Here is a 72,089-nt window from a genome sequence, read left to right as displayed (position 1 = left end):
AATATAGCAACCTGCAATATGGCATTGAAAAAAAATATGACTATTGAAATAATTCAATATAATGAGGCGGGAAAAAAATCAATACTCAATCACACGTCACCTGTTCGGAGAAATAATACTCCGATTGGATCTCATGCTGTGGTGCAAAGGTGTAATTCTCCGCAAAGTCCACCACTGAGACAACCACCCCTATAGGAAATGTCCTCAAACATGCACGAAACTTACAATCCTCCCATTTCGCAGTGTGCGAGTGGCGTATGTAGCGGTACAGCTTCCCTCGAAAACTGTCAATGAATACAACACGTGGTGTCTCCTTCCCCACAAGCTGCAACCTCCTCGACTGTGCACCACCAGCTAATGTCAAGGTACAGTACTCATACTACTGCCAACGAACCATCTGCACATCACAAGTATCTAGTGCAACTGGTGGCACTCTAGCAAAGTCACCACACAAAGTACACGTGCCTTCCACACAATCAAGGGAGTGGAATAAAGCATCACCATCTCGTGTACACAATATGGAATGAATGAAGTCACGAGGGCTAGTAGGAACCACTCCCCTATGACCATCAAGGGAACGAAATACGTCATACATCAATCCAAAATCCACATGGTAGCGACAACAGCATGTGTCACGCTCCTGAGAGCATCGCACAAATCATGGCCTGCATCGCTCAAATGACCTCTGCCCAATCTTGAACTCCGGGTGCGTCTCTACAAACTGAGTGTACAACTCAGTCTAGGTACACTCCAAAAAACATGCACCATGCTCAATGTACACACCGCGTGACACCCTCTTCCACAATGCCTTCTTGAACACCGGGGATGCTCTGCAATGCTCCTCCCAAAACTGTTGTATGAAGGACCTAGTGGAATCATCCAACAATCGATCGCTGCGAGGTGCACGACCACTCAAAGCCCAAAGAGCATCAGTCTCACTATCCTCTAGACTCTGCCTTCTAATGATGCCTGCTCGCAATGTGCACGGTGCAATCTGAAGAAGACGTGAAGCGGTACGCACATGGCCTATCATATGAGGTCTACTAATGGCAGCCACAATAGCATGACGTGCTGCCAAGGCATCACTGGAGTTCCTATGCTTAATAGAAGCATAGGAACGTCGAACACTGCTAAGGACCTCGCTAGATACAACCCTATCTCTACGTGCACCAAGACCAGCAAGCCTCCTACACTCTACCAAGTCAGGGTGATCAATCAGGGACGTGAGAAGAGAAGACTGCGAAGCTGGCGTGAGGTCACAAAAAAAAGACTGCACAATCTTGCTAGTACGAGCACGGATAGTGGACTTCGGTAAGTCACGTCGTGAAGCAACACTGCTGCTACAAGGTGGGGCAAGGGGATCAATGGGAGATGGTAGGGTGGACAGGGGAAGGGAGGCACCAAGCGGAGCGGGGGGAGGGGGAGGGGGGAGGGTGGAGGGGGAAGAGGTAGAGGTGGAGGCCAAAATGTAGGTGGCTAGGGGAAGGGCGGAGGCTAGAGGTAGGGGAGCGGATGAGGATGGGGGGACAATGGAGGTGGGGGTGGGGGTGGAGGTGGGGGTGGAGGTGGGATGTAGAGGTAGAGATGGAGGTGGATCAGTGGTGGCAGCGCAAGCTCGAGCTCTAGAGGCTCTCTTGCACTCACGAGCCTTCCACTTGCGCTCCTCGTCAATGAGATTTGGGGGGGGGTTCCTACATCTTTCACGTCTACTAGCTCTACGGCTTTGAGAACCCATTCTCAATGAAAGTAGGATGGAAGGTGTGACAAAGTGATGAGGAGGCAAGAATGGCTAAGAATGGGTGAAATGAACCAAAACGTGGTGTCTTATAGAGAGCCTCAACTCATCCACTAGATTGCTCTTAGATTGCTCTTAGATTGCTCTTCATTATTATTGGTGGAGAGGTGCTAAGATTGAAACTAATTGGCTAAGTTTTGGTGCTAAGATTGATACTAATTGGCTAAGTTTTGGTGGAGAGGTCTGGTATGCCCAGAGCTGGTGGAGAGGTCTGCTATGCCCAGAGCCCCGATCATATACCTCAATCAGACCTTATACCTCGATCGAGGTATTCAGTGCATTACGCATGTATGAACCTCGATCGAGGTATCCCTAGGTGTCCTCGGTCACATACCTCGATGGAGGTATTGTATGCCTCACCCAGGTCATATACCTCGATTGAGGTATTGTATGCCTCACACATCGTCATGTGTATACATCTGGCTGATGTGGCACCATGCATGGTCATGATGTGGTAATATAGTCTCATCCTGCATGGTCATGATGTGGTAATATAGTCTCTTCCATGACATTGAAAGGTGATGTGGCATGATGAGTTGGCATTCATGAGGTGGTAGATTGACATGGCAAATTGAGGTGGAGGGATTGGTGACGTGGCAAGGTTGAGGAGGTATGCCAAGGTGGCATTATGTGATCACATGGCTCATGATGTGGAATGATGAGGTGGCACATGTGGCAGCATGTGTGGCAATGTCAGGTGACATGGCAAGGAGTGATGTCACATCTCCTTGATGAGATGGCACCACGTGGTCTAACAACGTGGCATGGTTTTGATGACTCAGCCTTCCACATGGGCAGCATGCAGACTCCAAAGGCTTGCCACTAGGGTCGGTGATGCTCCTAGCCTACCTCACCAAGCCTAATACCAAGCCTACCTTGTCTTGGTATTAGGCTTGGGTGGCCCTTTTTCCCCCACAAAAGGGAGATTTAATTGTTGGAGGCCATATCGTACGTTTCCCTTACTCAAATTTAACCAAAATTTTTTCCTCTTATTCATCATGCAGAGGACTAAAAATATTGACATTTTTCAAATGTTTGGTTATGTTTGAGAATTACTAGATTTATTTTTAATATTCTTTGTTGATCCTCTAAGGAGTAAAAGTAAAAATTAAACTTCAATCTTCCTAAATCTAACCGTTGGATTTGGGATTTGATGATTCAACCACACACCCTTATGTGCCTACTAAGAATTGGATTTGCTTAATTATTCAAAATACTAAAAAAATGTGGTGTGCTACTAAAATGCATGTATTTTATGACTTTATTTATTATAAATAATTATTTATAATTAGATAAATCATTCAAAAAATTACCAATAAATCAAGTTAAGCTCTACATAATGCAAAGAGACCACTTACAAAGTTTCAATAACATTTAATCTAAAATGAGTGAGAAATTTAGAATTTAATATGACACTCTCTGTTCGTGACAAATGTGTGACCACCCTGGAACCATGCCATGTGACACAAAGAAATTTTTTGTGTGTGCATCGAATTTTCGATCAGACTATATGATTGTGTGCACAATAGCAAGTGTGATGTTGTGTCATAAGACTTCAAAGACTAGATCCATAGGGAAGTAGGTGAGATTTGCATTTTTGTGTGCTAAAAAGCTTGTTTTTCCACCTTCTAAGGATTGGGGAGTGAACAAAAAGTGGACACCCTTAGCTTGCTACTTCCCATATGGAGATGCCACTACCAATGCCGGATCCAATTGATGAATCTAGCAAAGAAGATGTAGATCACCATATGAGCCAAGAGGAAGATGCGCATAATGACATCGCACGAGAGGAGGATGGAGATCACGATATTAACGAAGAAGACAACAATCATCAAGATCAATCACCACACTTAAGCTTTATTGAAGAAGATGATCAAATACCTTTAGGTGAACGTATGATGCTAGAGTACGATGATGATATAGGAGATCAACTCGGTATAGAGTTGGAGATAGACTTGCTTGGTGCCTTAGACTTGGCTCAAGATGAAACAGTTGATGTAAATGCTCTTATTTGATTTTTCTCATCTCAAATTTGGACATGAATGTATGAGCTTCAAAGGCTTGATGTACATGCTCTCATTTTTTTATTCTCTATGAGTTCAAACATGTATGAAAATTTAAAAAAAAATTTCATTGGAAAAAACTAGCTTTTAAGGCCTATTAAAAAAAAAAACCTCTCTATAAAAACGTCGCTATAGTATTTTATCTCAGAGTCGCTATATAGCGACTTTTACAGAAAAAGTCGCTATATAGCGACTTTTTAAAATAGTCGCTATATAGCGGCGATTTATGATACCTGCTTTTTATACCGACGATTAGCGCTAAGCGGGCGTTAAACGTCGGTACGTAAACATCGCAATAGGATCCGTGTGTAGTAGTGCATAAGCATAAGCATAAGCATATGCTTTCTCTTTTTTTCTCTCTTTTCTTCTTTTCCCCTCTCTTTTCTCCTTCTATTTTCCCCTCTTCCTTTCTCTACTTTTCCCCTCTCTTATTTCCTCTCTTTCATCCTCTTTTCTCTTCTTTTCATAAGCATATTCATTTGTCCATGTATCTCTCTCATAAGCTTATGCTTATGCATGAGCATATGCTCATATGCTCATGCATAAGCTTATATAAGCATATGCTTTCTCTATTTTTCTCTTTTTTCCCCTCTTTTCTTCTTTTCTCCTCTCTTTTCTTATTTTCCCCTCTTCTTTTCCCCTCTCTTTTTTCATTCTTTTTCTCTTCTTCCTTCCTCTTCCTTCTCTTCTTTTCCCTTCTCATATTTCCTCTCTTTCATCCTCTTTTCTCTTCTTTTCATAAGCATATGCATTTGCCTATGCTTATGCTCTCTCTCTTGTTTCCTCTCTTTCATCCTCTCTTCTATTCTTTTCATAAGCATATGCATTTGCCTATGCTCCTGCTCATATGCTTATGCTTATTCATGAGCATATGCTCATATGCTCATATGCTTTTCCCCTCTCTTTTTTCCTTCTCTTTTCCCCTATTCCTTTCTCTTCTTTCTCTTCTTTTTCCCTCTCTTATTTCCTCTCTTTCATTTTGTTACCTCTTCTTTTCATAAGCATATGCTTTCTCTCTTTTTCTCTTTTTTTCCTCTCTTTTCTTCTTTTTTCCTCTCTTTCAAAAGGGTAATTTTGTAACAAACAATGTTTTATATCTTTGACATGTATATGCTTCTATCACTCGGCTCATGTGAGCAATTTTGTATCACCCTTTTCACAAAGGAAATTTTATAACAAACAACATTCTTTTGTAATTACTTTTAAAAAAACATTAGTGGGGCAAAACAAGGCTTGCTATGGCCCTGTTTAGCCTCACTAATGTTTCTTTTAGCTTCTATTAATCGTCACTATATAGCGACGTTTATCAATGTCGCTATATAGCGACTTTTTTTAGTGTCGCTATATAATGACGATTATTAGTGTTGCTATATAGCGACCGTTCTTTTTCGACGCTTATAGCAACATCAATACCAACTTTTATGCCTTTAAAAAAAAAACTTTTTAGTGTAAAAAAGGTATGTATTTCCATCAGAAAAGGGTGTGTGCCTTGTAATGACCAAGTGGCATCTTGTATAGAGTTGGATTGATAATGTAAATGTAGATTTGCATCACAAATCAAAGGGACAAGAGCAAATCAAAGATATAATTTTTAAAATCTCCATCGTGTATTACCTTGGAGCTAGTTATCTATGAAAAGATCAAGACATTTATCAATGATTCTTAGTGTGGATGGAAGGAAAAAGAAAGTATGACAAGAAACTGAAAATGGCCACTCATCCAAGCACACCGTCTTCACAAGAAATGATGAGATCTTAGGACTTTTAAATGCATACCTTATTGGTTTTTGATTTGCGTCTTAATATGCAGATGCATTGTTGAGGCGTTGTTTTAGTTTTCTTAATGATTTCAACCACTTTGAAATTTGTTATAATAGCTTGGGTTGACTTGTTATGATTTGAACCACTTGGAAATTCATTATAATAACTTTGGCATGGCTTGATTTGTAGGAAATTGATACACTTACACATATAGTCTACATAGAGAGATGTCAATGGGTCAATTTTGAACCAAGTACTTGGTAACTTATAGTTGTCACTAATTACGTGATTTTCAAAAAAAAATCATTTAAAAGATTTTCTTATTCTCTCATGGAGAAGATATTACCTTTCAATGTTACACTAGAAATACAAATCATTACTACTAGTCTGAGAAGATAGAGTTGATAGTCATTAAAGATTAGCTTATTAACCTAAATAGATGTTAAATTTTGCATGAAAATGATCCTTGAGTTTTAAAGAATGTATCATGTTTACTTAATTTTATTTATCATGATATTTGTATTTATCTATTTGAAGGAGATGCTTAATGAATCTATGCACATGTAGGATCATGACAACATAAGAGTTGAGTCTTGTCACATGAAGAAGGTACTGTCTATTAACTTACCACAAGATAATCAATTAAGATCTTTGGAGAGTATCACTTCCAATGCTTCTTCTATAAGAGTTTTGAAATGTGAATATAGTTTGAGTTCCTCAGAAGTTTTCTCAAAATAGTAATTTAGTTTGAGTTCCTCAGAGTAAATGTAGATTGAGTTCCTCAGAGGGTTTCTCAAACATTGATTTAGGCGAAATCAATTTACATGCCACTGATAATCACAAGGATGAGAACTTCACAATGGAGATTTGGAAGAATTTAAACAGAGCTTGATTGAGATTGGAGAGGCCAACATTTCACATGACAAGTGGAAAATTCCTCTAGTAGAGCCACCAACACTAATTCATGCAAAAATGACAAAAAATCATACATCGAGTGTATGTGGAACTTGTATCAGATGCTCCGATGACCTTATATAGTTGGCAGGCATAACAAATGTACATAAATTTCCATATGATGGCCATATTGTGGATATACCTTAGAGAAAAGTGCACAACCACCTATGGCAAACTTATGGCACACCTAGTGTGTAGTATTAGAAATCAGCAAACAGAGGGTATGCATAGCAAAAGACTGATATAATAGCCTAGGAACTGTCACCAAGATGTAAATACTCCAAAGAAAAATATTTAAATGACCAACTATCTAATAATGGTTAAATGTTCTCAATATATTTAATTGTGTTCAAAGATAAATATTTACTCATCAAAGAATTGACTTCGTTCAAAGAACCTAGGAAGACATGGTTTAATTAACCAAGATGTGCCAACTTCGTTTGGAGAGACTTAGCATTAATTAAAGTGCTTTGATGAATAATCAAGCCTTTAATTATTTATCGAGAGGGGTTTAATGCCATAATCTATTTATGTATATTTGTTATGTGCACACATGTGTTCAGTGGGGATGCCCACATTGACTAGAATTAGTCTAAAGATTATTTGCATGCAAAAGCGCTAACCATTCATGGGTACCAAAATGTTTTTTTTTTAATTCATTATTGCAAGGTGTAGGGTGGAACCTTAAACTTGTCCAAAATTGTCAATGATAAACTTTGGCAATTTTGACTCTTTTGTTGATGCTGTGTTTTATTCCAAAGCATCCTCAAAGGAAATTTCGATGCTACTATCGATGCTTCCTAGAGTTTTATCAGGCAATAAATTAGAGATGGTAATATTGATGCTAATATCAATAAAGGTAACTCTTGCACTAACATTGATGGTGTAGCCTTGAAATGAAAAACTAAGAAAAAAGAGTTGTTGATAAGCATTGATATTGTTGTGAATGGTTGTGAATGGTTGTAGTGAAATTGTGGCAAAAATCAGATACTTTATAATACTTGAATGGTCAGCTTTGTGTATTATTACTATACACACATTTTGTACAAACATTTCTTTGTAAAAAATGGAAGTCAAGAAACGATTGCCATTTTGTACTACCAATTTTTTTGTTAGAAATGGCGGTTAAGAAATGGCTGCCATACTGTGTTGCCATGTCTTCGTAGGAAATGACAATTACGAAATGGCTGTCATTTCTTCATAGGAAACACAATGAAGAAACTATTGCCATTTTGTGTTGCTAGTTACTCATAAGAAATGGCGATTGAGAAATGGATGTGTCGCCATTTCTTCATATGAAGAAATATATGCCATTTTGTGCTACCATTTATTCCTTAGAAATGGCAAGCAAGAAAATGTTGTCCTTTATTTTCTTATTGCCATTTCTTCATAAGAAATGGCAGTTCAAGAGCTAGTTGCCATTTTCAAATGCTGTTTATACCAAATATAGGACATTTTGAGAAATGGTTGCCATATCATACCTAAGAAATGGCAAAAATGAAAATTGGGTGCCATTTCTATCGGGTTTTCTTGTAGTGCGTGCTACATTTAGACGCACCCCGCCTCCATTAGAGGGTAAACGTGGACTTAAAACACACTTGTGTGGAGTATTATTACACAGATTTTGACGTTTTTGTGATCTATGGATTGAACATGATAGTAACCAAGTAGTAACATCCATCATGAAAGCAATACAAAAAGGTCAATGATGGACGTGGACGTTTAACTTGCATCTTGCATATACAAGCTGATAGTTGCTAAAGAGAAAATAAGAATAGATACATTTTTGCTTTGTGCTCTATGCTAGTTGGTTTGAAAATATTTGAACAAGTGGAAGTCGGTTTTCTTCTTGTCGGCCATACATACGAAGACATAGATCAATATTTAGTGTTATCTCTAGAGAGTTAAAGTCCAGGGATATTTTGACAATGGATGACTTGAAACGTCGAATTGGGAAAAAAATCTAAGGAGCCACATTTGAACTGAGAATTTCCCTTAATCTCCATCAATTTCCTTTGAAAGGTCGCAATCGTAACTAAATCGTTCCCCACCAACCCAACACAACAATTACTCCTTTTAAGAATGAACTTTACTCAAGAAGATGTTCAAATATTTTCACACCAACTAGCATAGAGCACAAAGCAAAAATGTATCTATTCTTATTTTCTCTCTAGTAATTATCAACCTCTATACGCAAGATGTGAATTAAACGTCCATGTCCATCATTCACCTTTTGTATTGCTTTCATAATGGATGTTACTACTTGGTTACCAATCCATAGATCACAAAAGAATCGGAATCCTTGTACTAAAGAAACATCAATTTTCCTTTGAAAGGTTGCCATGGAATCCGTCTACTAAAGAAACACCACCAACCCAACACAAGCATGACTCCTTTTAAGAGTGAACTTTATTCAAGAAGATGTTCTAAGATTTTAAACCGCTCGAACTTTTCAAAGGGCACCTTTCACGGAAGGTTGTTAGCCTCCTCTTTCACCACTCTCGCCATGCTCCCTTCCGACACCCTGATCGTGGGCGCTGGCTTCTCCGGCCTCTGCCTCGCCATCAAGCTCCGCCAGGCCGGCGTCTCTTCCTTCTTTCGGTGGCACTTGGACCTTCAACCGCTACCCCGGTTGCTGCTGCGATATCCCCTCCCACCTCTATTCCTAGTCCTTCCACCGCAACCCTCGCTGGAGCAAGATGTACGCCGATCGCCACGAGATCCACCACTATCTCACCTCTTGCGTTCGACACCATGGCCTCGCCCCCCACCTCCTCAACACAGAGATGCGCGACGCTGTTTGGGACGAGGCCGCTGCTCTTTGGCGTGTAGATGTGCGGTCTCACGAGAGTACCTGCAGGATCGACTTGCGGTTTCTCGTGAGCGCGATCGGGGGTCTCCATGTGCCCAAGTATCCCGATCTTAAGGGCATGCAGGATTTCGTTGGCCCGTCCTTCCATTCGAGCCATTGGGACCCCTCGGTCGACCTGGAAGGGAAGGCAGTGGCGGTTATTGGCACCGGCGCCAGTGCGATCCAAATCGTGCCTGAGATCGCTCCGATCGTCGACAAGCTCTATGTCTTCCAGCGTACGCCCGCTTGGATTGTGCCAAAGCTCGACTTTGCCATCGGTGGGCGCTGGAGGATGCTGTTCAAGCGGGTTCCACTGCTAATGCGGCTCTTCTTCCACCTACTCTTCTGGGTGCATGAGTTTCTGGCGTTGGTCTTCTTGGGTGTGAAATTTATGCGCAAGGTGGGAGAGGGGGTGGCGCGGAGGCACATGGAGGCGGCGATCAGGGATAAGGGACTACGCGCTGCGCTGACGCCGAAGTATGAGCTGGGATGCAAGAGGGTGCTATTGGCGAGCAAGTTCTATCCGCCGTTGGCGAGGCAGAACGTGGAGCTGGTGACTGAGAGCATCTTACGCGAGAGGACGATGTTCATGAGAGGAAAGTGGACGTGATCTTCTATGCGACTCGTTCGACATCCTAGGCCCAACCCAGAAACCTAGTGCACGTCTCACAAACCAAGGTGTGGGTAGGGGCACTGTAGACTTCTTATACTTTCCCAAAATAGCAGACTTGAAAATTTTGAAAACAGATGTGTAAGCTTCATGACTTACACTGGAAGTATCACAAGCTGCAAGCATCTCCTTTGCATCCACAATATCCTTGAAGTCTTTCATCACCTCCTCAGTAACTTGCATACGAGGCGCTTGTGTCTTGGGTCCCCTAGTATCCCAATGACATCGCTTGACTTCAATAAACTAGCTAGAGCATATGAACAGTCAATATCATCCCCATTCGTTCTTTCCATCACATCTTACATGAAGTTCCTAAAGAAGAACACAATAAAAACTTAGTCACAAACAGTGTAGCACAAAAGAGTGTAATTTCATTAGAACATTTGATAACTAACCTTGTAGCCCGGACTCTCCTCTTTCTAGCACCACCAGTGGGTGCCAATGCATCCATGTTATGTAAGTATCTTCTTTTCCTCTCCTTCAATCCCAAAGGTGTTTGTTTCATCTTTTACACTTGTTCTTCTGCCTTCTCTCGTTCCTTCTCTATGGCTCATCGAACTTGATTATATATAGATCTTTCCAAGCCTTTTTTGGACTTAGCTAGCTTACAGAGTGACTATTCTAATTTATGTCGCTCCAAGTCCAATGCATTTCGCTCCAAGTCTAATGCTTTGGCTTTATCATGAAGATCCTGGTTCTCCCCTTGAAGATCGTGCCTAGAGTTATGCATTGCAACAATGGTGCTATTTCCTAAATGTGCTAGGATCTCTGCTTGGGCTCTGTGCATCTCACTTGCTTGCATAGCCATTGACTGAGCATTGTTTTACCGATTGCAACAACCAAGCAACTCCGCATGTCCATTTCCAACAAACCGAACTAGCTCATGCATTGTATGGAAAGGAGGGCTCTTTTGGTTGGTAGGATCTAAAGGATACAAGGATCCTTCTACCCAAAGGTCGATATACTTCTTTCCTTGCAAACGAAGATTGTGGATTTTGGAAGTTCCCTCAATCCTAGACTACGTGTGTTTGCATATTCAGCCTCTAATTCTAAGTGAACTGGTACTTGTTGGAGACGTCCTCGAATGGTACCATGACTAAAAGTGTGTAGAGAAGGAGAAGGTGTGGAGATGCAGGCTTGAAGGAGCAGCACGCAAGAAGAGGGAGGGCGAGGAGGAGGAGGGATGGGGGAGGGAGGACCAGTAGTTGAAGAGGAGGAAAGGGGGGCAGACCAGCAGGTGTGGAGGGTGAGGAGTAGGCGTGGAGAAGGGAGGGAGGAGGGAGGAGTAGGAGGGAGGGGGAAGGAGGAGCAGCGGTGGAGGAGAAGGGAGGGGAAGGGGAGGAGGAGGAGGCATGGAGGAGGGAGGGAGGGGGAGGACGTGGAAGGGGGAGGAGGGAGTGAAGAGGGGGAGGGGAGGAGAGGGGAGGGGGAGGAGGGAGGGAGGGAGAGGGAGGAGGAGGGAGGGAGGAGGGGGAGTGAGGGAGGAGGAGTGAGGGAGGGGGAGGGGGGAGGCGGAGGGAGGGAAGGAGGAGAGAGAAGGAGGGAGGGAATTCAAAATTCGAATTTTAAATTTTGAATTTTTTGTTTCCCACCTAGGAGTAAGAGTTGTATAAGCGGCGTAAGAGGTGGGGTCACTTTTGGGCTTAACCCACCTAGGTGAGGGGGGGTTAGGACTTTTTGGGACCTACCTTGGCTCTTTCATTAGGACTAATTCTTAATCCATTCCTTATGAGTCCCTTTTGAGACCCCAATTCTCCCCTAATGTCTTCTTCATTAGATAAACCATCCAAGAAAAGAAGGAAATACAAGAGGTCTACGAAGAGCAAGCCTTCCAGGACCAAGGAGTTCAAAGATGGAGGTAAATCTATCAAGTTTATTACCTTTAATGGTCAATATGGTCATACATAGAAAGCAATGCAACTCATTAGGTAGATTGATGCTGCATTTGGTCCAGAAAACTTTTGAGAATCCTCCAAGTTGAGAATGGTTAGCTTGCACTTGACAAGGACAGCTAGTGCACAGACCACAGATGGGTCAACCCCAAAGAGGTGGTGGAGACCACAGATGGTGGAGTGCACATACCACAGATGGGTCAGCCCCAAAGAGGTGGAAGAGCTTCAAGAAAGCCTTCTACCAGCAGTTCATGTCTAAACAATTCAGAGATCATTTCCTTCATGGTTGGGACAATTTACATATGGATGCAGGGGATACAGTGGAGGTGTACAATCAAAAGTTTTGGGATGCTTATTTGCAGGTTGCACCTTTCAAAAAGATCTCCAAAAGAATCCAATTGAGAAAGTACAAGGCAGGTCTCAATTCCAAAATTCAGGCAGTGGTGAATACTCAGAGGTTGAAGAGCATTCAAGACATTATGCATTCAGCTTTAGTAGCAAGTCTCATGCATATGCAAGATCCAACCACAGTGCCATCCTTGCAAGCAGGAGATACTGAAAGAAAGAAACCTAATTTTTCAAAATTAGAAAAGAAAGAGTATCCCAAGGTTGAGAAGAAAGGGTTTCAACCTCAGAAGCCAAGGGGTACTCAGTTTTTAAAGACATACAAAGGAAAATCCCAATTCACTCCTAAACAGATAGCTGAATTTCGCAGAGATGGGAAATGCTTTAGATGTGGGAAAGAGGGGCATATGGTTGCCCAATGCCTTGAGAAGCCTTTGGATTCTAAGGAGCAGAAAAAGCCACAACTACCACCAAGACCAATGGTGGGATCAGTCCTAGATGTTTTGGGTAGTACCTCAGACCCAAAGGAAAAAGAGTTTTTGTTATCATGGGGAAAGGTAAGAGATCAGCAAGTGTTAATCCTATTTGATCCAGGGTCTACAGACAATTTCATATCTAAGGACTTAGCCCTAAGATTAGGGATTAAAACTAAAGAGCTAGGCAGAGCTCTTGATGCTGATCAAATGTTCCACAGGGATCCAATGCAAGTCACTCCTTTGATTGGAAAGCTTTGTGTCCATGTACATAGTTATATAGATCAAGAGGACTTCTTAATTTCTCCTCTCAAGCAGCATGATGTTGTACTTGGTACACCGTGGTTCCATCGAGAGGAAGTAAAGATAGAATACCCTTAGAGGGTGCTCAGTTTTATCTATAGAGGGAAAAACCAACGTTTAGTTGCCAAGAATAAAGTAGAAATTGTTCCCATTGTATCTGATGTTACGTGTGGTAAAGCAATAAAGTATGCAATTTTCAAGTACATGGTTTTTGTAAAAGAAAAAGAAAATGATATGCATGTTGAAATAAATGATGCAGACAAAGATGAATTTCAGTTTCTTGTGAACTTTTAAGATTGTTTTTCAGATGCTTTGCTAGGAAAGTTACCCCAGAGAGATCATCAGATAGAGTTAATGCCTAATAGTGAGCCACCAAATAGACCACCTCATAGAGTTAGCGCGACTCAGAGAGAGGAGATTATGGCTCAAGTGCAGGACTTGTTGTCCAAAGGGTTGATTCAGCCTAGCTCATCTCCTTTTTGCTCACCGGTACTTTTAGTATTTTCGAATGTGGGTGCAACCATTTTCAGTAGGATAGACCTGAAGCGTGGTCATCATCAAGTCAGAATACAACCACAAGATGTGCATAAGACAGCTTGTCACACTACATTTGGGTTGTGTGAATACTTAGTGATGCCTTTTGGGTTAACAAATGCTATAGCCACATTCAATAGAATGATGGATCACATCTTCCAAAAGTACAGGCACTTCATAGGTACTTTCTTTGATGATATCTTACTCTTCTCAAAGACAGAAGAAGAGCACGGAGAACATCTTGCGTTGGTGTTTCGAGAACTTCGAAATCATCAGCTTTTTGCTGATAGCAAGAAAAGTGAATCCTTTTTAGAAGAGATCCATTATCTAGGGCACATAATATCCAAGAATGGGATATAGATGTATCCTGCAAAGCATATGAAATGCATATGAAATGGGCAAACATGCTGTCAATGTATCATTTTCAGATTGTCCATACTCCGAGAGCAAGAAACAGAGTGGCTGATGCTTTATCCCGAAGACCTTAGGTATATAATGTGACAATTGCACACCATAGGGATCTTGAGGAAATGAGGGGGCAATATGAAATATACAAGAGGGACAGTCATCCAGTCAATATTCAATGAAAGATGGGTACTTGATGAAAGATGACTATTATGCATCACCCAAGAGATGGGGCAAAAGATTTTGGATGAATGCCATGCACCTCCATATGCAAGATACCGAGGGACTGCAACCACAACCCAAGCTATTGAGAGGTATTTTTATTGGCCAAGTATGTGCAAGGACATACATCAATTTGTCACAGAATGCTTTACTTGTCAAAAAGTCAAGTATGACAGACATAAGGCACCTGGTTTCAATGATGCCTCTTCCCGTGCCTCAAACACCATGGGAAAGTATTACAATGGTTTTTATCTTTGACTTGCCACGGTCAAAGTCTGGAAATGATGGAATATGGACTATTATTGATAAATTCAGTAAGCAAGCTCATTTTATTCCAGTGTGCACAAAACCATAAAGGCTAATCACATGGCCAAGCTCTTTTTGGCACAGATTTTCAAGCATCATGGTATGCCAAGATCTCAAGAAAAGCACAAGAAGGTTGTAGATAAGCACAGAAGGCAGATGGATCTTAAAGGAGACTGGGTACTCCTAAAGTTTGAAAAGCACGGCTCAGGAAGCTCAAGGGTAAAGAAAAAGTTTATGTTAAGCTATCTCTCAAGTACTATGGACCTTTTTAGGTTACAAAAGAGATAAATGAGGTGGCTTTTAGATTGGACTTACCAGAGCATTGAAAAATTCACAATGCTTTTCATATAAGTCTTTCAAGAAATTCCAAGGACCCGAGCCTTTAGAACTAATAATGGAAGATCCACCTGAGGTGGACAAGCTGGAGAAAATCCTTCAGCCAGAACAAATTGTGTATCATACAATACCCAAAGGGCCTCATGGCAAGGAATTTTACAGATTTCTTGTAAAATTCAAGAACTATTCAACATTGAATGCGAAGTGGATGGATGAGGATATGCTATCAAATCATCCACCACTGCTCTTGGGTATTTACAAAGAGGCTTTTCAATTGAGGTCAACTGAATAGAAGCCGAGGGGTTGTCACCAAGATGTAAATACTCCAAAGAAAAAGATTTAAATGACCAATTATTTGATCATGATTAAATGTTCTCAATATATTTAATTGTGTTCAAAGAGAAATATTTATTGGTCAAAGAACCTAACTTCAGTTAGGAAGACTTTGTTTAATTAACCAAGATGTGCCAACTTCGGTTGGAGAGACTCGGCATTGATTAAAATGCTTTGATGAATAATCAAGCCTTTAATTATTTATCGAGGGGTTAATATCGATTAACCCAAGAATTTGTTTATGTATATTTGTTATGTGCACACGTGTTCAGTGGGGACGCCCACAGTGACTAGAATGAGTCGAGAGATTATTTGCATGCAAAAGCGCTAACCAATTAATGGGTACCATGGTTGTGCGCTTTAGTTATTTATTGCAGGTATCAAGTGGGGTTGAAGGCCCAAGCGCTATGGAGCTTGACAAGCATCTAGGAGTACATTCGCATGACCAAGTGCTTCGAGGACTACAAAAGTTACCGTTTAGTGGGATGTACCTAGATTTTAGTTAGTTGAATTGACAAGTGGCATGTTGCCAAATGAATGAGCCTTGAGCTCTTTGTAAAAACAATTCACGTTTTGAATTTTGGAACACACAGCTCTACACTGAACTCTCTGTACTAATAATTTTTCAATTAATAAAGACCTTAGGGGGGGGGGGGGGGGCACCCCAACTGTTGTCCTAGGCCCTAGTGTGCTGTGTGAGAGAGAATGAAGGAAGCGAGAGATAGAGAGTTGTTTTAGCTGTAAATGAAGGTTGTAGTAATGAGAAAGGTTGCAGGAGCTCACACAGTGTGTGGTGTGGGTGGAATCACGAACTTCCCTTACTTATTGTGCTTCACATACATGTGTCTACAAACTAGCAAATAGACAGTGATCCAAGCCAGATATAGAATCCATCAGAACAATATATATCTGTCCAAAGCTATGGACACAAAAGCAAGAGAGATCCAAAGTTCCACCAAATTGTCATCCTTTGATCTTACCAAAAGGTTATCTGCCTGGTACCTCTAGATCTATGAACCCGCATGCTCCACCTTGAACGTATGTAGGCTCTATGTCCAAAGATCTCAACACCTTACTGCTCTGGTAGACAGCCTAGGTTTCAGCCCCAAGTGAGCTAAGTGTGCAGCACCTCTAGCCCTCCTTCCCCTCCTAGATGTAGGCCCGAGGATGAGGCAATGCTGCTCCTTTCTGCTCCTCTAATTGATGAACTACTGGATGTAGAATGAGGCATAGAAGCCTCCCTTTTATAAGGCCAAATGCCCTCACAAGCTGACCGACCAGCCAGCCCTACTGGACGACTTTCCTGGCCCTCCAAGCGACCCTTTATGGGGCTGTGGGGACTCCTTTTGGGTTGTGTGCTAGTCGACTAGCCAGCCTAGCCCTATTTAAGGACAGGGTACTGACCTTTTGCATCCTCCTTGTACCATGCAGGGCCCAGCCCTCGCGGCACTCCCCGCCATGTGGCAGGCCTCAATCCTGCCTATAGCCAATTGCCATCTATTGGTCCTGTTACCGGCCTCAATCCTACCCACACCCCTCGCCAAATTGCGCCTCTGCCTTGGGATACTTTCGTCCAGTTTGTTGTGAGGTGCTGCCCATGTGGCAGTCCCCTCTTTCCCTTTTCTCTGGGAAGATCTTGCCCTAGGTCTCCCTCCCCCATGCTCTCCTCATTTGGGGGCTTACAAATGGGGAGGTGACCTTCCAATACCCCCTCTCACCGACACATCTCGGCCCAATGCCAACTCGTCGATGAAGTTCCTCCCATGATGAAACCCTCTGGAACAATCTAGTGTCGATTCCAATTCCTGGCTTTTCAACCAATGGCTCTTGCTCCTGCAAGTCCGGTCCTACACAAGCAGATCATCCTGGTACATAGGTCCATCCAAGGTAATAGCACATGGCACCAACACCTTCAATCAACTTCCCGCCTTCGAACTCGAGCAATCTAGATGCCACCATCTTCCAGTTGTCCCCCTCATAATGAGTGAACAACCTGGAGGCTTCCAAACAAGTTTTGGCTTCATTACACCCTGTCCATAATCACCTTCCAACAATCTGCTTCCGAGTTTTAAAGAAGCACCTACAAATCCCTTTCTACCTTCCAAGAAGGACATTCCTTCCATTCTTAAGACACATGAAGAGTATATTCTCTCCACAGCATGTCAAATTAATGACATCAAGTACATACTAAAATGTCGTCCTACCTATGCACTTGCTCTGAAATCAAACCATGCACCGTCCTGTAATGCCCCCTTCTAAATTACAGCATCCATCTGACCCTAAAACTCTAGGGCTCTCCATGGAATCCACCCTCATGTTAGTATCAACAGCTAAGGACCTGGAAGAGTCCAAGCACTTGCTGTCCTTCACCTTTACAAAGGTTTCTGACTCCCCGTCGACCCACATCTCATATCAGACATCTTCATTGTGACTTCTAGGTCCTGCATATCTAGCCTAGTAACAGATGCAGATGTCACCAAGAACAGTTCTTCGACTACCACATTAGCCAAAGCTTTTGTCTCACTATCTGAATCAGAGTCGGACTCCTTGTTCTTTTGCCTTCTTTCTGCAATCCGCAAAATGGCCTAGCTCATCACAATAAAAGCACTTCTTCTTCTTCTTCTTCTTCTTCTTCTTCTTCCTCTTCTTACTAAAGTGTCCTCTTCATCTCCAGAGTCACCCTTCTTGGGCTTGCCACCGCTAGGCTTGCCGTGTCCATTGCTAGCTTTGTCCTTTGCCAGCAATGCCTTATCGTCATCGTCTTTGTTATAGAGCTTCTCCCGAGCCTCTTCCTGTACCAATAAAGGACCCAACTCCTCAAAGGTCAAAGGTTTGGTCCTTTGTCAAACTGTCATAGTCATAACAAAGCTGACACTCCGTGGTAACATCCCAAGTACTATCAAGGCCAATTGGCTTGAGTCTACCTTATAACCAACCAATGCTAGTTGATCCTCCACCACCTTGACTATCGTCAAGTGGTAAGAGGCTTCTGCCTCTGAAATCAACATCTCTACTACTATACCACACAACAAAATCGAAAAGTAAACACCACCGCCTATAGACAAGAACTCTTTACACACGCCCTCCTTCACCCAAGGGCACAATCCTAAGTCGATTCCCTAGAGCCTCGAATCAAAGTCGTCCTTTAGTAAGGTCCTTGTCTTCAAGCTCCCACACTTGTGAGCCTCCTATCTGGGCTCTGATACCATGTTAGAAATCAACCAACAAAGGGTACAGCGGAAGACTGATAGAATAGCCAAGGAGCTCACAAAGTGTGTGGTGTGGGTGGAATCACAAACTTACTTCCTTAATGTGCTTCACATACACGTGTGTGCAGACTAGCAAATAGAAAATTATCCAAACCAGATATAGAATCCACCAAAACAATATATTTCTGTCCAAAGCTATGGACACAATACGCAAAATAGATCCAGAGTTCCACCAAATTGTGGTCCTCTGATCTTACCAAAGGTTCTCCTACTATCTGCCTGGTACCTCTAGATCTCTGAGCCCATGTGCTCCACCTTGAGCATATGAGAGTCTCTGCCCAAAGATCTCGACGACTTACTGCCCTGGTCGATAGCCTAGTAGGCTTAAGCCCCACATGAGCTAATTCTGCAGCGCCTCTGGCCCTCCTTCCCCTCCTAGATGTAGGCCCAAGGATGAGGCACATGCTGCTCCTTTCTGCTCCTCTACTTGCTGAACTGTTGAATGTAGAATGAGGCATAGAAGCCTCCATTTTATAAGGCTAAATGCCCCCACAAGCCAACCCACCAGCCAGCCCTGCTGGCCGACTTTCTTGGTCCTCCAATCGACCCTTTTATGAGGCTGTGGGGACTCCTTTTGGGAACTGTGCGCCGACCAACCTGGTTGGCCAGCCGACCAGAGCCAGCCTAGCCCTATTAAGGGCAGGTCACTGCCCTTTTGCAGCCTCCTTGTACCATGCAGGGCCCAGCCCTTGTGACTGCACACCCCGCCGTTGCAGGCCTCAATCCTGCCCACAGCCAATCCCCATCTGCTGGTCCTGTTGCAGGCCTCAATCCAACCCACACCTCACCAAATTGTGCCTTTACATTGGGATAGCCCCGTCTCTTTTCTCTGGGCAGATCTTGCCCTACGTCTCCCTCCCCCATGCTCTCCTCATTTGGGGGCTTACAGAGGAGGAGGTGACGTTTCCAACATGTACCTCATAGACATTGTAATAAGGATGCAATAGACACAACACAAGGTGATGTCTCGCTCCTTTAGCTGGCCACAGCATACCAGCGAGGCACCACATATTGGATTGCAAGAGAAACCAGACACACACGAACAAATTCAGCTAGCATATCAGCGCACGTGGCACTTTTAAACAGGCGTAGCCATTCTTTAAATCACACCATCGAGTGTTGTCAGCTGTGACGATTTGACATTAGGTTGTACGTTGTATCATGCAGAAGACAACGAGCCCTCGACGTGTTCGGAAGGATGGGCCATGTTATTGTGGACCATTACATTCAAAGCAATCTGTCCCATTATCCATAACAACAAAGACCCCTCCGAGGCAAGCTCACGTGTGTCAGGATGAAGTCATAAATGGAAGGGAGTGAAAAAGGAGGGGAAAAAGGGACGAAAAAGCTTAAGCTATATCTTATACCAACTTTATATCAAGATTGTATCAGTGGACTCCCTCCCCATTTTTTCCACCATAACTTGCAGCATTAGTGTAGGAATTGAACAACATGATTGTCCACTCCTTTTGCCTCACAAAGAGGAATCAGGACCAAGAAAAACTACAACTACCGAGCATCCAACCCTTGTACTGTCTTTCAAGTGAAGGAGAAGACGGAAGATCTCAGAATCCCCAAGCTATTTGATATGTTGGCAAACAGATATACCTTTGTAAGACTAGAAAAATATCCAATCATACAAATTTAGAATTTTTGTTGTTCTAATATCAGATTTTTTGTTGGCAAAGAGATTCTATATCCACTTCAAGTAGAGAGGTAATATCCAAACTAGCTCACATAATACTTTTACCACTGGCAGTTGACATCCAGGACTCAACTCTAACCTTGAATGAGCAGTAAGGAATATCAGAAAATCTCTTTTAAGCCTTAAATCTTTCGCTTAGCTTACAAAGCTATTGTAACATGGCCTGTGTTGTTTTGCATATCCTCCAAATAAAAATATTTCAATCACAGACCGGAAGATACTCAGGTATCCTGTATAGTCAATTCATAGATGAAGCTACAAAATTTTAGGAATATCCATCAGATGTTAGTGTTTCACTAGAAAATCATGAAGATGGTCATATTGAACGTAAACCCCACTTTCATCCCTACTTTTCTTGTATGGAATAACCAAATGCCAAAACTTTGGTGGTGTTGCTCTCGTATCACTCGCTTTGCAGGGTTTTCTGCTTTAGCCTCCTCAAGACGACTCAATATTGTTTTCCACAATTATGCTTCAAAAGTGGTGATCAAATGAGGATGACAAAGAATCATTTCGGAAACAGCACACAATCACCAAGATCGGTTTAAATGTGCTCACAAACAGATTATGCACACTATCCAAAAAATTCTATTACAATTATTGTAATGCTAACAGCCATCAAAATTGATGAGCCTTAGCTCAGCAAGATCACGTGACAGCTACAAGCGTTCAGCTGACTGCAGTCTGTTATTCGCTGATTCCAGTTCTCTTACTCGTAAAAGTGTGTCTCTCAACTTCTTGCGCAGCTCAGCATCATTCAGCTCTCCCTGCTTACGTTCTTCCTCCAACTCTTCTCGCAGTAAGTCTCTCTCCTTAATGGCATCTTCCATCTTTTTTTGCATGACCTGCACCTGTTCTGTCATAACCACAAGTTGCAATTCCAGCTGGATGACTTGTTCTTCTAGAGGGGTAGTAGCGACTACCCTGTTATTAGGCATTGGCCTTTGACCAGAGTGGTGACCCAGAACTTTAGTTGCAAGATCATCCTTCTCAAGATTAGTATCATTCAAAACCTTCAGAGAGTCACTATCGGATGTTTCTATCCTCTCAGCTGCTCGACATGAATCTGGTTCTTTGGATCGTGTTAAATATCCTTCTCTCGCAACTAGTGCCAATCGTGTGCACGTCGCAGAGCCCATGCCATTGTGAAACCTCCGAGCTGGAATTCGTCTGGTTTGAGACCTTGATGACCTTGGAAATGCCTGGGAGAAAAGGTTTTGTGACTGGTCTGGAGGCCTATTGAGCACCTTTTGTCGCTCTGTCTGAGGAAAAGTCTTCCCAGACTTTAATTTTTCCCCTGATATAGAATTTGCATCAGAGGTAGGCACTTTATTTGGCTTCTTCTTCAAATGATGATTATAGTAACCCACCTTATGACAATGGGTAAACCAGTAAGTCTTCTGCATCTTTAGTAATCGGGCCTCAAGCCGTGCAAGAACTGAAGTCCTTTCAAAACCTTGCTTATCATGGGCAGGCTCCACAAAATTGGCCTCAAGAACACCAATTATCCCTCTACCATGGCTACCAGCGGAATTCCATAGCCTCCAGAATGGCTTTATAAGCCTGTTTTTGTGATAAACGTTGAACCCTTGGACGTCTACATGCTCCTTAGCATCCTTTACAAACCCAATAGTCACAACGGCCTTCATCTGAGAAGCATCATGCTGATGCACAGGTTCCTGTTCGTCTTCATGTTTCCCCCCTCCCTGAGGTCTGTAAGTCACTTTCTGAGTGATCATCAGGTCATGTACGAGGCAATGATGCTTAATCTCCAATCCACGCAATATCATTTTGAAATTCTTTGGGAGACGCAAATACAAGATTGATGCATAGCTTCTCAGAGAATGCCTATATGTTAGAAAGTGCCTCGAATTGGGTAAGCGCTCTGCCATCGCAATCAACTTTTCATCCCGATTCACCCCTCTGACTTGTATATCATGACGGTCGGTATTCAAATCAAGCTCCAGCTGTCCCTCATCATTTTCCCAAAGATTGTACACAAATATCCTTGTCCCTTGTTGTTTCATCCCACTAAACTGACTCATAAGCTCACTTTCTGTAGAAAATGGTGACCATCGCTTGAGGGTTTCCATATTCCTGTGCCAATCATCCAAACTGCTTCGCACAAGCTTCTGCAATCCAGAAGCTTGAACCTCGAAATCAACCATGGGAACAATGATATCTTGCTGTCCTGTCTCTCTTAAAAAAGTGTAAGACAGTAAACCTATGCTTCGAGTCGGAATGGAACCCTCTCTTCCAGGCGAGCATGAAAACACAATAACATCAGCCCCAAGCCGCATTGTACTCGTCTTGAAACCATTCCCATATTGACCTATTGTGTTGGCCATCTTGCTCTTGACAGAGTATCCAAGGGACATGCAATGCCTCAAGCATTCGGGATCCATCCCACCCCCGTCATCTTCAATGAGAAGCAAGGGGCTTCCCTCTCCTTGTCTTCTCCTTATGTCTATGTTAACAAACGTTGCTCCACGTACAGCCTCATCTAACGCATTATCAAGAAGCTCGGCCAAAGCTCCAAGAGCCCACTTGTGACTAGTTGCATTTGAGTGCAAGAATTTTGGGTGCACCCTAACGTGGTCCATTCCACCTGACAGGGGTCTCTTCTCTGCAGACTCGCCTTCATAATCACCTGCTTTCCAGAACTGCCTTGAAGCTTGAATTCCAGCTCTCTGACATACATTGTTTTCTGAAATAGGGGATCGTTCCGGAGAGGTAGGTCTCGAGGTATACGAAATGGTGTTGTCTAGGTCTGTTTCTGGGGAAAGGGGCTCCAAGAAATCAGAAGGCAAATCAGCTTCTTGTGGGCCTTGTTCTGGTGACATCGATATAGACGCAGGGTAGTCCACAGTGACAGCGTTTGGCAGACCATGACTCGACTTATGCAAATTATGGTCTCCATCGAGCTCCAGCTTTATTTTTTTCCCAGACGCTGAGTCCTGAAATGGCTCGTTTCTCTTCATCTTAAGCGGTGAATGGGCAAAAGAGGTGCTCAGCATACTCTTTCCACCGCTACTGCCGCTTGTTTCCACCAATGAAACCTCTGGACCTGTAAATGTGTTCCCGGTTCCAAATTTAAGGTGCTGCTGTGTCTCTTGCTTCACCGAGTGCAAGAGGGCCATGAAAAAGAAAGAATCCTTCAGACATACGATTACCAGTGGCCCGGATCCGCAAGTTGTTGCAGACGAATTTGAAAGATGTAATCACCTATCCGTTATATCAAAACTTCCAAATCTCGATCCTTATTTCCATATCACCCGATGTCGTCACTCATCTCACTCTTAACATTTTGTGTTGCTACTTCCCGACCATTTCACTGCATCAACAAGACGAGTCTATTCCATCTTTTGAAACTTTCCGCCCCCACTCTATTCCATGAGAAGATCGTGCTATTTATGGAAATTCTCACCAATTTGCATGCTAATCTCGGTGATCTTGTTGCTTGATCAATCTCCTTCAATCTGGATTGAAAGTTGAGTTTGTGAGGAGGATCATTGATATGGATCTATACCTGCTAACATAGAAAAGCTTGTAAGAACACTGGATTCCTAACAAACGCCTAGAAACGTCACCTTGCTTTTTAACGGAGTGGAAACCAAAAAAAACAAATCAAATCACACAGAAGGGACCGACTTGATTGCAAAATATGGCGAAAGGGGATCGAAAGTCGGGCGGTGCTGGTTATTATTTTCAAGGAAGACAGAGGTTATGGAGGCAAGCATCAAATGTCTACCTGGAAGGAAAGGGAAAAAGCCAAAAAAGGGAGCCACAATGTGCAGGGAAGAAGGATACAGAGATGGAGAAGCTACAAAAAGCTTTGATGCACTTGAAGAAGAAGATGGCGATGGCTATGGCGATGGAGGTGGAGGTATAAGATGGAAGTGGACGATGGGAATGGGCGTAGGGATGTATAGCTTTAGACACTTCATTAGCCCTTAAGTACTTTCTTTACTCACTTGATTAGCCCTTAACTACCTCCTTATTAGATTTTTTATTAGGGCCTTTGCACACCGCCCTCGTCCCCACCCGCCAAGCCTTTGTTACACCGGCGTGGTGCCACATTCAAAGAGATTATTGGATCCACAACAAAAGGGGGGTGGACAAAGCTGGGCAGCCACAACAACCCCCCCCCGCCCCCCCAAGCACATGGGTGGCAGTCTTACATCGATGAAGGCATTTATTGCATCAAGGTTGGTGGGGCTTGAACCTACAATACTTTGCCACATACGTTGTAAGGGCTTGGGCAGTGTGTAATGATCTTCGCCTGCCAAAAGGGGAAAAATAGAGGCTTGGCTTGGTCTGTAAAAACCATTAGCCCTCTTTGCACGCTCATCCAGTGTACACGTGTAGCCCTCTTTGCACACTCATCCAATGTACACGCTCATCCAGTGTACACTTGTAGCTCCTAAATCGACCATTTTTCCCCTATCACATGCCTACCAAGTAGGGGTCACATCAAAGGCACATACTCATCATGATTACTCAAAACAGGTTGTGCTTCAAGGGCCTGTTTAGGTGCGATGCTAGTCTCAAGAGCAATTGCAGCGTTCAGGCCACACGGCCAGATTTTAGAGAACTGGCACCAACTTTACATCTGTGGAACATGACAGGCGGAGGCAGACAGACCATGATCATTGCTAACTGCCTCACTCCCATTGGCTCCACGTCGCGATCATTGCAAGCAGCACCTAGGGTGGCAAAAAAGATCTAACGAAAACTTGTAGACTCTTTCTCGCATCAAATGCTCCAATGGTCACCACCACCCCGTTGAGGAAACCTTGCATGAACAAACAAAATGCTCACACTTGCGCGCATTTTTGTGGCATGGAAACTGGCTCGAGGAAAATCTCTCTCTCCCTCCCCCTCCCTCCCTCTCTCTCTCTCTCTCTCTCTCTCTCTAATATATATATATATATATAAGATAAGGATGGGCATGCATGGAAAAATGTCCCAAGGGGAAAACCAATCTGTAACCTCTACTAAGGAGGAATCTCAAAAGTGCCACACACTACTTATTTGTTGAGCGTACTAGCTCATCAAAGAGAAGCACAATAAATAGGTTCTATTTCTTAGCACTGCCTCCTTAGCAAGAATGCTATAGCGATGGATTGAAACTCTTTTTATGAATTTTCACGTGCAATTTCCTAAAAAATTAAGTAAGTTGTGTATTTCACATTGCAATTTATGGAGATCATCCTACAAAATTTGCCTTCTTTTGCTTTCTATTTTGCATCTAAAAGCACTTGCTTTACTTGGTTGTCTGTACTTTTAGGCATTTGTCCACCTAGAGTGGCTATAACTCTCTCAACTCCTAGCCCATTGCATTTTTCCAATCTGTTTGTTGCTATCACCCAAGAAGTGCTTTTGCATTCTTGTGCTAAAGCCTGAGTACTCATCATGACAAAAGTTGCATTTCCACTTCTTGTTAGGCAACGTCGTAACGTAATCGCGAGCTTTGTTGGATTTCATCCTCATTTTTCTAGAGCCATGCTTCCAATAAAGGCTATAAGAGAAACATACAAAAACTTATATAAGTTCTATGTTAATTCACATTAGTAATCATGTTCTGGATATGACCATATCATTTAGGTTCTAGGACACATAACAATATTTTGAGTCATTTGCATTTCTACATCCAAAATCAATGTGGCTATTTGGGACACTAACTTATAATACTCCATGCAAGCTTGCTAGACATCGAGAGAGAGAAATCATCCAACTATCTTGCCCCCTCTCAACATAATTGGACGATTGTGAATGTGGTAATCTACCTACTGAAATAGGCATGGGACGACAAATCGCCTTTTCCCATGTCCTTCTCTCTCTCAAGTAAGAATCTATTTGCACCATGGTCATCCACAACAACATGCTCTATTGATGGATGTCGGTATTTTACACACACTGGTGCAGTAGCTAGCATTGGTAGTTATAAACAATTTTACTACTACTTTCTAATCTAGGAGAAATTGTTTTACTACTACTTTCTAAGCTAGGCAAAATTGTTAACCTAATACTCTCAATCCTCAATATTGTTTTTTTCTATGTATATATGTAATATGGAGTTTGATTTCTAATAAAGGCTACATATTAAAACGTATGTTATATAATCATATCTAATTTGTTTCACCTAATAAGACATAAAACATAAGGATAGTGAACCTATGTACACCACTATCTCTCCACCCATGCGACATAATTTTGCGAGTTGTTATGAGCCAGCAATTGCAAGCTCCACAACTAGCTAGAATTCGAGCGAGATGCAAACGGCCGGCATAAGATAGCTCGTAACCAACTCAAAGTCAAATATTTTCCTTAAATAGTCGTTTGTAGAGTTTCAGTAATATATACTATTAATTTTAACCACATACAAGATTTTCTAGGTCGACCTAAGCGAACCTCCATCCGACACGTGGTATAATATTATTAATTAGCGAACGAGTTGTTACAGGTCGGCTTAAGCGAACCTCCAACTGGCTCATTGAATTTTTCTTTAGGTATAGTTACAAGCTATAGTTACACGCTTATAAATAAATATATATGCTAAAAGTAAGAAAATCATACACACAAACATAAACTTTTCGAAAAGTAAATCATTTCATGCACTAATGTCTACTCTACCATTTTCCTAAATTTTGCTACTACCTATCTACTATATTTCATGCATTTAGAATGAAATCTTAAGTTATATAACTAAACTAAAATTCCAAGCCATGCAGCTAACAAACTCTTTACCTAGTCCTAAGTGACAAGTGTTTCCAAAGAGTACAATCTAGACAACTTACAACTTATATACTTCATGCATAAAATAAAAATCATCTATTTTTCCAAAGATTAATAGAATGTCACATGCAACTAAATTACTCTTCACCTAATAGTATGTAAATGCTAATTTTCCAATTAGTATCTAAGTGCGAGTGGATTCCGACCGGCAAAATTGAGCCCACCACCAGCACTAAATACTTTTGTAACTTAGAAGAAATAAAAAAACTTACAAATTTCTATGTAGCTTTGTTTATCCTCTTTCTTATGCTTCTTGTCTTTCCCAAGACTCCATAGTATTTTAGGAATCTTGGATTTTTTTGAATAGTACGAGTGCGACGCTGGTTTATTACCATCAATAACATCAGCCAGAGTCGTTAAACACTGGCTGGTGTTGTTCATTATGCTAGTCGACATAGATAAACACTAGTCGGTATGCTTTAGACCAGTCGGTATTATGTAATACCGGTCGGTGTGTGTCAAGATACCGACCGGTGTATCGATACACTAGCTAGGAACCGGTAGGAGCCCATCCTGCATAAAAATCACTACTGGGGCATTTTAAAATGCCCCAGGGCTACTTTAAAAACGTATAAAATGCTTTAATATAGCATTTAAAAACTAATGTTTTAATTCCACTGCAAATCCCTACATCTCGGGTACTTTCTCTCTGTCTCTCTCTCTCCCTCTATCTCTCTTCTGTCTATCCCCTTCTCACCACTGCATCTTCTTGAAGTTGTGCAATAGAACACGATTTGGGGCTTGGGGGGAACTGTGTACAAATGAAAGCAATTTGTGGGTTTACGGGATGCCCAAAGCCCCAAATTGCATTCTATTATATATATATATATAGAGAGAGAGAGAGAGAGACGAGTGGAGGTGGGTAGGCATGCATGCGAGTGAGATAGAGAAAGAGGGAGAGAGATGCAAGGTGCAAGAGAGAGAGAGAGAGAGAGAGAGAGAAAGAGAGAGAGAGAGAGAGGGATGCAAGGTGCGAGAGAGAGAGAGAGAGAGAGAGAGAGATTTTGGCAAATGGGGGAGGGGGGGAGGGAGGGAGGGAGAGAGAGAGAGAGAGAGAGAGAGAGAGAGAGAGAGAGAGAGAAGAAGGAGGGGGTGGGAAAGAGAGAGAGTGTGTGATGAAACCTCAGACATAGAGGGCTTGTTCTTTGATTTCCTCCCAACCACGAATTCCCTGATGCCTCTCGTGAATTGCCTTAAGTTCCTTTCCACTTTCCATGTGGAGCTCTCCTTCCAGAATCCTCCCCCTTGCTCAGCACTTGCCACTTGGCCTCCACATTTGGTGCCACATGTCCCACAAGGGACTCCTCTCTTTATAGCCCTCCCTAGGACTCCTTATGCACCACCTCGTAAATGCCCAAGCCTAGGTGTGACCCTAGATCCAAGCCCTTTAGGCCCAAGCCCTTTGGCTTCCCGCCTTATACCGTGGTCACATGGTATTATAGTTGACGTAACATTCCCTTCCCCTTAAGAAATGTTTATGTCCTCGAAAACAAAATTGGGAAACCTCCTTCGGAGAGTGCTTATGCTTTCCCATGTTGAACTCTCTTCAGATCTATCTTTCCACTTAACTAGACATTCTTTCCATATAGTATGTCGTGTTCTTTTTTCTTGTGTATCTAAAATCTTTTCTAGTTCATGTGGTAAAGATGCAGGTTTAATGAGTTCAACTAGGACTTCATTTCCAATGAGATTATCATCATCTCCTTATTTTCTTTTTAGTCTACTAGCATGAAAAACTAGATGTACTCTACATCCCTCAGGTAAGGCTAATTTGTAAGCAATTTCTCTGATCCTCTTAAGTATCGTGAATAGTCCACAATACCTAGGAGACAACTTCGGACATTTACCTATCTTTAGAGATTCTAAAGATTTAGGTACCTTAAGGTAGACTTTCTCATTTACTTCAAACTCCAACTTTCTATGGTGGGGGTTTGCATAACTTTGTACTCTATCTTGAGCTCTTCTTATGCTATCTTTAGCTAACTTAAGCATTTGATTCATATCTTCAAGAAAGTCTTTGGCTGCTTGAACCTTCTTTTTTTCGAGTCCCACTGTCATTGGGGCTCCTGGTTGAAATCCATACATCATCATGAATGGACTAAAACTTGTAATTGAATGTTTGGCACTATTATATGCAAATTCTAATATGGGCAAATACTATTCCCAATTAGTTTGCCATTTACTTACATATCCTCGAAGCATATCCTCAATGATCTGATTGACCCTTTTAGTTTGACCATCACTCTGTGGATGATCCGTGGTGCTCATATTCCAACCCCTTAAAACAACCCTCCAAAAATGGCTATTAAATTTGCTATCCTGGTCACTAACAATATCGGTTGGTAGCCCATATAGTCTATAGATATGCTCCACAAATAGCCTAGCTAATTTTGGAGTTTTAACATCTTCACTGATAGGAATAAAATGAGCCATTTTGGTCAACCAATCCACAATTACCCACACAGAGTTGTGCCCCCTATGTGTCCTAGGTAACCCCACAATGAAATCCATGGAGATGCTTTCCCATTTGCTAGATGGAATCTCCAATGGGTGTACGAGACCTCCTACCTGAAGCCGTTTAGCCTTATTGACCTAGCATTTTTGGCACTTCAAAACATAATCTTGGATGTCCTTACCTATTCTAGGCCAAAAGAATTGTCTTTTTAGAAGCACATATGTCTTCTAAATTCTCGGGTTTCTAGCACTCGGACTATCATGACATTCAAAAAGGATTTGGCACCTAATGTCATTATCATCCGAGACACATACTCTACCCTTGTAGAGCAGGTAGCCATCTTCAATAGTATATTTTCTCCACTTGAGTCCTTTTTCACCAACCTATTGTGTATCGCCATTTCCATGCAACTCCTCATTGAAAGCCTCTCGATTAGTTAGATTCCTATTTTTAATTGCTTTCCATATTTTAGAGAAGTGAGGATCAAACTCATATTTCCCCTTTAAGGACTCTAGGAAATCATTCTGAAATTGAGTAAAACTCAATTCATTAACAATTGGCATTTGGCTAAGAGAGTCTGCTACCACATTGAACTTCCCTTTCCTATATGTCAATCGTATATCAAACTCTTGCATTAATTAACCCATCTAGCTTTTCTACCTTTAAGCTCTGGATGATTACAAATCCACTTAATGCTCTCTTGATCAAAGATGATCTCAAATTTCGCACCATATAAATAGTGCCTCCACTTTTTTTAAGCATAGACTATAGCATATAGTTCCTTCTCATATGCCGAGTAATTCCGTTGGGCGCGATCTAACTTTTTGCTTCCAAAAGCCACTAGTTGACCTTTTTGTATAAGTACTACCCCAATAGCAAAATCACAGGCATCTATCTCAACCACAAATGGTTCATTGGAATCCACTACTTTTAAGACAGGAGCTACCGCTATAGCTACCTTTAATTTTTCAAAACTTCTCTTTTGAGGTTCATCCCATATCAAGGTGCTTCCCTTCCCCTTAAGCTGGTCCGTCATTAGAACAACAATCCTAGTGTAATCTTGGATGAATCTCCTATAGAATCCTGACAAACCTAAGAATATCTATAATTCTTCTAGATTTGTAGGATGTGGCCATTCCAATATGGCCCTTACTTTGTAAGGGTCCATATGTACCCCTTCTTGGGATATTAAATGTCCCAAGTATTTCACTTTTTTTGCAAAGAATTCACATTTGGATTCTTTAGCAAGGAGTGAATCATCCTTAAGTAGATGGAATACTTTTGCCAAATGTTCCAAATGCTTTTTCCTAGTTTTATTATAAATAAGAATATTGTCTAGAAATACTACAGCAAATTTCCCTAGATATGGCCTTAAGACACTATTCATAAGTGTCATGACAGTTGCTGGAGCATTTGTTAACCCAAATGGCATTACTTTAAATTGATAATGCCCATACCTAGTACGAAATGATGTCTTAGGGACATCCTCTTCCCTAATTCGTACTTGGTGATATCCTGATCTTAAATCAATTTTAGTAAAGTATTTTTCCCCTTGCAATTGATCAAAGAACTCATCAATGCGAGGCATAGGATACTTATTTTTTATGGTGATTTTATTTAGTGCTCGGTAATCTATGCATAAATGCATAGTACCATCCTTTTTCTTTACCAGTAAAACTGGTGCAGACTAACGTGAGCTACGTGTTTGGATTTGGCCCTTCTTAAGATATTCCATTAACTATCTTTCAACCTCATGTTCCTCCATTTGACTAAGCCTATATGGGGGTTTGTTTACAAACAGGGGTAGATCCAGGAATTAAATCTATTTTATGATCTACTTCTCTCTTAGGAGGTAAACCATTAGGTAAATCAAACTGAAAAACATCTTTAAATTCAAACATTAAATCATTGAAAGAAGATTTATAAATTTTAACATTATAAAAAACAATATTACTTCTTTCCAATGCAGAAGACATAAAATCACCAATAAAACTAAGTTCACGAAGATATACCTTGCATTCTTCTTGGTGTAGTAGTCGTTCCAATTCCATTGAACAAATGAGAGGAGAGTTAGGCACATCATGTTCTCCTTGAATCTGGAAGACTCTACCCTCTTTTTCAAACATAATGGAGTTATTAAGATAACTTCTCTGTAAGCTATGCCCAAGACTATATAGCTATTCTCGACCAAGAACTACATCTATTCAATCGAGATGCATGATTTGGAAATCCAAGGCATCCTGATAGCCTTGAATATCCACCTCTACACCATATATCATGGTGTCCCAAACTTTTTTATCACTGCCCTTCCCCAAAGAGACCACATATTTATGGGCACTAGGACTCTCATGCAATTTCAATTTCTTAACTAACGAGTAGTTTAAGAAATTATGTATTGCACTATCATCGACCATCACTCTTACTCTTTGCCCCTTAATTTTTCCATGCATCCTCATTAAATCATGAGGACCAAAGGTGGGCTGCCACATTGCTGATGATAGACAGCACATGTGGGTGCTATCCTCATGATAGACCTCTACCTTAGTGTACTTTTCAATACCATTAAGCCGCAACACTTGCACCGCATGCACTTGTCTTTCTGGAGGTCTATTTGGGGATTTTGCTCCCACTGGTTTATTTTTAGGGTAGTTCCAAGCAGCATGGTCTTTGCCCAAACATTTGAAGCAAAGATTTTCTTGCCTGGCACTTTCATAATCCTCTTTCTTCAAGAGAGGATAATTTTGTGTTTGAGGTTTCTTAGGTGGTACGTGAGGAATCTCTTTCTTAAAGTGCCCCTTCCTTTTCAAATTGGAAAATTTATTGAACTTTGGAACAAAACATGTTTGCTCTGAAGTTCCAACTTTGAATTTCCCCATCGTATCATAGCTCGGGGGGGTCACTCATCATATGTAACCCTATCACGTGAGTTCAACAGAAGGACATTTTTTATATTTAAATTTTACAAAAATTAATTTACATAAGGGACTATTTAAAACAATTTTGGAAAAAATTTACAGATTTGTATAGAAAAAGGGTGCATTTTATTAATGAAAATTTTACAAATAAGGGATTTTATAAATAGGCCTTGAACGCACGTGATATAGAGGGTTTATACATAGTGACCCCCCTGAGTATCATAGTATATTTGGGCATACCTTATGGCTTCCTCAAAGCTTGTCCTCAATCACCTCTTTGATGAAGTGATACTTCACATCAATATTCTTTGTCTTCGCATGGAAGATAAGATTTCGTGCCAACTAGATGGCACTCTGACTATCACAGTGCAAAACTGGAACCTCTCCTGCAATGCTCAAGTCTCCCACTAGACGAGTAAGCCATATAGCTTCCTCGCATGCCTCAGTGGCTACAACATACTCTGCCTCAGTGGTAGACAAAGCTGTACATTGCTGCAAACAAGAGACCCATGAAACTGCACCTCCAGTGAATGAGAAAACATATCCTATAGTAGACCTCCTAGTGTCTACATTCCCTGCAAAATCAGCATCTGCATATCCATCAACAGATGTGACCTTCCTCCCAAAGAAAATGTACATGTTCTTTGTACCATTCAAGTATCTCATGATACCTTTCACTGCCTCCCAATGCTTCTTGCCAAGATTTGCCATATACCTGCTAACAACTCCCACTACAAAAGCAATATTTGGACGTGTAGCAACCATGGCATACATCAAGCTTCCTACTACGGATGCATAAGGTATCTTTGCCATTTCATCCTACTCCTCATCTGACTTAGGGCTGTCTGCTTGGCTAAGTTTCACATATGGAGGCAACGAAGTACTTATGGACTTCCCCCTCTTCATATTGAAATGCTCAAGTTCCTTGCTAATGTACTCTTTCTATGACAAATGAAGGAGTTTCTTGTTCCTATCCCAAACAATCCTCATGCCAAGTATGTGACTGGCATCACCCAAATCCTTCATGTCAAAGGTCTCATGCAACCTTTTCTTCAAGGCATCCACATCCAAAGTAGATTTCCCAGCAATAAGCATGTCATCGACATATAAAATCAAAATAAGAAGGCTGCCATCTGATGCTTTCTTTGTGTAGAGGCAATGATCTGTCTCACTCCATGTGTACCCTTGGGATCACATAAATGCATCAAACTTATGGTACCACTCCCTAGGAGCCTACTTCAGCCCATAAAGACTTTTTGAAGCTTGCATACCATCCGTTCTTTGACCTGCACAATAAACCCCTCTGGCTACCGCATATAGATGTTCTCATAAAGATCTCCATGTAGAAAAGCTATTTTTACATCCATTTGGACAAGCTCCATGTCCTCTCTAGCAACCAATTACTCTTCTCTCTCATTTAAGGAGCCCCTCTTCTCTCTGTGAATCTCTCTCTCTCTCTCCCTCCCTCTCTCCTCTCTCTCTTTCTCTCCCTCCCTACTCTTCTCATTTCTCATTCTCTCTCTCATTTCTATTCTCTCTCTCACTTTGGCAACCACAGCTGTCAAGAGCCCCTCTTCTCTCTCTTAATTTCTCTCTTTCCCTCTCTCCTCTCTCTTTCTCTCCCTCCCTGTTCTCTCATTTCTCAAATTTACAATTTCAAATATAAATTAAAAACTAATTAAAATAGAACTCAAAAACTCAAATAAGAAACTAATTTAAAAAGAATTGTAATGCCTTCTAAAAGACCCCTCTCCTCAAAAACTTTAACAATAAACTAATTGAAAAAGAATTACAAGATGAATTTTAAGAAATAGAACTCAAAAACTTTAACAAGAAACTAATTGAAAAAGAATTGTAAGTAAAGAAAAAGAATTACAAGACGAATGAAAAAGAATGCAAGTCCCTGGAAAAAGTGAAAAAAGTAAGGCTCCACTTATCCTTTCTCTTCCGCTCTTGGTTGCTTCAATGAAATGAGGAGAGTGTTAGAATGAATGATTGGAAAGAAAAGTATATATAAGAAAAACTAGCCCACTCCTACGCATAAATTTGAATTTTCAAAAAAGAGAGGGAAATTTGAATTCATTATAAATTTGAATTCAAATTTGTGTTCAACATTCTTCTCATACTTTCTTCTCGTACGTTCCTTTTGAATTCAAATTTGTGCTCAACATTCTTCTTGATACTTTCTTCTCGTAAGTCCTTTTCATTCTTCTCGTAAGTCAAATCTTATTTGTCACTCTTGCTCGTGATAGTAAGTCAAATCCTCTTCTCCCCTCTCTCTCCTTCTGCTCCCTCCTCTCCTCTCCCTCTCTCTCTCCTCTCTCTCCTTCCGCTCCCCTCCCTCCCTCCCTCCCTCGACCCCCCGCCCTCCCCTCCTCCCCTCCCCTCCCTTCCCCTCCCTCCGCCGCCAAAACCCCTCCCTTGCCTTTTCCGCCAAAACCCCTCTCTCCCTTAACCCCCAGCCCTCCCCTCCCTTCCCCTCCCCTCCCCTCCCTCTGCCGCCAAAACCCCTCCCCCCCCCCTCCCCTCTTGCTCCCCCCCTCCCCTTCCCCCTCTGCCCCCCCCCCTTCCCCCTCCCCCTCCCGCTCCCCCCTCCCCTTCCCCCTCTGCTCTCCCCGTCCCACCCCCTTCCCCCTCCATCCCCCCGTCCCACCCCCTTCCCCCTCCACCCCCCCACCCCCCCTTCCCCAGGGCTGGCGGCTGCGGCTGCCAGCCCCCCCTCCCCCCTTTTCCCCCCGTCCCACCCCCTTCTCCCTCTACTCTCCCCATCCCACCCTCTTCCCTCTCCATCCCCCCTTCCCACAACTAGCGGCCGCGGCCGCCAGCCCCCCCTTACCCCCTTTCCCCCGCGCCTCCCCCCCGTCCCACCCCCTTCCTCCCCCCTTCCCCCCCGCCCCCCTCCCCCCTTCTCCCGGGTTGGCAGCTGCAGCCGCCAGCCCCCCCCTCCCCCCTTTCCCGACCCACTCCCCGCCCCGTCCAACCCCCTTCCCCCTCCACCCCCCCTTCCCCCACCCCCCTCGCACCCCCTTCCCCCTCCCGCCCCTTCACCCCCGCCCCCCCCTCCAGGGGCTAACGACCAGAGCCGCCAGCCCTTCCCCCCCTCTCACACCCCCTCTCACCCCCCCCTCTCGCACCCCCTTCCTCCCACCCCCTTCCCCCTCCCCCGCCCCCCCCTTCCCTGCCCCCTCTCCCCTTCAACCCCGCCCCCCCTCCACGGGCTGGCGACCACGACTGCCAGCCCTTCCCCCCCTCTCGCACTCCCTCGCACACCCCCTCTCGCACCCCCTTCCTCCCACCCCCTTCCCCCTCCCCCGCCCCCCCTTCCTCGCCCCCACTCGCCCCCCCATTCCCTCGGCCGCCAGCCCCCCAGCCCCCCCCCTCTCAGCCCTCCCCCCCCCTCTTCCCCACCCCCCCTTCCCCCTCGCACCCCCCCCTCTCGCACCCCCTTCCTCCCACCCCCTTTCCCCTCCCCCACCCCCCACCTTCCCCGCCCCCTCTCCCCTCCCCTCCCCCCTTCCCTCGGGCTGGTGGCTACGGCCGCCAGCCCCCCAGGCCCCCCCCCTTCTCAGCCCTCCCCCCCCCTCTTCCCCACCCCCCCTTCCCCCGGGCTGGCGGCTGTGGCCGCCAGCCCCTTCCACCCCCTTCCCCCTCCCCCCCTTCACCCCTGCCCCTCCCCCTCCCCGCCCCCTCTCCCCCCTCCCCACCCCCTTCCCCCTCCCTACGGCCGCCAGCCCCCCCCCCCTCTCAACCCTTTCCCCCCCCCCTTTCCCCACCCCCCCTCGGCCCCCCCTTCCCCCGGGCAGGCGGCTGCGGCCGCCAGCCCCTCCCACCCCCCTCCCTCTCCCCCCCCTTCACCCCTGCCCCCCCCCTTCCCCACTCCCCCCTTCCTCCCCTCCCCGCCGCTAGCCCCCCCTCCCCCCTTCCCCGCCGCCAGTCCCCCCCCCTCCTCCCCTTCTGCTAGCCCCCCCCCTCTCTCCCCTTCCCCCTCCCCCCTTCCCCCCTCCTTTCTCCCCTCTACTCCGCCCCCACCTATCCCTCCCTTCCTCCTCCCTTCCCTCCAGCCCCTCCATCCTCTTCTTCTCCTCCCCTCAACCTTTCTCTCTCTTTAAATTTTTAAAAAGAAATCTAGATAAAGAATTAATCAAAAAAATTTGCAAGTACCTGGAAAAAGTTTGTGAGTTTGTTCTTTCTTGCTTTCTTGCTCTTCCTTCCTTGCTCTCTTGATCGTCCTTGCTTTCTTGCTTCAATGAATGAAATGAGGGGAGAATGAATGAAGAAGGAAGACAATATATAAGAAAAATTAGGTTTTCCTCCTCCTCTCCTATTGGCTTTCCATTCCTCCCCTCTCTCCTATTGGCTTTTCATTTATCCCCTCTCCCATTGGCTCCCATTACTCCCCCTCTCCCATTGGACCCCCATCCCTCATCCCAATCTTCCATTAGCCCTCCCCCCATCCATCCATTTCTTCTTCCTCCCCATTGCCACCACTCCCAGCCCACATTTCCACCACGTCCCATACTCCTCCCATTTTCCAAAATCCCATATTTCCCCATCTCACCCTCCTCTTTTTCATCCCCTATTAACTCCCTCACTCATTTCACTCCCTTATTATCCTACTCCCCTATTACCTTCCCCTCTCCCATTCCATTCTTCCCTCCCCACTCTCACTTCCACTTCCCATTACTCACTTGCCATTTGAAAACTATTAATATATTATTATACTATTTTTTATACTTATTATCATACACCCCTATTACTTCCCTCTCCCATTCCACTCCTCCCTCCTCACTCCCACTTCCACTTCCCATTACTCACTTGGTATACACATTTGCAAACTATTAATATATTATTATATGATTTTTTATACTATTTGCAAACTTACATGTGGGCAAAATCACAGGTGTCAAAGCGATCCTATTGTGGTCATACAACAACTGTGCTTTTATTCAAGGGCGTATTTATCCTCATCAACAAGCTTATTTACTCAAGGTATGAAGTGCATAATTTGTGCACTAGGTGTTTACTTTGTTGTATCAAAATTGTTTGCCACACACACACATATACACATACCGAGAATTTTCTAATATTATCGCATCTACATTTCTCTGATGAGCACAAAACTTTGTACATGCCTCAACCTAGTCTTATTGACTTGCATACAAAGTGGTGCACCCATCCCATAAGTACTTGTTCAGATAACACACCTCCAAACGTATTTTATGATGATTGTGCATAACACTAGGAACAAAATGGTGTATCATGTGAGATCGACTATGCAAAGCATATTCAATGGACTAAAGACTTTGCACATTTCTCAACCTAGGTAGTATTGACTTGTGTGCAAAGTGGTATCCCCATCCGATAAGTACTTGTTTGAAAAATACACCTACGATCATGTTTTTTGACCGTTGTATATGACACCAAGGCCAAAAACGATATTTAATACTCAATCTATCATGTAAAGCATATCCGATCGGCACAATGCTTTGCACTTGCCTCAAAAAAGGTGGTATGGTATTCCATACAAAGTGGAACGCCCATTCAATAAGTAATTTTTAGAATATCACACCTAGGACCATGTTTTTTATTGGTTGTTGTCCATGACACTAAGGCAAAAACGCTAATTTATGCTTAATCGACAATGCAACACATATGCGATCATCACACTACTTTGCACACATCTCAACCTAGGTATTAATGACTTACATGCAAAGTGGCATGCCCATCCCATAAGTACTTAGTCGAATAACACATCTAGGACCGCGTTTTTTGATGATTGTGCATGACACTAAGGCCAAAACAGTGTTTAATGCTTGTTTGACAATGCAAAGCATATCCGATGGGCACAATACTTTGCACACACCTTCAACTAGGTGGAATTGACTTACATGCAAAGTGGCATGCCCATCCCATAAGTGCTTGATCGGATAACATACCTAGCAGCGTGTTTTTTTACGGATGTGCATGACACTAGAGCAAAAATAGTATTTAATGCTCGATCGACCATGCAAAGGATATCCGATGGGCACAACACTTTTCGTACGCCTCAACCTAGGTGGTATTGAAATATTCTCAAAGAAGCACACCCATCCGATAAGTACTTGGCCAAATAACACACCTAAGGGCGTGTTTTTTTGCGGATGTCCATATCACTAGGGAAAAAATGGTGTACAATGCGTGATCGACCATGCAAAGCATATCCGATGGTGACAATACTTTGTCTCCTTAGATAGGATTAGATTGTTACATGTGCACTTACTAGCATATGCACCTTTTTTACACATATAGTTTGCACTAGATTATTACATGCACACTCACTGGTATATGCACATTTAGGAAGACTTAATCAATTTCTAGGGATGATTCAGTCTTAGTTTCCCTATTAAATCCCATAAATAAGCATATAGTTAGTCCCTACCTAATTGACACATCACGTGCACTCACATGATTTTGCATAGGCACATTATAGATTGCATCAATAATATTATCACACACTTTCATTCCATACTCTCAGAGCATGCAATGAATTCTCAAGCTGGACAAGAAGCTATGCCAAAACTCAAGATGAATTGATAAATACATAGTGACATCCTTGAACAAGGTCGGCGAATAGTACCCAGCATGTAAAATCTTCTTAGCTGTATAGTCACCAGCATAGTGGCCTCCACAAAATCCATCATGATAATGCTTCAATACCTTAGCTACTTCATTTGCATCAATGGCCCATCTTAGTACCCCATCCAAGCCTTGAAAGTATAACACCCCATCAAAGAGAGTGTAGTGCCTACTATCTCTACGGATTTTCTTTCTCTCATAGCTAGTACTTTTTGGAGGAAAGGAGAAAGTGGTTAGAAACCTGTACATACCATCAGCCACGTCAGCAGTGCCACCTCAGCAGTGCCACCTCAGTTGTCCAATTAGCACTGACCCTCTACACGTACAGTCCCTTGTCAGGCACACTATGCACATCCTGCATGTGCACACAACTGCCACCTCAGCACAGGGCTTCACAGGTACACCTCTTGCTAGGCACAGTGCCACTACCAATGCCGGATCCAATTAATCCTAATGAATCTAGCGAAGAAGATGAAGATCAAAATATGATCCAAGAGGAAGATGCGCATAATGACATCGCATGGGAGGAAGATGGAGATCACGATATTGAGGAAGAAGACAACGATCATCAAGAATCACCACACTTTATTGAAGAAGATGATCAAGTACTTTTAGGTGAATGTACGATGCTAGAGTACGATGATGATATAGGAGATCAACTCGGTATAGAGTTAGAGATAGACTTTTTTGGCACATTAGACTTGGCTCAAGATGAAACAGTTGATGTAAATGCTCTTCATTGATTTTTTTCATCTCAAACTTGGACATGAATATATGAGCTTCAAAGGCTTGATGTACATGATCTCATACTTTTATTCTCTCAAAAGATCAAACATGTATGAAAATTTTAAAAAAATTGTCATTGGAAAAAACTAACTTTTAAGGTCTATATGAGAAAAAAAGCTCTTTGTAAAACGTCGCCATAAAAAAATATCTCAGTGTCGCTATATAGCGACACTTACAATTTTGATAAACGTCACTATATAGTGACTTTAGAAATGGTTGCTATATAGCGACATTTACCTAAAGTCACTATATAGCAACGCTTTACGAGATGCGCTTCCAATACCGATGATTAGCGCCCCACGTGCGCTAAACGTCGGTACTTAAACATCGTAATAGGATCCATGTGTATTAGTGTCAAAGGTTTTTGGAGAATTTCTTTTCACCTCAACCTTATAAGTGTCTTTGAGACCTCTCACGAAACCCCTTATCTTTGGGAATTCATCAATTCCCTTCAACTTAAGGACTACCTTCCTATAATTCGTTGTGTACTGGACTAGAGTGTTTGTACCCATAGTGCAATTGTCCCAAGCCTCCCACGCTTTTCTAATTCATTTTCTGGCAAAAACTCTTTTAGGAAGGCTTGCTCAAACTTAGTCCAATATCTTGGAATTCCATTACTCTCCCTGAGGCTCATCCACCATTTATAGGCTTTATTTCCAAGGGAAAGACTTGCCGCCCACGACTTCATTTTCAAGAGGTGTAGGGTGGTAGCAACTAAGGGTGTCCATTTCCGGACCACTTTCGGGTGAGTGTGACACCCGCTCGAGTGAAAATACAAAGGTTTTGCTTCGGTCTCCAATGCCTCGATCGAGGTATTAGCTCCAATGAAAATCACACACGAGGACAACCGAGCCAAGCCAATACCTCGATCGAGGTACTGGGCTTTTTTCACCGGACCGAGCCTCTACCTCGATCGAGGTTTGCTGGCAAGCCACCTATACATGCCACATCTACCTCGTTCGAGGTATTCTAGCAATCCAGCTCAACCTCGATCGAGGTAAGGTGGCATGTCCAGCATACCTCGATCGAGGTATGTGCCATCCGACAGGGCAGATGACATACCTCGATCGAGGTATGCTAGACCGATGACTTGGCATCCAGCTGCTGCCGACATACCTCGATCGAGGTATCGTGGCATGTCAAAACCTCCATCGACGTGGATGTACCGAGATGTATGGGCATGTCACAATACCTCGATCGAGGTATCGTGGCATGTCAATACCTCCATCGACGTGGATGTATCGAGATGTATGGGCATGTCACAATACCTCGATCGAGGTATCGTGGCATGTCAATACCTCCATCGAGGTAGATGTACCGAGATGTATGGGCATGTCACGATACCTCGATCGAGGTATCGTGGCATGCATGCAGAATACCTCGATCGAGGTAGCTAAACCCTAATTTTTCTTATAAAAGGAGAGTGACCCCCCTCATTCTGCATACCTCGATCGAGCTCCTCCTCATCCACCGACTTCGAATTTGCGGGACTTCGACGGAATTGCACGAGCGACGGAGAGCCACCAACGGACATCGACAGAGATGGACGGAGCCGGAGCAGGAGAGTCCAGGTAGGGTTTTTTTTATGTAGCATTTTCTTTTTGGTAAAATTTGATTAAATTTTAGTTTATAAGAAAAATTATAAAAAATTTCTAAATTTCAAATGCATTTTAATGTTTTTTTGAAATTTATGAATTACGACATTTTTTATTTAAAATGTGAAAATGAAAAACTTTTTTTAAATAGAGCTATTTTTATTAAATAAAAAAATGTTCATAGGAATAATTATAAAATATTTATAAATTTGAAATGCATTTGTAAATTTTTTTAAAATTTTTGAATTACGACAGTTATAATTTAAAATGTGAAAATTTTAAATTTAAAAAACGGTTAATGAGGCATTTTTTATTGAAAATGTGAAAATGTTCTATATTTCTGTTTTTTTAATGTAGCATTTTCTTTTTGGTAGAATTTAATTAAATTTTAGTTTGTAAGAAAAATTATAAAAAATTTCTAAATTTCAAATGCATTTTAATGTTTTTTTGAAATTTATGAATTACGACATTTTTTATTTAAAATGTGAAAATGAATTTTTTTTTTTTAATAGAGCTATTTTTATTAAATAAAAAAATGTTCATAGGAATAATTATAAAATATTTATAAATTTGAAATGCATTTGTAAATTTTTTTTACATTTTTGAATTATGACATTTATAATTTAAAATGTGAAAATTTTAAATTTAAAAAACGTTTAATGAGGCATTTTTTATTCAAAATGTGAAAATGTAAAAATTAGGTTTTAAAAAACCATCCTTGGAAAAAAAGAGATTAACGTTATTTTTTTAAATTAGAGCTATTTTTATTGAAATAAAAAACGTTTAAATCTTAGTTTATAGGAATAATTATAAAATATTTTTAAAATTGAAATGCATTTGAAAGTTTTTTTCAATTATTTTTGGAGTTACGTAATTATTTATTTAAAATGTGAAAATGTATATATTTTGTTTTTAAAATCATCTTTAAAAAAAAAGAGATTAAAGTTTAAATTAGTGCTATTTTTATTAATATAAAGAAACGTTTAAATTTTAGTTTATAGGAATAATTATAAAATATTTCTAAATTTGAAATGCATTTTAAAGTTTTTTAAATTATTTTTGGAATTACGTAATTTTTTATTTAAAGCCTGAAAATGTATATATTTTGTTTTTTGAAATCATCTTAAAAAAAAAAGAGATTAAAGATATTTTTTTCATTAGTGTTATTTATATTTAAATAAAAAAACGTTTAAATTTTATTTTTAAAAATGATCTTTAAAAAAAAAGAAAATAAGAGTTTAAGTTAGTATTTAAATGTCAAAAAGTATATAATTTATTTTTTAAAATAATCTATTAAAAAAAAATTATAAGTGAAGTTTACAAATTACTGAAGTTTTGAATTTAATATAACGTTTAAATTTTGTTTTTAGAAATCATGTATCAAGAACAAGAAAATAAGAATTTTGTTAAAATAAGGAAATCATGTATTAAAAACAAGAAAACAAGAAAACAAGAACAAGAAAAAGAGAGATTAAAGTAGGTTCTATGCTATCTTTGAAATTGGTGCTATTTTTATTTAAATAAAAAAACGTTTAAATTTTAGTCTTCAAAACCATCTTTTAAAAAATCATCGTTTATGTGGAATATTATAGATTATATAGTTGGTTAAGAGTTTTTTCATAATTTAGGTAGAGTAAGTAGGCTGTATAAAACACCACATGGGCATTATCCCTAAAACACCACACCACATGGGCAAAGACCCCAACACTAGAGTGGTTAGATGCATAAGCATATGGCTAATTGGATCTTGTAAATGCACCAGCGCATCGAAAACACATACGTAATTTATGATTGTCCAAAGGTCTCCTCTCTCCCCAAGCATGGGAACCAAGTGATGATCTATAGGAATGGCCACTAGTTGAGGTGGATTGCCCAACCAAAATAGATAATATTGAAAAGGCTTAATTATTTTCTTAAAGTTCTCGCTTTAAAAGGTCTGTAGTGTGAACCTGCTCTCTTTTTTAATGTGTAGTCCGAGATATACTAGATGCGCCTTGCTTGTGTATCATTCAAAGTAATGTATTAGGTATCCTTCTATCTCCTCCATATCTATTGCAAACCCAAGGCAGTAAAGCATTCAAAGAAGGTCTTATTAACCAAACCTCTCCACTATCTGTCCTTAGTATAGGGGCCATAAGTGGACAATGTGGTCCTTACACCACATGTGGAAAAGTTTCATATTGGATAAAAAGTGAAAAAAGGGAAACATATAAGGAAAAAATATTTGAGACATCTAAGTTTAAAAATGCAACAACTAGAGTTTGAAAAAATTCTAATCAAAATTAAGAATTATTAATAATATTGATTAATATTGAGCCACACATTTGGCCCATCTACCGGTGGGTGCATAGGATGATCCCAACGACATTTCACCTCATCAAGGAGTATGTACAAATAGTTTTCATTACGTAAATAGATTATAAGTCATATTGAATAGAATATTATTTTCATTACCCAAATAGAATATTAATTTTCATGTGTTTTTTTGGTGCATGCGCCAGCCAGCGCACAGGTTCGAGCACCACTATTCGTATGCAAATAGAGATGCTGAGAGCTGAGATGAGGGCACTGCAGGATGCTAGGGCACCCCCTCACTTGGTTGCGAGTCTGGATTGAGTTATTGAGGCTATGGGTCGATTGGACACAGTTGAGAACGTTGTGGATAGCTTTCAGGCACAGGCTAAGGTGGAGATCACTGGTGGTGGCTTGGATTGGAGAGCCATTCGACAGTTGTTTGAGCGTGAGTCACATCACAGGCAGGCCTTGGAGGATATGTTTTGGGATGGTCACACCGAGGCGATGCGACCATGATCAAGGCTCCCCTTGCATATTTTACGTTGTAGGCACCCCATCATAGCAGCACACATTTATCCGAGATATCTCGCTGTGAATGGTGGTCGATTGCCTCACAACCGTCAGACAGCCAGGTCGTTTGCCATGCAGCTATACGCTGAGTTTGTGCTTGGTCATCGGGTGGACTACCTTAGTACCCGTCCAGGATCAGGAGCGGGATGTGGTAGGATGGGGCGTCAAGAGCATCAGATTGCAGGTGTTCGGCGTCGACGCGAGGCACCAGAGTTGCACACCATCCCTCCGCCGGCATTGCGAGCAGTGGGAGGACAGATTAGAGGGGATGTTCATTCAGTGGCATCATCCTTGTAGCACATGGTCTCTGCCCTATCGAGATCTATTGCGATTCCACCTCCCGATCCTTCTTACAACTTTTACTTAATAGGGGGTGACATTGAAAACCCTCTCTCAACCTATCTTCATGAAAGAGTTTCTTCAAAAAAAACTCACTGAAGCAAGCCATCCAGGTAGTTTCGCCAGCGAAACCCCTTTGAAGCAAGTCTCCCAAGGTAGTTTCGCTGGCGAAACTACCTTGGACAGCACTTTTAAAAGTGACATAACTTTCATATCCAATGTCCAAATATAGTCATTCAACCACTCAAATTGATCGGAACACCCCATTTGAGCACATCTAGGGAGTTATATTTTGGAAAATCTTTCATATATAGTATTAAATATTACATGTATTTTATGAGAGTGATATATAAGCCTAAGTTAATACTTATTTATAGTAATTTAAACTTCTTTAGAAACATGTCCATAAATATGCTATAAAAACACTAAAAAGATATTGCCATATGATATAAATGTGTTAATAAGTAATTATATATGCATAGTATTATTACATTGAGAGTGATTATGAGGAATGTTTCTTAAAGGAATCAACACTTTTTTAAGGTAATAACAGGGGTATAAAGGGATGTCTCTAAATAAGAAAATTATGTTGTGTAAAAATGAATGAGTGACTAGTCTGTATATTTTTATGATAAAGGGATCTAGTTCTAGTGAAAATAAAAGTATAAAAACCATGTTTCCTAAAGAAAAACATTTTTAAAAATCTCTTGAAAAACACGCTTGGATAAACCTGCTCATAGGTTTTTGCTCATAAAATTGACGCATCCCTTGCGGGGATGTACAACTCGCATGTAGGAGTTGCATGTAGAAGTTATATGTAGAACTTGCATGTAGAACTCGCATGTACAACTCGCATGTAGGAGTTACATGTAGAACTTGCATGTAGAACATGCAAGTTGGATTTCTAAGAGGGATTATTTCTAGCTTTATGCAAGTACAAGCGGAGCTTTGCCGCTACTCTACACACACATTATGTTCTACCTAAGTCCATGTTGGCACAGAGTCAACAGTATGCAACATAGCAAGAAATACCGGCCTCAACAATGACACCCCCGCTAAACCTCTTCCTAATAAGATTCGATGGCAGAGTCTGTAGGCTCAGCAATGAGCTCCCCTCTAAAATTCACAGCCATCTACCCCTCCTCAACAAGAGATAAGCTTCCTGACTAAAGACCACAAATGGTACATGGTGCAAAAGCATTACAACAGGAACGAGACTCCCATGCCACAAGCTCAACAGCCACTGGGTTACGCACATGACATCCCAACTCCAAAATCAAAATCAGCCATAACCCAAGGACGGGTAATCACATGGATCCGAGAGTATGTTGTCTCTGTGCCAACATGGACTTAGGTAGTACAAAATGTGTGTATAGAGTAGCAAAAAGCTTTGCTTGTACTTTCATAAGGCTAGGAATAATCCCTCTTAGAAATCCAACTTGCATGTTCTACATGCAAGTTCTACATGCAACTCCTACATGCATGTCCTACATGCAACTCCTACATGCATGTTTTACATGCAAGTTCTAAATGCGAGTTCTACATGCAACTCCTACATGCAACTTGCAACTTCTACATGCAACTTCTATATGCAAGTTCTACATGCAGAGATAGAATGTCTTACAATTCCTACATGTAGAGAGAGAAGCTCTCCAACTTGTATAAATACCCCATAATGGAATGAAGCCCATACTCTTTGGGGCATTGTGTTGAGTTCTACTTTAGCATTCCAAGCAATTGTCTTAAGTGTCCATGCTTACTTGCACTCCAGGTCTAAAGGCATGTCCTAACCTTGCAACTCCTCCTCTCCTCTCCTCCAACCTTACAACCCATAATATCCCTCTCCTCCCTCCTCCTCCTCCCTTCTCCTCCTCCCTTCTCCTCCTCCCTCCTCATCCTCCTCCTCCTCCCTCCTCCTCCTTCTCCTTCTCCTTCTCCCTCCTCCTCCTCCTCCTCCTCCTCCCTCCTCATCCTCCTCCTCCTCCCTCCTCTCTCTTCTTTCCCTCATGCTCTTACACCTTCTTCCTCTCCCACTCCTATGCTCCCCCTAAACCCTTAGTTCCTCAACCCTTAACCTCCATGATCTACTATGGAGACGAGTTCTCCCCCATGTACTCTACCCTAAACCTTGGATCCTCCTGCTAACCCTAGAACCTCTTCTAAACTCTAGAACCTTCTTCTAAACTCTAGAACCTCCTTCTAAGCTGTGGAACCTCCTTCTAAACCCTAAACCTCCCTCTAACCCTTAAACTCCTCCTAAACCGTGCAACCCACAATGAAGGCGAAAGCTTTCATTACCTCAACCATGATGATGCATGATCCTTTTACACATGCATACACTATGTTTGCTCACCATACTTAAGTCTACATCTTTCACCGAAATATGACTCGAGGTCCTAAGCTACACGTATACTACAAACGACAACCCCGATATATCTGTAGGTGATGAAAAGCCTCGAAACCTTGCATACTGAGATTAACTTGCTCTTCCTACGAAAGCCGTGCGAAAGAGACAATATGTTGTCTCTGTGCCAACAAGGACTTAGATAGTACAAAATGTGTGTGTAGAGTAGTAGCAAAGCTGCGCTTGTGTACTTGCATAAGGCTAGGAATAATCCCTCTTAGAAATCCAACTTGCATGTTCTACATGCGAGTTCTACATGCAACTCCTACATGCGAGTTCTACTCAGGGGGGTTACTCATCATATGTAACCCTATCACATGAGTTTAACAGAAGTTTTTTTTTTTTTTAATTTACAAAAATAAAAATACATAAGGGACTATTTAAGATAGTTTTGGAAAAAATTTACAGATTTGTATAGAAAAGGGGTATACTTTATAAATGAAAATTTATAGATAAGGGATTTTAGAAATAGGCCTTAAACACATGTGATATAGAGGGTTTATACATAGTGACCCCCCCGAGGAGTTCTACATGCAACTCCTACATATATGCAACTCCTACATCCATGTTCTACATGCAAGTCCTACATGCAAGTTCTACATGTGAGTTCTACATGCAACTCCTACATGCAACTTCTATATGCAAGTTCTACATGTAGAGAGAGAATGTCTTACAATTCCTACATGTAGAGAGAGAATGTTTTACAATTCCTACATGCAGAGATAGAAGCTCTCCAACTTGTATAAATACCCCATAATGGAATGAAGCCCACACTCTTTAGGGCATTGTGTTGAGTTCTACTTCAGTATTCCAAGCAATTGTCTCAAGTGTCCATGCTTCCTTGCACTCCACATCCAAAAGCATGTCCTAACCTTGCAACTCCTCCTCCCCTCTCCTCCAACCTTGCAACCCATCCTCTCCCTCTCCTCCTCCCTCCTCCCTCTCCCTTCTCCTCATCCTCTCCCTCTCCTCCTCCCTCCTCCTCCTCCTCCCTCCTCCCTCCTCCTCTCTCTTCTTTTGCCCCATGCTCTTACACCTTCTTCCTCTCCCACTCCTATGCCCACCCTAAACCATTAGTTCCTCAACCCTCAACCTCCACGATCTACTACGAGGGAGACGAGTTCTCCACCATGTACTCTAACCTGAACCTTGGATCCTCCTTCTAACCCTGGAACTTCTTCTAGACTCTGGAACCTCCTTCTAAACCTTGGAACCTCCTTCTAAGCTCTGGAACCTCCTTTTAAACCTTGGAACCACCTTCTAAACCTTGAACCTCCTTCTAAACCTTGGAACCTCCTTCTAAACCTTGGAACCTTCTTCTAACCCTTAAACTCCTCCTAAACCCTACAACCCCCAATGAGGACGAAAGCCTTCTTTACCTCAAGCATGATGATACACATTCCTTTTACACATGCATGCACTATGTTTGCTTACCACACTTAATCCTACATCTCTCATCAGAATACAACTCGAGGTCCTAAGCTACACGTATACTACAAACAACAACCCCAATATATCTGTGGATGACAAAGCCTCGGAACCCTGCATACCAAAAACACCCTGCTCTTCCTACGAAAGCCATGGGAAAGAACCAACATTTGGTGCTGCTATTAGGGAGACTATCGTCTCAAGTAGCGAGTAAACATACGCAGGTATGTGTAAAAAACAAACTACTTCAAACTTTCACAAACATATCACTCAAGAGCTAGGAGAGCTAAAATTTTTCCAACTCCAGTTAAAAAAATAAAATAAAAATAAGAAAAAATTCCTAGCTGAAACTCTTCATTACCAGTTTAGGAAAATGCATATTTTCTGGAAGAATAGCATCCTAATGAATAAATCAGACCATGTCATGGTTGTTAGAGTGTAGAGCTTGAAATTCTCAACATTTTTCATTTTTTAGAAAGCACATTTTGACACAACCACCAAAACCTAATGAATAAATCAGACCATGTCATGGTTGTTAGAGTGTAGAGCTTGAAATTCTCAACATTTTTCATTTTTTAGAAAGCACATTTTGACACAACCTCCAAAAGTTATGGTCAATCAATGATTAAAGATTCTAAATGCCATAACCCAAAAGAAAAATTAAAACCACCTCCCTAGTCAAACATGAACAAATTCAAAGCTGCACACGTATTTGACTACACAAATGTGGACAAATTCAAAGGTGCACATGTGTTTGACTAGATCCACAGCTCCCCTCCTTCCCTATAAAAGTGCACCCATCCCTCTCATACTTTTTCTTTCACATCTTGCCTCCATCCTCTTCCCCATTTCGAGCCCTACGCAAGACACTCCTCCCTCTCCATCGACCACCACCTTACTCCCATCCTCACATGGTGAGTTACTTTGAACCCATCTCGCAGCGATAACCTAGCCATCCACCCACCATCCATTGGTCCTCAACAATTCCGTTACATCGAGAAAGACTTGAAGAGCATTCAGGTGACCATCTCTTCCTCCCTTTGGATTTCTGACAAAGTTTTTCATCTGTCAAGCTTTTTCTTTTTTCTTTTTTCCCCCTCCCCCTCCACCATTCCCCCCTCCACCACCATCCCCTCCACTTCCCCCCCTTTCCCCACCCCCCCTTCCTCCATTCTCCCCCCCCCACCCCCTACCCCCCCTCCATCTCCACTACCCCTTCTCCCCCCTCTATCTCCACCACCCCCTTCATCTCCACCAACCCCCCTCTCCACCACCCTCCCCTCCATCTCCACCACCCCCTTCCATATCCACCACCCCTTTCCCCCCCCCTCCCTCCATTCCCCCCCCACCCTTCCCTCCACCCCTTCCATCTCCACCCCCCCCCCCCTCGCTCCACCACTACCCTTTCTCCCCCCCCACCCTCCCTCCTCCATCTCCACCACCCCCCTTTTCCCCCCTCTCTCTCTCCCTTTCTCTCTCTCGCTCTCTCTCTCACTTTCTCTCTCTTCTTCCCCCCTCTCTCACTTTCTCTCTCTTCTGCCCCCCTCTCTCTCTCTTTTCTCTCCTTCTCTCTCTAAGCCCCCTCCCTCTTCTCTCTCTCTCCTTCTCTCTCTACCCCCCTCTCTCTCTCTCTATCTCTCTCTGTCTCTCTCTCTCTCTCTCTCTCTCTCTCTCTCTTTCCCCCCCCCCTCTCTCTCTCTCTCTCTCTCTCTCTCTCTCTCTCTCTTCCCCCCTCTCTCTCTCTTTCTCTCCTTCTCTCTCTCTCTCTCTCTCTCTCTCTCTCTCTCTCTCTCTTTTCTCTCCTTCTCTCTCTACCCCCTCTCTGTCTCTGTCTCTCTCTCTCTACCCCCCTCTCGACCGACGGTCCTCTCCCTTGTGAAGATAGTGGGAGAGAGGGAAGGAGTCTCACTTGAGGCTTTCTCACAAGCACAATGGGGGAATACACACAAAGGTGGAGGCTGAAAATAGTTTTCCTCTTCTTAGTTGTGAAAGCCAAAAGAACTCTAGTACAAAGAAAATAGAAGAACCCTATATGTGGGTCTCAAACCAAACTCAACTAACTAAGGTGGCATACTAACTAAGCCACAAACTAGAATAGATAAGGATAGCTGTCATCCAGCTATTATTCGTGGGCGGTATATCAACCGCATCTCCAGCTAACAAGTCAGTGACATAAATGCACAATAGTCACCCTGGCATATCGCGAGTGGAGCTCGATATCTCAACACTCCCCCTCGAGCTCAATCCCAATTCTTGCACACCAAGCAGGTCTCTGAACTTGCACAGCTTCTCTGCGCCCAATGCTTTTGTGAAGATATCAGCTACCTGATCCTCTGTGCTGACATAAACTAGATCAATAAGACCTAGTAACACTTTCTCCTGCACATAGTGATAATGCACCTCAATGTGCTTTGTTCTAGCATGAAAGACTGGGTTCTTTGCCAAGTGTATACTGCTCATGTTGTCACAATAAATGACAACTGGCCCATCTGTAGACTGATGCATATCATAGAGTAGCTTGTGTAACCAAGCTACCTCACATGCAGCCATTGCTGCACCCCTATACTCAGCCTCTGTGCTCGACAAGGCAACTGTAGGCTGTTTCTTACTACTCCAAGTGACTGCAGCACTCCCAAAAGAGAACACATATCCACTGGTAGATCGTCTATTAGAAATACTACCAGCCCAATCAGCATCAGTGTATCCATGCAACTGTATCTGAACCCTAGCCTCATAAAATAGTCCATACTGCAATGTGGACTTCACATACCTGAGTATGCGTCTAGCCGCATCCAAATGCGGTTTCCTTGGAGCCTGCATAAACTGACTTACCAACCCAATAGGCATAGCTCAAATCTGGCCTGGTAATAGTCATGTAAATCAAACTTCCTACTATGCGTCTGTACGTAGTAGGGTCTTCCAGAAGCTCACCTGCATTTGCGCTCAGCTTCACATTCTGCTCCAAAGGAACTGAAATAGGCTTACAGCCTGTCATCCCATATTTGGACAGCATGTCTAGTCCATACTGCCTCTGCAAGAGCTGTATCCCACTTGGTGATCTAATCACCTCAATGCCCAAGAAATAACGTAGCTCTCCCAAATCCTTCATCTCAAACTTCTGCCTCAATAGCATTTTCACATGAAGGATATCTTCATCACTATCACCTGTGATGATCAAATCATCAACATAAATGACAAGCAGCATAATCCCTTTCTCTGTTTTTCTCACATAGAGTGAGAAATCTGCCTTGGAAATTTGAAAGCCAATAGTGACAAGATACTGTCCTATCTTGTCAAACCATGCTCTAGGTGCTTGCTTCAAGCCATACAAGGCTTTCTTCAACCTGCAAACAAACTCAGGATGAATAGCATGAACATAACCTGCTGGCTGCTCCATAAAGACCTCTTCTTGCAAATCACCATGCAAGAAGGCATTCTTTACATCCATCTGATGTAAAGACCATCCCTTTGATGCAGCCATAGCAATGGCTGCTCTTATGATTGCCATCCTTGCAACCGGACTGAAAGTTTCTTCATAATCAATGCCATATGTCTATGCATACCCCTTGACAACTAATCTTGCCTTGTATCTATTCACAGAACCATCTGCATTGTGCTTGATCTTATAAACCCACTTACAGCCAATTGTATTCTTGTCTTTAGGCAAAGGCACCAATTCCCATGTAGCATTAGCATCCAAGGCATCCATTTCTTCATCCATGGCTTTCTCCCATTTTTCATTTCCCATGGCTTGCTCAAAAGAAGTGGGTTCTGGTTCATGTATTACTTTGACCATATAGGCATAGTAAATGGCAGTAAATCCATCATATTTCAGCCTATCCACAGGATACCTAACCCTGGTAGACCTGCGCAAAATAGGCTCACTTCCAGGTGCTCTCAAAACATCCCTAGTCTTCCTTACTCCAGGTGTAACAACAGAAGGAATACCCAACTCATCATCAATGCTCTGTTCTGAGCCACTGGATTCACCATCCACATAAGAGTTACCTGCATTCACATCAAACATGGGCTGATCTACCTTCTCTTTTCCTTTTTGTGATACCTGCATACCACTCTCTGCATTGCTTTGAGGAGATTCTCCTGATCTCAATCTGCCTGTCCATGGTGAAGTATGTGAACCACTGCTAGAGGACACTCCAGGTCCACTGATGTTTTGTGATTGCTGCTGTGAATTCTGTGCAGCATTACCATTTTGTGCATCTACATCAATCATCACATTTACTGGTTTATACCAGCTGCTCATCTCATCAAAAACAACATCTCTGCTCATTGTGAACTTATGTGTAGAAGGGTTATAGCATGTATACCCTTTCTGCTGTGCAGAGAATAACTAATAAAGACGCACTTCTCAGCTTTTGAATCCAACTTGGACCTCAACTCATCTGGCACATGGACATACATCTCCTCTGGCATTATGCCATGTATTGCTGCATGTATTGCTGCAGTGGGAGTCCTGTTCATTATATAAACTACTGTAGCAACTGCTTCAGCCCAATAATAATTTGGTAGATCTTTTTCATTTAGCATAGCCCGAGATACCTCTCCAATATGCCTATTTTTCCTTTTTGCAATTCCATTTTGATGTGGGGTATGACTGCATGAATATTGCTGCTTTATACCATGCTCCTGCAAGAACCTTGCAAACTCATTTGAGAGGTACTCTCCCCCTCCATCCGACCTTAGGCATTTTATTTACAGGCCTGTTTCTTTTTCAACCATAGCTTTAAAAGCTTTGAAGTGCCCAAACACTTCACTTTTCTTATTCATAAAACACACCCAAAGTTTTCTGCTGAAGTCATCAATAAATGTGACAAAATAGTGACAGCCTCCAATAGATGCAGCTTTAGTAGTCCACACATCAGAGTGGATTAATTCCAATGGCTTTTTACTCTCTTGAACATGCCTAGGAAAAGGTTTCCCTGCCTGTTTCCCAAATTGACAGGCTTCACAAACCTTGTGCATTTCTGTAACCTTGAATTTAGGCAATCCTGCAACAATATTTTGGGCCTGCATTGATTTAAGTCACTGTACATTAACATGATCAATGCGTTTATGCCAGATATCAATATCTGCAACTACACCGGTCCCATGTGCAAACATTGCTGCACTCAATTCAAGCATGTCCGCATCCAGCGTAAACATCCTGCCTTTCTTCTTTCCTTTTGCTATCAAGCAACCGTTATTTTTCATATCCTCAACAAAGCATCCATGAGGATTAAATCTAACCTGCAAGCCCTGCTCAACCATTTGACCAACAGAAACCAGGTTCTTGGTGATGTTCGGGACATGAAATACATCGAACAGGTATTTCTTTTTCCCATCCTGCATAGACAAAGGAATTTTACCAATCTGCACAATAGGATGTATAGTATCATCACCAGTCTCCACAAATCCTGGATTTTCCATTTTCCTTGCATCTTGCATCCATTCTGCATGACCTGTCATGTGGTTTGATGCACCTGAGTCAACATACCACACATCATTTCGTTCTTCTGCACTTGTCACAAAATTGGTCATATGCTGCACCATAAATAGATGCTCATTTCTGTCATCACCCTGCCTACTAGAAGATGCATAATTGCCTTGCTGCAATTTTCCATTCATAATGTCATTCTGCTTTTTATAGCAGTCCTTAGCCATATGACCCATTTTGCCACAATAGTAGCATTCAACATTGTTGTTTGCATTTTGGCCTCTCTGCCATCCACCACGGCCTCTTTGGCTCCCCCTGCCTCTAGAGTTACCATGTCCTCCTGCATAGGATTGGTTTTCTTGAGTTTTTTGCATAATCTGATTTCTACCACGGCCTGCAGATCGGCCTCCTCTACCTCTACCTCTACCTCTGCCAGCATTTGAGTAGAAGACATTTCTTTTGAAGTTCCTGCTGAAGAAGATGCACCCCCATTTCTCTGCTCTTCAAAAATTAGAAGAGCAAACAACTCTTCAAAATCAAGAAATTTTTCACGGTCGGCAATGGATGTTCGGAACTGTGCATAATCCTTTCCTAGACCATTCAAGGTCACAAAAACTAGATCATCATCTTCCACTGGCGACCCAATGGAAGCAAGTGCATCTGCAATTTTCTTCACCTTCATGTGGTAGTCATTTATGCTCAAATTTTCTCTCTGCACATTGTGCAACTCCTGTTTGAGCTGCATTTTCCTGGCTTGCATATTTGTGCTGTACATTTTTGCCAAAGTATCCCATGCCTCCTTTGGCATACTTGCGTCCTGAATATGCACAATCATGGAGTCTGAAATACTGATAGACAGCCAGTACATAACTTTCCTGGCTCTCTCATGCCATCCTTTGAATGCCTGCATTTCCTGTTGATTGGGAACATTAGGAAGAACAGGTTCTCCTTCATTTCCTGTAATGAACTCCCAATAGCCATTTCCCATCAAGAAATTCATCATTCTAAACTTCCATGCCTGGAAGTTATTCTTGTCAAGCTTTTCAGTGACAATCTATGAAAGAGAATCAGATGCCATTACAGAACACTGCAAAATATTCTGTCACTGCAAAAAACACAGCTTTTGCCTCACATGGGCAGATCTGCAAAACTAACGAAAGTGGTATTTCACCACACAGTCACTTCCTAGTGACGATTTTGCATCAACAGGCAACAAGCATGAATCTGCAACTCCCAATGTCTCTGCGCACAAGCATACGATGCAAATTCTGTGGCAACTTTTCACCGACCTGCAGAACAGTGGTCGCATAGCAAAAACAGGGCCTTTTTCTGAGTGCTTGCGAAGAACTTCCGCCTCCAAAACAGGCCCCAAAATGACCTCGAATCAAAAAAATTAAGTCACCAAGGGCTTCGCCCTTGGACGCAGCATATAATGCCCTCTCGCCACACCACGAAGGGCGTCTCAATCTGAGACAGTGCACTCTTGCACTTCCGGCTATGCTACCTGCAGAGATTTTCTCCCAAACTCGAAAAAGGAAAGCAACACTGGTCCTCTTACCAGGACACTGCGAACTTGGTTTGCTTTCTTGAGCTCTTTACCATGAACACGGCTCTGATACCATGTGAAGATAGTGGGAGAGAGGGAAGGAGTCTCACTTGAGGCTTTCTCACAAGCACAATGGGGGAATACACACAAAGGTGGAGGCTGAAAATAGTTTTCCTCTTCTTAGTTGTGAAAGCCAAAAGAACTCTAGTATAAAGAAAATAGAAGAACCCTATATGTGGGTCTCAAACCAAACTCAACTAACTAAGGTGGCATACTAACTGAGCCACAAACTAGAATAGATAAGGATAGCTGTCATCCAGCTATTATTTGTGGGCAGTGTACCAACCGCATCTCCAGCTAACAAGTCGGTGACATAAATGCACAACAGTCACCCTGTCATATCGCGAGTGGAGCTCGATATCTCAACATCCCTACTCTATACTAAGGACCTAAGACCCTTCCTAAAGCAAGGGCTTTAGCCCTTACTATGGAAGGGTAGCCGCAGTGCAGGCAACGCCCACCAACGGGGTGGCGGAGCTACCCGCGACAATGCCCGCCACAATGGTAGCACTCGGCCCTCCCCTCCAACACCTCGTTCGTGGCAATGCCGACCACAGCGGTGGCGCCCAGCCCTCCCCTCTAGCATCCTCTCCTCACCAGCCCCTCCCCTCCTCTCCACCCTCCTCCCCCTCGGCTGCAAAAATCGCCCCCTCTCTGATGCGCTACCCCCCTCTCTAATGCCGCCGCTACCCGCACGATGCCCCTCCCCGAAAAAAATATTTTTTTAAAAATTTAAATTAATTATTTTAAAAAAACCCTAAACTAACCTAACCATCTAATTGACTATAGTTAGGTTAGTATTAACCTAGGCTAGTTTAACTTAGGTTAGATCATATTTTACCTAGGTTAGCTAGGTTAACTCTAGGTTAGTTACTAACAGCTAGGTTAGCTTAACTAACCTTCAGTTAGTAGACTCACTCTAGTTAGTGAAAGTAGTTAGGTTAGTTAAAGTAACTACCTAGTCACAGTAACTGGGTAGTTAGGGTTATAGGCTAGTTAAACTAATGGGAATTAACTTGGTTCAAACCCCTCAGTTGGACTTAAAGTCCATTCACACCAACCTTAAGACCAAGGCCCCCCCCCCAAAAAGGCCAATTTTACCCCTACTTCAACACTTCATATCGCGCCCGTTTGGGACCCAAACTGGACCCCATTTGAGCCACAATTTTACACACAAAAACACCACGCTATGCAGCATTTCTCTAGCCCATTGCACACCATTTTCACATCCCTAGTAGTCGCTCATTCGCACCCTCGTGTGGGCCTCATTTATCACTAATTCGCTCGTATCTTTACATGCTGACCTCCGATTGATGATCTGTCTGCACCGGCGCATTTTCCTACATGTGGGACAATCTTAGGCACATAATTAACATGACAGTCCCTAAAACACTAACACCACTCTAACCCTCCAAACAAAACTACATCAACACCCGCACTTGTGGCAGAGACACCCTTTGCAACTCTCACCCAATCTGCATGTAGCTACGCTCCCGCCAATGCCTCTGACTCCAATGCTCACCAAATCTGCATACAACTCCACTGCAACCACCGCCTCTGATAATCCTCTACCTCGATTTCCCTCTTGAAATTCAAGAAATCCCTTTAACCCCTCCACGCCACAACATGGTTGGATGTCGTCACGACAATGATGGGGATATTAACCTTGATGTAGAGGCTGACAATTTCTTTAATCGCAAAAATAATAACAATCAAGGCAGGCGCCCCTTGGGGAAATTGTAACTTCCCAAATATAATGACAGGGGAGATCCAGCCCGTTTCCTCCAGCATTTTGATACTGCATGCTGAGCAGGTGGAGATCAATCCCACGAAACTAAGGTGGCTTGGTTTCCCATGGCCTTAACTGATGAAGCATTTGAATGGTACCTAGACCTTCTAGTGGAAGAGCGAGCCACATGGGACCTGATTCAAACAGAATTCAAAAGGTGCTTTCAGACGGAGAGGCTATAAGATGATCCCACTCTCCAACTAAGCAAGATCGAACAAGGCCGTCAAGAAGATGTACGCACATATCTGGGCAAGATGAAAAGATTACTCACCAAATGTGACCCAACCCCAATGAAAAGCACCACACGGCCTAGTTCATTATGGGACTAAGGAAGAAAATCCGGAAGGATATGAAAAATATCAGTAGCTATGAAACGTTCAATGCTGCTCATGCGGCAGCCATTAACATCGAGGATGGCATGATAGACTCTAACACTAGCAGTGATGATGGAAGATCCAGTGCATGGGATAAGCGCTCTAAAAAGGGCAAATCCAAGTCCACTGCCAAAACATCAAATGAAGATCACCTAGAGGCCATGGCCATGAAGCTGAAAGAAGACATGATGCAAGCCATGGAACAAAAACTTCACTTGTCTTAGCCACCAACTCAGACATATCCATGGCAAGAAAATGTCTGGTGTCCACACTGCATGGCCAATCATACTTCAAATGAGTGCCCCATCCTAAGAGCCAAGATCACTACACAAGCAAATCCACCACCAAGGTTGTGGTGCCATATTTGCATCGTCATTGGCCAAGATGAAAACAGTTGCATCTTCAACAAGCGCAACAACCCGCCTCGACCTCAACAATACCAAGTGGCATCCATGCCAATGTACAGGCAACTGGCACTTGCACAAGTGCCCCAGCTCCGAGGCTAAATCCTGTTCTTGTTTGGACACAAGTCCCACAATTACTCAGGAATATGAATCCACGGCCATATCCAAGAGCACCAAATCGAGCTCCTCAGGCACTTCCAATACATCAATTACAAGCCGAGGAAGTAGACTCACCATTTGAGTATGAAGTAGAGTACCAAGTGTACTATGTAGAAGGCACGGAGGGACTAATACCATTCTACGCAAATCAAGTACGTCCCAACACATATCGAGTGCCAATCAAATGCTACAGTTGTGGAGAAAATCACCGGATCACAGAGTGCCCTCATCGTGGTAGCCCTGCTACTTTCCAACCACTCTACAGAGATTGTTGCATAGGACATGCACGTATGGATTGTCCCATGAAAAATAAGGTCCCACAAAAAACAGAGGTTAATCTTGACATCCCAATCGGCATCATTGGGGTGGACCATCAAAGCCTGGGGCCGCCGGCAAGCATAATATCACAACCTGTGAATGTAATTAGATGCTATCAAAAAGAGGCCACCAAGGACCCTAACATTCCAATCCAACCAACGCGACTTCTTAAAAAGAAAAAACAAGTGCATCCACCTTTGCCAAGCAATGAGCAACCAAGCTCATCCCACATCAGTTCCCGAGCCTCAAATAAAAGAAGCTCCTTACCCAAATGCAAAAGTGGAGAAGGCTAGTTTTCAGGCACTTCAACAATGGGTACAAAAGGAACAAGGTCAATTTGAGGCTGAGAAACAAGCTCAAGAGCCAATCCATGACTTGGCCCCACAAAGTATTAATACCATACTCGAGCCTCTGTTCCAACAACAGACTCCACAACATAATGTACCACCATGTCAACTTGAAGGAGCCGCACTCTCTAGCATCCTGAGTTGCCCTATGTCAATTCCCATCAAAATCCTCCTGTAAAATTGTCCCAATCTTTGGGAGAGTTTCAAAGGATGGATTGAACTCATAAATCCCTCTCCACCTATGAACGACATCGAAGATATCCCTGTGCGGATGGGTGAGAGAGATGACATATGCAACAGTACTGTGCCTTCGATCCACAAGGCATATAATGAAGTCCAAGCCATAGTGGATGGTGGAGTAGGAGTAAATGTCCTATAAAAGGAGCTCTACAATGAATGGGGTCTCCCACCAATAACACACTATTCAAAATTTTTGGACTTTCTCTCCTAGTTTGGACTTTTTTTTGGAGCATATCCTCTCCACTCAACTTCACTTAGTGAGCTCAAAAACTGGGTTTTTTAGAGCACTAGATGGGTCACTTATAGACAAATATGGAGTTATTAAGCTAAAAAGTCAAGTGGTGACCTCTAATTAAAAAAAATATGGCTCAATGAAGCTATAATTCCCAAATTTGTGCATCGTGCCCCCATCCAATAACTATAATAATAATAATAGTAGTCTCCTAACTCCAATTCAATTTGAACACTATACTGATAAAGTGAAAATATGACACCATATGAAAAGAGTTTGCTGAATTCAACAAATAAGTGGTGTATAGATACACCATTAAAAAAAAAAAAAGAGTTTGTTGAATTCAATATATAAGTGGTGCATAGATACACCCTTTTTTTGAAAAACAAAGCATACAATACATTATCTTATTAGTGATGTATAGATACATCATTTGTATGGAAAAAAGCATACAAAACATGCATCTGAATCTCGTTCAGAGTCATCTAAGTCATGTAATGTATTTGTGCTTGATGGGTCAAGTCTTGCCAAATGGTGTTTAATATGGAAACGACTTGGATCAGGGATTGTGATACATTTTTCAACATTGTATCCATGCTTCTTTTTAAAACTTCATGTCCTCGATTTCCAACAATGAATAATGCTACTGACTTCCACCTATGTTAATCCCTCATTATTTGGAACCCATTCATGTTTCTTTTGCAAGCATCCCTCGTAGAATTGTTTTATTGTATATTTTCTCGGGAGATTTTTCAATGGCTTTGGTTCATACCATAAAGCTATGAATGTTATAGGAGTTCCCTTGTCATCCCTTTATATCTTAGCAACCTTTGCAACCCAAATTGGGCCACCTTGGTCATCCAACTTTGAACCTGGATTAGATGCCCAAACTGCAACAAATAGACCCTCTTCAATCTCATTAGATGGTATAAACTCTGGTAAGGGTTTGTCTCCCTTCCTGCCACAATATTTTCAAGGTAAAAGGCATTCCTCTGCTTCCTCCATATCTACTAACATATTTATATCCAAAGGAAAACTTGGTGACCTAGCTTGTTCCAGCCAAAAGCATTCATAGTATTCGATGCTCATTAAGTTTTCGTGTCTTTCTAAAGATTGGATAAGTGCTTCAGTTGATTTAATTGTCTCCAAATTCTTAGTTGATCGCTCTTGATATTTTTGCATCATACTTTGAAGATGTTTAATGAAGGCTTTCAAGCCTTTCATTTCATTTATGTCAAGTGATTTGTTTTTTGCAAGAACAAATCTAGTTTCCTCCAATGGAATTATTCGTTGTAATAAAGCATATGACTCATTCCATAAATGATCTCCATCTACTAAGTAGTGCTTCCATTGCATCACTGGAATATTGTTATGCATGTGAAACCGAAAGTAGTGTGGATTTGTGTGTCCTATTAGGGCATCATCTCTTGTTTGTAAATGTGGCTCTATGAATGCTCTCCAATCTACCATTCTCTCTAAGATAGCCACTTCTGATTCTTCCTTGTGAGACCCTCCAATTTTTTTCCCAATTCGAAATAGCATATCCTCCATTTTCAAAACATCCATTGACTTCAACTCATGAGAGATAATACTGAAGATTTTATCTATGTCTTCATGTGTATGGCCGACAAGAAGAAAGCCAACTTCCACTTCTTCAAATATTTTCAAACCAACCAACATAGAGCATAAAGCAAATATATATTTATTCTTGTTCTCTCTCCAACAATTATTAGCTTGTATTCGCAATGTGTCAGGTAAACATCCGTGAGCATCTCTGACCTTTCTTATTGCTTTCATGATTGATGTAACAACCTGGTTACTATCATGGTCATGCAAACTATCAATCCATACATCACAAAAGATTCAATAATACTCCACACAAGTGTGTTTTTAGTCCACGTTTGCCCTCCAATGCCGGTGGGATATGTCTATATTGTGGCAAAGTTGTATTCCAATCCATGCCATCAATGGTGATGCACATGGACTTATCAACATGTTAAATAGCTTCCTCTCTCCCAAGAAGCATACAACTTTCGAGCATCCTGCACATGACGTAAATGGATTGATCGCCATTTAATATATCTTCCTCGTTGCTGCTCACATCTCACTCACATTTACTATGTTCAATGGCATTTTTTAATTCATCACATGTCTTACATTTTGACATCCTTTGCTTTGATGGTGTCTTGACATGGCAAAAATCTCTACGCCAAATTTTGTACAAGGTTGACCATGAAATCATGATCTTGTCTCTGTCTTGTAAAGTTTTGATAGTTTCTAGGACGACCTTCTTTGTCATTCCCAAAGGAAGATGTTGTTGACATTCGACATGTCCATCTAGCATTGTTTGTTGAAGATGAGGCTGTGATAATGCATGGTCTTCGAGAACTTGCTTTAATGTTGCGGTTGCATTTATAGTGCTTCCATGGCATTTAAGCTTGTAGGTATTTCCATGAATTGTATGAACCACTTTTTCTTTCACCTCTACCCAGATGGTCCAGTATGTGCCATGTGATAGTCCAGTTAACCATTGATATCCTTGATTGCAAATGGGTCTCCCATTAACCATGGGTTTCAATCTAGGTTTACAGTGCCTTATGCTCAAATCTTGATCAGTGCCTTAATGAAGAAAGCATGAAAACTCTTGAAGAAGATAGTTATGTCTATTAGGTGTTGTCTTACTCCAAATACCAAGGTGTATGGCTGCACAATCATCTTTCCCAACTTTTCTAATGCAAAGTCTCTTGCAAAAAACTCACATAAGCATCCTTTCTATATTCTCCTCAAATAACATTACATGTCTCTTTGGTTCTGGAATTGATGCCATGATTCTTCACCTCTTCAGACTCACATACTTTCTTTTTGTAAATAGTGTCTTGCGTTTTCCAGTTGTAAGACCATCAAACCTCGAATCCATTTCCCTTGAATCTTCATCTCTATAATCAAATACTGTGTGGGCTTGCGAATTATTTGATGCCTTATAATATCTTGGAAATGGCAATCTGGTAGACATGTTCATTGATGTCAATTTGTTGCCAATGCCTCTTGAATTTTGTGGTTGAACTCTTTCTCCTTCGTAACTCAAGATTCTCCCATCTATATTCTTTGGCATGCTAGCAACAATATTACGAACAACATGACAAGTCTCAGATTCTCTGTCCCCTTTGCCCTACATTCAAGTGGTAACATCATGATCATAGTCACTAATATCATCAATTCCTGTTATTGCATCACTTATCCCATCGATCTTTGAGTGTATTTTGCTTTGTGGTCCCATCTTATTATTCTCAACACAAGACAAGTCTTCTATATTAGTAAGCATGTTTGAGTCACTTGCAACACAGGACAAGTCTTCTATACCAGTCAGCCTGTTCGAGTCACTTGTAACACAGGACAAGTCTTCTATACCAGTGAGCCTATTCGAGTCACTTGCAACACAGGACAAGTCTTTTATACCAATGAGCCTGTTCGAGTCACTTGCAACACAAGACAAGTCTTCTATACCAGTGAGTATGTTTGAGTCACTTGCAACACAAGAAACCTTTTATGCATCAACATCTATTGTAACTATAATGTCCTCAATACCTGTGAGCATGCCATTATGATACTCTTGATCACTACTATAGCTTCTTATCAATTGGGATCCCATTTGTGTTATAGTCCTTTTCTTCTGATAATATTCCATTGTGTCTTCCATGACATTGAAGGAAACTATCTTGGGAAAACTTGATTTCAAGAAAGCTAACCCCCATTTACAAGTACTATGAACTTGTAGATGAGACGTAGTATTATGGACGTCTAGATGTGAAGTACTATCGATTGCATTTTGAATGACACCTACACTAGTCAACTTAATTATCTCCACTATATAGAGAAAACTCTGAGCATAGCCCTTAAAGTTGCCAATTGCTAAAACTTCTCCAGAGCAAGATAACATCTCTACTTTTCCCCCCTCAAAATAAGTTTCCTTAATATCTTGAAAGTATGTCTTTGGAACAATTTCGTCTTGGTCCCAGAGCGTTCTGTGTGCTTGCACATCAAATATGTCACATTGTAAGATATCTCCCAATGTTTCAAAGTCTCCATGTGGATATTTTAAATGCACTTCAGGATTTACAATGTTGGTGATTATCACTACACATCTTCTCTCACCACAACATTGGAAATGACATACATTCATAGGATCAAGACTATGAATTTGTCCAAAAGCCACCACTTCATTCTTCTTATATAACACCACATCCATACCCTCTGTTAGGGTGAATACCTATTTTATGTACAAAAATAGATTAGCAACTCAAAAAAAGACACAATAAATAAGCATTGAGCTTATTATTACTTAATAACTTTTATATTAAAACTAGCAAAGAAGGCATTAAACCTGAACCCTATATCATAAACTTTAAACAATTAATACCAAAACATCTTAACCACCGTAAATCCTAAACTTTAAACATTTAATCCCTAGACCCTAAACTCCTAAACGCTAAATCCTAAACCCTAAACCCAAAACTCTAAATCCTAAACCCTAAGTCCTAAATCCTAAACCCTAACCCTAAAATACAACCAAATTTTAATGAATTTTTTTTATTTGTGCAATAGGTTGGATATATCCCCCAAGCTATTGCTCAAGCAACAGGTTGGGGTGATATATCCAACCTGTTGCACAAATTAAGAAAATTACAAAAATCAAGAATTTTCTTGATTTGTGCAACAGATTGGATATACGGTTGGGGGTGCACGGGATATATCCAACCTGTTCCACAAGTCAAGAATTTTCTTGATTTGTGCAACAGGTTGGATTGAGCAACATATGTCCAACCTGTTGCACAAATCAAGAAAATTCTTGACTTGTGGAACAGGTTGGGGGGTATATCAACCTATTGCACAAATCAAGAAAATTCTTGACTTGTAGAATAAGTTGTATATATCCCCCAACCTGTTGCTTGAGCAACACGTTGGGGGATATATCCAATATGTTGCACAAATCAAGAATTTTCTTGATTTGTGCAACAGATTGGATACAACCCCCAACCTGTTGCTCAAGCAAGAGGTTGGGGGTGCACCCCCAACCTCTTACAATAGGTTGGGAGGTATATCCAATCTATTGCACAAATCAATGAATTTTCTTAATTTGTGCAACAGGTTGCATATATCCCCCAACCTATTGCTCAATCCAACCTGTTGCACAAATTAAGAAAATTCTTAACTTGTGGAACAGGTTGGATATATCCCCCAACCTATTGCTCAAGCAATAGGTTGGAGGTGCACCCCTAACCGTATATCCAATCTGTTGCACAAATCAAGAAAAGTCTTGATTTGTGCAATTTTTGTGATTTGTGCAACAGGTTGGATATATCCCCCAACCTGTTGCTCATTTTTTTTTTATTTGTGCAACAGATTGGATATATCCCCAAATCTGTTGCTTGATCTTGACTTGTGGAACAGGTTGGATATATCTCCCAACCTATTGCTCAAGCAACAGGTTGGGGGTGCACCCCCAACCGTATATCCAATCTGTTGCATAAATCAAGAAAATTCTTGATTTGTGCAATTTTTGTGATTTGTGCAACATGTTGGATATATCCCCCAACCTGTTGCTCGGTTGGGGAATATATCCAACCTGTTGCACAAATTTAAAAAATTCATTAAATTTTAGTTGTATTTTAGGGTTAGGGTTTAGGGTTTAGGGTTAGGGTTTAGGATTTAGTATTTAGGGTTAGGGTTTAGGGTTTAGGATTTATTGTTTAGGAGTTTAAGATTTAGGAATTAAATGTTTAAAGTTTAAGATTTACGGTGGTTAAGATGTTTTGGTATTAATTGTTCAAAGTTTATCCAATCAACTGTATATCCAATCTGTTACACAAATCAAGAAAATTCTTGATTTGTGCAATTTTCTTGATTTGTGCAATAGGTTGGATATATCCAATACTAGGTACAATCCTTTCCAAAGGCTTTACTTTAAGTAATTATAAGTCTACCTAGTTAAAGTATCCTACTTATTAGGGACAAGCACATAGGCTAAAAGCACACCGATTCATATTTTCTTACATTCATGCTGCATGGTGTATCAGAAGAAATGAAGAAGTATGTGATAAGAACTATTCATAAGAAATATGTATTCCATATCATGGATTCATACCATGGATATCTGGTGGTTGCTAAAGTAGAAAAATGATATGGATTCAATGATATTGTAGTTTTATACAAAGCCTTAAACAAAGTTTAAGGCTTTTGCAAAGTATTGCATATTGTAACAAAGATAAGCAAGTATGCTAAACCTCTTCCAGATTCTATGGTTTTAAATACCTACCTTACAAATACATTATCTAATTCTTCATTCTTCGACTAGCAAGTATTATACACATGGAAGAAAAGCATACATGCTAAAAGTACTTGTGTAAATTTTAATATTTCCTTATTTTTTAAATTAATTCAATTCTTTGATTGAATACCTTTTTAAAATTTAAAGGTTATTAGTATATAATATACATAAATTTAAATGTTATTAATGTATAATATTAATAATTTATATATTTATTTAAATTTATACAATAATTACATTATATTGATATTAGTTTTTAATTTAATAATGTATATTTTTATTAAAACTAAAATTTAATATCTAGTTAATAGCAGGAAGAATATTATAGAGATGTTTCATATTAAGAACTACCTTACAAATACATTCACTAATTCTTCATTATTTTAAGCAAGTGGTGATGCATAATAAGTTGGTCTTGGTATACTAAGGCTCTCTAGGAACTTGTTTGGATCTTGTTTGGGATATTATTTGGATCTTGGTGTTTCCTTTTTGTGTTTCACCATGGTGAAGATTCCAGTGTTTCGAGAGACCCAAAGGGAAGATCCGAAGTCTTATCTTCGGGATTTTGTTCGAGGATGCTAGCTTTCTAGATGGTCCATGAAGGATCGGGTGGAGATTTTGCCTGATTTTCTTAAAGGTATAGCCTTGAGTTGGCATGAGGCCTTGCTGGACTCTACCAAGGTACTTCCCCTTCAAAAATATTTTCATTGTTATATTTTTTTAATTAATGTATTTATATATATATATTTATATAATATTTATATTAATTTATAGATTCACAATATATATTTTTAGCAAATTTATATTTTAATATTAGTTAATAAAAATTTATTATATTATGGAGCAAAAATATTATAAATGGATTTCTTATATTAATAAAGTGTCGTGAGAAGAATTTTTGGAGAGATTTATGGTTAAATTTTATTTTGAAGTTCTTGCGTACGCAATAGGTAGAGAGATTTGAGTGGTTTTGATGTTGAGAGAGAAATTTGTAATAAAAGAACTAAAAAAAGCTGACTTTACCTAAAAGCTACCCATTTCCTATAAAACTCTACTTCTCCTCATTCTCTCTGACAACTTTCCTGGAGCTCCTCCACGACCTCCCCACCCAGGTACTCCCTCCCTCCCTCCCTTCCCTTCCCCTCTCCTCCCTCCCCTCCTTCCCCCTCTTCTCTCGCTTCCCATCCCCTCTCCTCCCTTCCCACCTCCTCCCGCTTCCCATCCCCTCTCCTCCTGCTTCCTCTCTCCCTTCCCCCCTCTCTCCTTCTAAGGTGGAAGCACTTCCCTTGAAATTAAAAGTGAGGAAGGCACCTTTGATCTTGGGTGATGAACATGCATTGTGCAAAAGGCTAATTTCAACATACGCCTTGCCGATTATTCACAGGCTAAACCCTTGGGAATAGTGAATGGCATGTCCACAAAGGTCCTAGGAGTCTGCTTTTCCCTTCAATTCACAATGTTGTATCTCCCCAAAAAATCCTATCAAAATCTTACTAAACGTCCTTGGTTACGGGAAGCATCAGTCCTCCATGAGTGGGGAAGTGATAGACTGACAATCCAGAATCATGACACTGCAATCAGGGTGAATGTGGGAACAAGAGCTATAAAACCAATTGTGCCTAGAGCATTGGATGACACATCTTCAATGAAAATCTCAAAGCAAATCAGCTCCCTTGCAATAGCATGCCATAGCAGGTGATTCATAAAGCAATGTAAATAATTGGATACAAACATTGGCAACCATCGACAACTACCATTCATTAGACCCCATCTTCTCACAGATAGATGCTAAGGTGCTATAGATAGATCCTCCACACACATGAAGAACCAATCAATCTAGAGGTGCCATTCTTTATGGCTGTCGGATAATGAACCTAAAGAAGGTACCCATACTAGTCATGACTCAGATTCTCCTTGGGACATTGAAGTTGAGGCTGAGAATGCTGAAATTGAAGATCAAATCTTTGATAATGACCTAGCCATTCTGCATGCCCTAATGCCAATCGAGCTCCCAAAAATTGAGCCTCCAAAGTTGAATAACTAGTGAACATCTCGCAAAAAAGCTCAAGGAGGAAATCACATAAAAGCCAAGGCCGAACACTTCAATGAATTTGAACAAGTCTAAAAAAGGATCGTTGAATTGTATCTTGCAAAGCCATCTTCGTCAAAAATTAGAACCACCACCTCTTGAATGGTCCCCTGAGGGACTGGAAGGAGTATGCATAGCAAATGAACCCTTACTTGGAAACACCTTACTAGTAGAAAAGCTACCCCAGAGTTCCCAACGTAAGAAGTTTTGGAAATATAAGCCAAATGTGCGGATGAAACTCGATCAAGAGACTTCATAAAAAGAAAGTCAAAAAGAGCCTATAACAAATTGGTAAATGAAACTATGCCACCCAGTACACATGGCACATGTCAGGCTAGTTCAACACCATCAGAGGCTGACGATCTTCGAGAAGTACCTGAGTACTTCAAGAATTAGAAATGCGGCAGTGCCCCAATAGCAATGCCAAGACCACTAAGAGAATCTGAATTTCAAGAAACTTATAGCATTGGACAAACTCCAATCTATGAGGGACCGACAAAAACAAGAACAATTAACCTTGCCCTTGAAGGGGAGGAAGAGAAATTGGATTTCATTGGGAAACAGCTTTGACAAGTAGATGAAACCAAACTCAAAGCACTCCGAATGGAATACCGTGACTGCCTAGCATGGTCTTACAAAGAGATGAAAGGAATTTCACCAGATGTGGCACTACACACTATACCTATAAGGGAAGGTGCTCACCCTAAGGTATGTAGACCTTATCGCACACATCCTAAGTATGGCACCATGGTTTATGACGAGCTGGAAAAACTCTTAGATGCCGAATTCATCTACAAGATAGAGCACACTGATTGGGTTTCACCCATCGTCATTGTGCCTAAATGCAACAAGAAGCTCAGAATATGCGTAAACCTAAAGAATGTGAATGCCACCACAATTAGGGATCACTATCCCCTACCCTTAACAGAAACAGTGTTGGAAAAGGTGGCAGGTTTCTAAATATAGAGCTTCTTGGATGGCTTCAGTGGCTATAACCAAGTGCAAATTGCTCATAAAGACCAATCAAAAACAGCCTTTGCTATAGAATGGGGTATTTCTGCATATAGAGTCATGCCATTCGGCCTTTGTAATGCCCTGGCCACATTCCAACAAGTCATGTTCACAGCTTTCAAGACATTTCTGAATAAGTTTTTGCAGGTGCTCTTGGATGATTTGTGCATCCATTCAAACACAAAAGACCACTCCAAATGTCTTGAAGAGGTGCTAATCAAATGTAGGGAGTATGGCATCTCCCTAAATCCAAAAAAATGCCAGTTCATGGTCACCCACGGAGTTCTTTTGGGACACATCATTTCTCAACATGGGATTGCAACAACTAACATGGACAAAATCAAATTCATCATGAAATTGCCTCCTCCTACAAATTCCAAAGTTGTACAGGTCTTTATGGGACATGCCGGCTATTATAGAAGATTTATATTGCGGTGTGCCATGATAGCTAGACCACTTTACAAATTATCAGTGGAATTCTTATGGACAAAAGAGTGCAACCAAGCCTTTGAGCTTTTAAAGTGGCACCTAATCACAGCACCTATCCTTATATCTCCCAATTGGGATATTGATTTTCATGTTCATACTGATGGATCCAAGTATGCAATTGGGAGTGTGCTTTGTCAACCTGGTGAACATAAGAAAGACTACCCATTCTACTTTGCCAATCAACAACTCAATGATGCAGAGATCAACTATACCACCACAGAAAGAGAAGCCCTAGCAATGGTGTATAGTGTTAAGAAATTTCGGCACTATCTAGTGGCAAATGATTTTCTCTTCTACACCGACCATCAAGCATTGCTTTATCTTGTGAACCGTCCGTGTACAACATGAAGATTAACGAGATGGCTCCTCTTGGTTCAAGATTTATACTTCAAAATAGTGGTCCGCAAAGGTGCCCAACACTACATTGCCGATCACATGTCTCATGTCAACTTGGAAGAAGAAGCCACTGGAGTTGAAGATGACTTACTAGAAGCCACACTATTTCAAATAGATGTTGTTCCAGAGTGGTGTGGAGATATCATTGGGTACTTAATGGCAGGAAGACCACCCCCTAAAATGAAAGCAGTAGATGCTAGAAAACTAATTCTAAAGGCTGCACCTTATCAACTCATTGCAAGACAACTGTACAAGATGGGCAAGGACTAGGTATTAAGAAGATATGTAATGCCTCATGAGATCATGCCAATCCTAAGTGAAGTCCATGAAGGCATTGCAGGAGGACACTTCCAAGGGGAAGCCACAGCAAGAAAAGTTCTCCTCACAGGCTACTGGTAGCCAACACTATGGTCAAATGCGTATGAATATGTAAAAGGCTGTGATGTATGCCAACAGACTACTAAACCACAACACAAAGACTTAAATCCCCTAACAACAGTTGTTCCACAAAAACCATTTGAAAAATGGGGGAATGACTATGTGGGTCCCATCCATCCAGTAGCAAAAGGAACACAGGCACACTACATCATTGTGGCCACTGATTACTTTACAAAATGGGCTGAAGATAAAGTAGTCAGAAAGGCAAATGCCAGAAGCACAACAAGATTATTATAAAAAAATGTGATCACCTGATTCGCAGGCCCAATTGAAATTGTGTCGCATAGAGGCACACATTTTGTCAATGAGGTAATCCAAGAACTCTTGTCTAGCTTTATGGTAATCCATAGAAAAATCACATGCTACTACCCCCAAGGGAATGGACAACAGGCCAAATCCACCAACAAAATATGATGCATTATCCTCACCAAGGTAGTAGGACCACAGCGTTCTAATTGGGTAGAGAAATTGAATGTAGCCTTATGGGCATACAGAACCACACTCAAGGTCAGTATTGTGAACACAGCTTTTCAATTGGTGTATGGCCTTGAAGCTGTGGTCCCACTAGAATTTATAATACCAAGCCTATGCATAGCAGTATAGGAATGCATGGGAGACCATGAATCCTTAAAAGAAAAACTCTATCACTTGGAAAAGCATACAGAGATAAGACTAGTCGCCTACCATGCCATGACAACAGAAAAACACAGAAGAAAGGCATGTTTTGACAGAAATCTTAAAGCTAAAGACGTCAAGGAAGGTGACTTGGTCTGGTTATACAATGCCAAAGTATACAAGGGGAAATTGAAGTATCTAGGTCAAGGACCCTATCGAGTAAGCAAGATGAATCCCATCGAAGCTGTGCTGCTAGAAACATTGGATGGAGTCTAATTCAACACAATAATAAACGGTGAAGCGCTACTAGTTCAACATGCAAGTCATCCCCGACAAAACGAAGATTGGGAAAAACCAAATCCTCCTTACTTAGGATTAGATTATTACATGCGCACTCACTAGTATATGCACGTTTTTTTTGCACATATAGTTTGCACTAGATTGTTACATGCACATTCACTGGCATATGCATGTTTTTGCACATTTAGGAAGACCTAATCAATTTCGTACTAGGAATGATTGAGTCTTAGTTTCCCTATTAAATCCCACAAATAAGCATATAGTTAGTCCCTACCTAATCGACACATCACGTGCACTCACATGATTTTGCATAGGCACATAATAGATTGCATCAATAATAGTATCACACACTTTCATTCCATACTCTCAAAGCATGCAATGAATTCACAACAAGTAGCACAAGAAGCTATGCGAAAACTCAAGATGAATTGGTAAAAGAGTCTGCAACCTTAGCAAAATGAGACCCCCACCAAACATCACAGGCGTCTCCTAAATGCAAAAATATCAGACTTGCATACAAACTTATCTACAAGCTCAATCATACGGGTGCAATTGCATCCAACATGTATGCAAGATAGCAAGAAATGCCAGCCTCAATGACGAGACCCCCGCCAAACCTCTTCCTAAGAAGATTCAATGGTAGAGTCCACAGCCTCAGCAACGAGATCCCCGCTGAAACTCACAGCCGTCTACCCCTCCTTAAGAGGACACAAGATTCCTGACTACAGACCAAAAATTGTATGGCGCAAAAGCATTATAGCAGGAATGACTCACATGCCACAAGCTCAACAGCCACTGGGTTATGCACATGGCATCCCAACTCTGAAATCAAAATAAGCCATAACCCAAGGACGGGTAGTCAAATGGATCCAGGAGTATGTTGTCTCTATGCCAACATGGACTTAGATACTACAGAATGTGTGTGTAGAGAGTAGCGGCAAAGCTCCACTTGTTCTTGCATAAGGCTAGGAATATAATCCCTCTTAGAAATCGAACTTGTATGTTCTACATGCGAGTTCTACATCAACTCCTACATGCAAGTTCTCCATGCAAGTTCTACATGCAACTCCTGTTGAGATATCGAGCTCCACTCGCGATATGCCAGGG

General features: G+C 41.7%; 1 pseudogene across 5 annotated transcripts; it reads right to left on the bottom strand.

The window, feature by feature from the left end:
* Window positions 1-20,555: 20,555 nt before the first annotated feature.
* LOC147900810 (protein MICRORCHIDIA 7 pseudogene) lies at window positions 20,556-24,103 on the bottom strand (annotated as a pseudogene). 5 transcript variants are annotated; one of them, XR_015541151.1, is made up of 3 exons: window positions 23,968-24,103; window positions 23,390-23,745; window positions 20,556-23,283 (listed from the first exon to the last, which is right to left on the bottom strand). The product of XR_015541151.1 is annotated as a protein MICRORCHIDIA 7 pseudogene, transcript variant X3 (transcript). The 5 variants fall into 5 exon arrangements; XR_015541152.1 differs by having other exon boundaries at window positions 20,556-23,332; window positions 23,442-23,745; XR_015541153.1 differs by having other exon boundaries at window positions 20,556-23,332; window positions 23,644-23,745.
* Between the last annotated feature and the right edge of the window lie 47,986 nt (window positions 24,104-72,089).

The sequence above is a fragment of the Dipteris shenzhenensis genome, chromosome 6 (assembly GCF_047967505.1).
Source record: "Dipteris shenzhenensis isolate YYH24624 ecotype China chromosome 6, Dip_SZ_1.0, whole genome shotgun sequence".
Classification (NCBI taxonomy): domain Eukaryota; kingdom Viridiplantae; phylum Streptophyta; class Polypodiopsida; order Gleicheniales; family Dipteridaceae; genus Dipteris; species Dipteris shenzhenensis.
Note: the sequence above shows the minus strand (reverse complement) of the source record. Positions and strands in the feature narration are given on the sequence as shown.